Source organism: Artibeus jamaicensis, unplaced genomic scaffold (genome assembly GCF_021234435.1).
Source record: "Artibeus jamaicensis isolate MK-2021 breed Jamaican fruit bat unplaced genomic scaffold, CSHL_Jam_final contig_497, whole genome shotgun sequence".
Classification (NCBI taxonomy): Eukaryota; Metazoa; Chordata; class Mammalia; order Chiroptera; family Phyllostomidae; genus Artibeus; species Artibeus jamaicensis.
Genome location: NW_026521863.1, coordinates 1 through 70,315, shown reverse-complemented (window position 1 = coordinate 70,315; position 70,315 = coordinate 1). Strand labels below are relative to the sequence as shown.

General features: G+C 45.9%; 1 protein-coding gene across 1 annotated transcript; it reads right to left on the bottom strand.

The window, feature by feature from the left end:
- Nucleotides 1–24,568: 24,568 nt before the first annotated feature.
- LOC119035443 (histone-lysine N-methyltransferase PRDM9-like) lies at nt 24,569–58,518 on the bottom strand. The gene is made up of 8 exons (XM_053668700.1): nt 58,457–58,518; nt 58,007–58,056; nt 56,470–56,663; nt 53,599–54,548; nt 33,310–33,421; nt 31,366–31,545; nt 27,187–27,348; nt 24,569–24,624 (listed from the first exon to the last, which is right to left on the bottom strand). Exons 1-8 carry the CDS (start codon nt 58,469–58,471, stop codon nt 24,569–24,571), a joined length of 1,719 nt encoding a protein of 572 aa, XP_053524675.1. The 5' UTR covers nt 58,472–58,518.
- Nucleotides 58,519–70,315: the final 11,797 nt, after the last annotated feature.

Here is a 70,315-nt window from a genome sequence, read left to right as displayed (position 1 = left end):
GAGTCAGCAGCAGCACCAGCACCGCCCCGGCAGGGCCACCCCACATGACCACACATTCACTGAACGGGGCTATAATGCAAAACGTGGAACATACCACGACCCTGGCAATGGTGTGGAGCAAACTCTCGTTCATTGCTGGTGGGGACACCAAATGCTGTGGCCACCCAGGAAGACGGATTTTCAGCTTTACAAACATAATCACTCTCACTGTGTGTAACCAGGTGTCCTGGCATGCCTGGAACTTCTGTTCACACACACAGTTTGCACACTCATATCACACCAGCTTCACTCACCCTGGCCACACAAACGGCAGGGAGACGTCCTTCCCTGTGTGAACGGCAAACGATCTGCAGCACTTTTGCACAAGAGCGATCGTAAGAAGGGAGCGGCCAGGCCATTAGGGGATGTGGGACCTCCTGTGCTTATTGCCGAGTAAAACAATCCAGACCAAAGATGTACATTCTGTATGATTCCAACTCCATGGCCTTCTGGGAACTGAAAGCTATACAGATAATGAGATAATCGATGGTGGCCTGGGGCTTGGAAAGTGGGTCAGAAAACAAATAATTGAAAGATGGGCTTTTAAAGGCTGGGAGCCATGTATGATTCCACAAAGGTGGATAGGGACATTATGCATTCCTCAAAACCCAGCCCAAAGAGCGAAGGTTAGTGCACGGAACTTAAAATCATCCAGAAGGCTGTCCTGGTGTGTTGCTGCGGGCCAGGTCCCCAGTAGGGGGCGCGTGAGAGGCAACCACACATTGACGTTTCTCTCCCTCTCTTTCTCCCTCCCTTTGCCTCTGAAAATAAGTAAGTCTTTTTAAAAAGTCATCCAGAAGGCCAAGGAATCCCTGGAAGGAACGCGGGCTTTAACAACAAAGTGGAACGGTTTCAAGTACAAAAGCCAACCTCGCCGCAGAAGGAGGGGGAAGGTGCTGACCCTGGCGAAGGAGGAGTGAGGGAAACCTGGTAGATTCAGGGCGGAAGGAACAGCGGCACGCCAGTTGACAACGCCGTTAGCAAAGATCGCACAGGTTAACAGTTCGACTGTTGCTCCCCAGACGTCCAGGAACGGAGCAGTTAAGTGAGTGGGCAGCAGATGGCTGAAGGTTTGTCACTGTTGGGGAAGGAATTTACAGGCAAGCCAGCCAGACAATCCGGAGTGACCCCCGTCCGTGCTCAGGAGCTGGAGCTGGAGGTGTCGTTATGGCCTCGTGTTGGGGTCACTGTGGGTACACGTGGTTATGCACGTAGATAAGTGCTCGTGGCCGTGTGCCTGTGCACAAGTCAGCACCTATATTTCTTCCTTCTGAGAGAGCTTACAAGGATAGATGCCCTTTCGCAATTAAACACTTGGGGCCCAAGTCTGGGTCTCCACCACCACCTTCCAGTAAGAGGAACCAGACCCTTGGTCTCACGGCTGAGTCGATGACAGGGCCAGGGGATGACGTGGGTCTGGAGCCATGAGTAGCACCAGAACATAGGGAAGTGGCCCCCGAATGGAAACGAACGAGTGGAAAATACTCGGTGGGAGTCTGTGCCAGCAGCAAGTGAGCAAGCCTCCCCTGGCCCAACCTGGAACGACTTCAGCAGCAGCGTTGGATGAGAGCACAGTGTGAACATCTGTGAGTCTAGGCGCGTGTGCACACGCAAATGGGAGCATCTCCTATAACCTGGGGGGCAGCCGCACTCAGGATCAGGGCGCCGTACAGCCCCCGGGGGCGTGTGCTGTGCACCGGGACTCCCTTCTGGGGAGAGCAGCGTGGGGAAGGCTGGGGAAATGGTCACGCGGTGGAGAGACCGAGAAAGACCACCTCGACAGGTGGTCAAGTTCAACGTTCAAGGTCAGCAGTCCGGGTGAGACAGAGGTATCTAAGATACTAACTCAGAACAGTGAGGAGAAGTAGGCAGTGGAGGTGGGCGGAGTTTGCCGTAGTGACTGGGCGGTCTGGGACCGGGTTGGCTGAGAAGCTGGAGGTGGTGGGCGGAGTTTGCGCAGCGACTGTGGGCGGTCTGGGACCCGGTTGGCTGAGAAGCTGAGGCCTGCAGAGCCAATGGAAGCAGGGGGAGCGCGGGCTCGCGGGCTCCTCGGTGGGCTCTCTCTGGCCCTCCGGACCTCTCTGGTTCCAGGGCTCTTCTTCTCGAGGATGCCCGGACGCTCGAGCTGCAGCGGCGTTTTCCAGCGGACGGTATTTTGGATGGGAAGGAGCTCCAGGTGTAGCCTGGGGTCGGGCTGGCCTGGCAGAGGGTGGCAGGGTTATTCTTTGGGGGTTCTAGAGGGAGCAGGCTCTGAGGCCGAAGCCTGCCATTCGTCCAAAATTACATAGCTTTTGTAGATTATGTTGTTTTAGTTTGTAAAACTAAAACAGAACAAGATAACTCTACAGATAACCACTCACCTGGAAGAGCTAAGGGAACTCAGGTGTCAGAGTTTAGCCTTAATTGGTTGGAGGAAGCGTCTGAAGCTAGACTCCAAGGGCTAAAGGACTGCTTGGGAATAGAGACTCCTTTCCTTTAGCAGCAAAATGTTGCCTTTGCAGTTCTGCCCAGAAGGGGCAGCGGGCAGCAGGACCCCAAGTGCGGTGCGGAAACAATGCGGTGATGTGCAGTCCCTGTATGACCTGGTAAAAATGGCCCTTTTCCTCTGCCACCTTTTTACACCCCAAGCCCACAGTCCCAGGGATGTCGTGAGACAGCCTCAGTTCCCACAGCGTCGACTGAGCGGAGCTCACCGAAGGAGGGAAATCCGAGACACCGTGAGGGCAGTGCAGCAGGACGTCCCCTCCAGGGCGGGACCCCGCTGCCCAAAAAGGACAGGCAGGAAACGCAGGAAATCTGAGTATACCGTATGCTTAAGGTAAGTGTTTTATCGGCGTTGGCTCTTTCGTGGTAACAATGGCACCCTAACGTAGGAGTCCAGTGGGGGGGGGGGGTTGGTATTGGGTGTTAGGGTTAGAAAATGGGGGACCATCAGTTCATTTGTTTTGTAAATATAAAATTGTTCTAAAATGCTTGTTTTTTTAAACCTTCGTTTTTTGATTTAATAATGTTTTAAAAAGAAATACATAAAAACATCTTGAGGACACAACTTGACATTATATTCAATATAATAATTAACTTTAGGAAAAATATAGGTCAATGTTTGGGAAATTTAATAAACTTATTTTACAGTTTTTTAAATTAACCATAAAGTGAGCTCTTAGTTTATTTCCAAAATATATAACGTATCAATCCTGGGACCACTCAGTTTTTGGCACAGCGATAGACATCATGAGACACTTATTATGCTGTTGGAAAAATAAAGAAATATATTGATTTAAAACTGATTATTTTTTAATTTTAATTAATTTTATTTAGTTATTTTTCAAGTACAGTTTTTGTCTATTTCTCCCATCCCAGCCTCCCCCCCCCCCTTCTCCCCACCTCCCTCCCATTTCCACCCCCCTTAGTTCTCGTCCCTGTGTCCTTCCTATTTGTTTCTCCAAATCCCTCCCCCTCTTTCCCCTTAACTTCCCTTCCTACTCCCCTCTGGTCACTGTCCCCTTGTTCTCTATTTCAGTGTCTTTGTTTTTTTTTTTTTCTGTTTGCTTGTTTGTTTTGTTGTTTAGCTTCCTGTTAAAGGTGAGATCATATGGTATTTGTCTTTCAGCACCTGGCCTATTTCACTCAGCATAATGCTTTCCAGTTCTGTCCATGTTGTTGCAAAAGGTAGTAGCTCCTTCTTTCTCTCTGCAGCATAGAATTCCATTGTGTATATGTACCACAATTTTTGGATCCATTCATTTACCGCTGGGCACCTAGGTTGCTTCCAACTCTTGGCTATTGTAAATTGTGCTTCTATGAACATTGTGGTGCATGGGTTCTTTGATATTGATGTTTTAGGATTCTTAGGATATAATCCTAGCAGTGGAATTGCTGGGTCAAAAGGCAGGTCGATTTTTATTTTTCTGAGAAAAATTCCATACTGTTTTCCATAATGGTTGTACCAGTCTGCAATCCCACCAACAGTGAACTAAGGACCCCTTTTCCCCACACCCTCTCCAAAATTTGTTGTTTGTTGCTTTGTTTATGATAGCCATCCTGACCGGTATAAAGTGGTATCTCATTGTGGTTTTAATTTGCATCTCTCTGATAGCTAACAATATTGAGCATCTCTTCATGTGTCTCTGAATGTTCTGTATGTCCTCCTTGGAGAAGTGTTTGTTCAAGTCCTTTTCTCATTTTTTAATTGGGTTGGGTGTCTTCTTAGAGTGGAGTGATGTAAGTTCTTTGTATATTTTGGAGATTAAACCTTTGTCTGAGGTATCATTGGCAAATATGTTTTCCCATACAGTTGGTTGTCTTTGCTAATTTAATACTGTTTTCTTTAGCCACGCAGAAACTTTTTATTTTGATGAGGTCCCATTTGTTTATTCTTTCCTTTATATTCCTTGTTCTAGGGGACATATCAGTAAAAAAGTTGCTGCGTGAAATATGTGAGATTTTCTTGCCGATGTTCTCCTCTAGGACTTTAATGGTGTCACGGCTCACATTGAAGTCTTTTATCCACCTTGAATTTATTTTGGTGTATGGTGTAAGTCTGTGCTCAAGTTTCATTTTTTTTGCACGTAGCTGTCCAGTTCTCCCAACACCATTTGTTGAAGAGGCTATCTTTACTCCATTTTATGTTACTGCCCCCTTTGTCGAATATTAATTGACTGTAGGGAGTTGGGTTGATTTCTGGGCTCTCTGTTCTGTTCCATTGGTCTATGTGCCTGTTTTTATGCCAGTACCAGGCTGTTTTGATTACAGTGGCTTTGTAATACACTTTGATATCAGGTACTGTGATCCCTCCTACTTTGTTCTTCTTTCTCAAAAGAGCAGCTGCTATTCAGGCTCGTTTATGGTTCCATATACATTTTTGAAGTGTTTGTTCTATGTCTGTGAAATATGCCATTGGTGCTTTAATAGGTATTGCATTGAATCTGAATATCGCTTTGGGTAGTATGGACATTTTGATGATGTTAATTCTTCCAATCCATGAACAAGGTATATGTTTCCATTTGTTTGTGTCTTCCCTGATTTCTTTCTTCAGTGCTGTGTACTTTTCTGCATACAGGTCTTTTACCTCCTTGGTTAAGTTTATTCCCAGATATTTTATTTTTCTTTTTGCTATATCGAATGGGATTTTTTCCTTGATTTCTGCTTCTGCTGATTCATTGTTAGCACACAAAAATGTCTTTGATTTCTGGATATTGACTTTGTATCCTGCTGTTTTGCCAAATTCATTAATTAGTTTGAGCAGTTTTTGGGTAGAGTCTATAGGATTTTCCATGTACACTATCATGTCATCTGCAAACAGTGACAGTTTTGTTTCCTCCTTTCCCATTTGGATGCCTTTTATTTCCTTTTCCTGCCTGATTGCTGTGGCCAAAACTTCCAATACTATATTGAATAGAAGTGGTGAAAGTGGACATCCTTGTCTTGTTCCTGATCTTAGTGGAAAAGCTTTTAGTTTTTTCCCATTGAGTATGATGTTGGGGTGGGGGGACTGGGTGTCAGGGTTAGAAAACGGGGGACCATCAGTTGATTTGTTTTGTAGATATAAAATTGTTCTAAAATGCTTGTTTTTTAAAATAAAAATTTTTAAAGCAAAAAAAAACCCAAAAACCAACTATAGAAATGCTATAGCATTTTCTAATGCTATCACTTTAGAAAAAACCAGCCAGGTGTTCAGTACCAAATTCTGTGATCTACAAACGCAGAGCAGAGTCAATGTATTTAAAAAGACCAAAAAGAAGAGAGGTGGAGAGAGCAGGAAGGTGAGGGCTGAGAAATGTTTCAAACTGATTTAAAGCATGAAACCACAGGTTTAACAAGTGTCAGAGTATTTATAAACATTGACAAGGTAACCCTTGTGGTTACCTTGTTACGCCCACATGACACCTTTCCGGCCACCTCTAGATTAGTGTCCCACTGATCACTGGTCACCTTGTGTGGGTGAAAAGCAGCCACGCACTGAACTGACCGGCTCAGCGAGGCCTGCGTGTGCCTTGAGATGCAATGACCAGAAGTAATCACGTAGGAAGGTCTGAAACGAAAAACTTTCTAACTAAAAGCTGGTCGTGGTGGGCAGTCACGTCCTAGGCTGGTATCTCTCCCTGACAAAGGTTAATCTTGACCTTAACTGAGCCCTTCTGTTGTGTTTTTGCACCCACAATACTACACCTCTGGGATGACAGATTTCCTTTTCGCAGACCCCTCAAAGCACAGGCTCGGCAGGGCGGCACAACTCCCCTCATTGTTACTGTTATCGCAGTCATTGTGGGCTGTCACTACCCTGCACCCACTGCGCAAAAGATGCGCCTATCATTTTACCTTTTATCCAATCCCAGAGGTTTCCCTGCTTGCTTCCTCCTGCCTCCCTGATCCATTGCCAGTGGACTTCATGGAACCCCTTATGCCTCCTCTTCTGATTGTCATGTATTATGGAGCAAAACTGCTGTTCTCCGGAACATTCTCTCAGCTCCTTGAGGTTTTGCTTTCTGGCAGTTGCCTTCAGTTTGGCTCAAATAAAGTGAGAAACATTTTAGATTCAAAGATGCAGATAGATTGAATGTGCAATGAGGGACATTGAACTATACCAATAAGTGTTAATCCAGAGGGGCAGGGGAGGCTGTACTAATAGCATGCAAAATAGATACTAATTTGAAAGTGGCTACAAGAGACAAAATAAGGAAAGTATATATTATTAGCTTCTGGTTCATTCTGCTGAGCTTAGAGAAGATGCTTTGGGTCTCAGTCTTTCTAAGTTTACTGAGACCGTTCTGTGGCCTGACAAGACAAGCCTCCTGGTGGGTGCCCCTGTGCACTGGAGAGGTGTGTGTCTGTGTGTCCCTGTGCAGAGTCCCCAGCGTGGCCTTAGGTGGGCTTGTTCTCCAGTGCTGTCCTCCTGTTTCTGTGGTGGCCTTCTGCCTGCTCCTTCCGAATGTTGAACATGCCATTAATTAGAGCTTTATGCATAATTAAATTATGCAGCTAATTAGTGCACAATGAAATAAAAAGGGCAACTGCTGAATAATAGAAATTCTCCAGTTGAATAGTAAAATATCATTTTGAAGGCAATGACTTCTACACAATGTCATTTAAACTACCCAGCCAGGGGCGGGAGTCCTTTCTATTACAGGTTTGGGAATTTTTTCATTTATTTTAAATTAGCTAACTGCGTTGTAGATTTGCAGGAAAAGAAATAGAGAAGTGATTTATTTGTGCACTGAGGCTGCTGTTCCCGGAGGGAATAGTCACCTTTGCTGTCTGCCGAACAGAAGACTGAAAATGGCTCTCTCTGCCTGTCAGTGCAATGCCAATTACGCGCCTTCCACTAGAAATGTAGAGCTGCTATCTGTCCGCCACACCTTCCGGAGGTGGACCCTCCTGGGCGCCTATGTGGCACGTCCATTTGCCAGTGTCACACACGCAGGGCGCGCTCCTCTGAGTCAAAGACAGGCTTGTTTCCAGGCTCACAGTAAGTCAAGTTCAGTGCCTCTGCCATGGTCAGCAGCGAGGGCATGAAGGGCCGCCTCTGGCTGCCTGTGTCTACACCGTGGAGGCACCGGGATGTGGTCACAGTAGTCGAGCGCTCCCTCATCCTACTCCAGTGAAAACCAGCTTTTCTCTGCAGTCCCAGGGGTCTTGCTTTCCCCCAGTCACTGCCATCTGTGGCTTGAGCTTTGGCTCTGCAGCCTTTCCTGAGTGCAGACAGCAGTGGCTTCGGGGGGGGGGGGGGTCACCTTCCAACCTTCCCAGGGGAAGGAGAGTCCAAGGTGCTGATCTCTCCTTCCCCTGGGAAGTTTGGAAGCTGCAGCCACTGAAAAGTACACGTGCCCATGAGATGCTGCCGACTCACAAGGCCATCACCGTGCGTTTATTCTGTTGTGAACACCAGTGCCCACTGCAGTCAGGGAGTCTTTGTCATCTGCACCCTTTAACGTGGTAATGCCAGCCACCGTCAACTCTGGCTAACCAAAGTCTGGCTGGTGCAGAGCCTAGGAAAGAAAAGGAAAACGTTCATTCCGATTGTTTCAAAAAGCCTTACTGGAGTGTAATTTATATTCTGTTAGGCTGACCTCATGTTTGGTTTAAGGGGGGTTAGTGTGTACAAGTTATGGAGTGTGTCACCACAGTGTGGAGTGAGAAGACACCACTTGGCCAGACAGGCCCTCTGTGTGTTCACGGGATGAACCATCAGGAGGCTTCTGCGTGCTTGCTTTATCTCCCAGCCTGCTCTTCTTGAGGCTGACCATTTTGCCACTCATTCTGGTGGTCTATTTGTCCCCGAGCCAGCATTTGAGTGAAGAATGCCATATCTGATTTATCCACTCACAGTCCACAGTTGGATGCTTCCCAGCTTAAAGCCAGTATGGGAAAATGCTGCCAGATAAGGTCAAGTTCAAGTTCATCATCACCAAGGTCAAGTTCATCATAGTCAGGTTCAAGTTTACGGTCATGATCAAGGTCAAGTCCAGGTCTTTACCAAGGTCAAATTCACCTTCATGGTCAGGGTCAAGTAAGGCTTTTTACCAAGTTCACGATCATGGTCAAGTTCACGTTCACGTTCATGATCAAGGTTAAGCTCACGTTTGTGTTCAAGTTCACTGTCAAGGTCATGTCCATCGTTTGTGCCAAGGTCAAGTTCTAGTTCATTGGTAAGGTTCAAGGTCAAGTTCATTGTTAAGGTCAAGTTCAAGTTCATTGTCAAGTTCAGGTTCAAGGTCAAGTTCAAGTCCATTGTCAAGTTCAGGTTCAAGGTCAAGTTCAAGTTCAAGTTCGTTGTCAAGTTCAAGTTCAAGGTCAAGTTCATTGGCAAGTTCAATGTCAAGTTCAGGTTCAATGTCAAGTTCAATGTCAAGTTCAAGTTCAAGTTCATTGTCAAGTTCAAGTTCAATGTCAAGTTCAAGTTCAGTGTAAAGTTCATTGTCAAGTTCAAGTTCAATGTCAAGTTCATTGTCAAGTTCAAGTTCAATGTCAAGTTCATTGGCAAGTTCAATGTCAAGTTTCAAGTTCAGTGTCAAGTTCAAGTTCAGTGTCAAGTTCAAGTTCAGTGTCAAGTTCATCATCACCAAGGACATTATATGAAATGATATAGGGACTTATCTAAGTAAAGATAAAAAGCATGTACAGTAAAATGGCAGCAAACTCACAATTATTAACAACCACACCTAGAACAAAAACAAACTAAGCAAGCAACCAGAACAGGAACAGAACCACAGAAATGGAGATCACAATGGAGGGTTAGCAACAGGGGGGTTTGGGTGGGGTGGGAGGTAGTGGGAGGGGGAGAGAGGGGGGGAAAGGTATAGAGCATAAGTAGCGTAGATGGGTAGGTAGAAAATAGACAAGGGGAGGGTAAGAATAGTATGGGGAAATATAGAAGATAAACAATTTATAAGTATGACACATGGACATGAACTAAAGTGGGGGGAATGTGGATGGGAGAGGTATGTAGAGGGGAGGGAATGGGGGAAATGGGACAACTGTAATAGCATAACCAATAAAATATATTTTTAAAAAATGTTGCCAGAAACATTTACAGGGGAGTCCTCTATTTCCATTCCCTTGGATCTAAAACCATAGGTAAGTGTATTTTAACGTATTAATAAACTGTCAAACTGTTTTCCAAGCTGGCCACACCCTTTTAAACCCTCCCCAGCAACAGATGAACATTCTAGTCCCTCCCTATTGTCCCAGCAGGGCCCACCTGGATTTCATCTGCAACACTTGTACATGAAAAGGACACCCACATCACCCATGTGCAGTTTGCAATGGTGTCTGTTGCCTGGGGAACAAGGATCGTGGGCGTGTCTTTGACAGGAAACCAAATTTTCAGCAGTTGCAAGTGTATTTGGTGTTTGGAAGTGATTATCCTTTCACTCCTTTTAAAAGGTTTTTCTACATTCTAAACCCAATAGAACATTAAAGAAGGAAATAAAAGCACCCATAACTGGTTCCCCTCGATAGTGTGAGCGAACCTCTGGGTTGCCTGCTGTGTTGAGTGCCACGTCCACTGCCATGTCCACTGTTGGATCCCTCTCTCCATGACAAGGTCCTGAGAGGGGGTGTAAGACTTCAAGGAAGCAGTTTCCAACCTGGTGGACGTGGCATGGAAGGCCCTGCAATACCTATTGTGATTGTGCTTGCTTTGGGAATCATGACCCTTTTTCCTTTAATCATTATGAATACCCTGGCAGTGATTCAGACAGTGTGCCTAGACCTTTCCTGGCTCAATGAACAGAATAATGATATCATACTAGAAACGTCAGGGAATATAGGTACAAAGAAACAACCAGAACAATCTGAGAATTCAAGCTTAATCAATAACAGATCATTGGAAAAACACCCAAGATAAGATAGAATACTCTAGGAAATCAGGAGATGATCTCACTGCTTTCTTAGAGGGAATCAAAGTACAAAACATGTCTATAAAAGAACTCCTAGAGAAACTTAAAAGAAGTACCCTTGAAAGCCCCCTGCAACATAAGAATAGCCCCTCCTTTACCTTGAATAAGAATATATATCAACTAGACAGGCAAAGAAATAACAAAAGCTAGTTAGTTATTACAAACTAAACAATTACTAGGGAGTCAGAATTTATAGTACACAGAAAAACATTTTGGGCAAAAAAAAAAAGGGTAGATAGCTAAGTTAGACATCACAAGGGCCTTATAATAAATTTCCTATTTTCTCTACTCAATCTAGCGTATCCTTTTGCTCTATGCCAAATTCTGAGAAACTTTAACATACAATAGGATACTTCTAATTGTCTGATTAATGGCTTTCCTAGTTAATCTTTGATCTTTATAACTAAATCTATGGGAACTTTCGTACTTTTACTGATTACCTTTGTATTGATTTTTTCTGCTTAAATGATCATGTTATACTGCAAATGTTAATCACTACCTAAAATGAAAATATAAAAGCCTGCTTGTACTTGCAATAAACAGAACAGAGCTTCACTGTCCTTTGAGCCGTATTGTCATCTGTTACCCAGCGCCGACGCCTACCCTCACCTGTGGGACCCCCTTGACCCGCTGCGGCTGGACCTCGGCAGGTGGCGCCCGAACAGGGACCCTCAGGTAAGACCCCTTAAATTATTCTCTGGTAGGCTAGGCTCTCACCGGCTGGGTGCTGCAGACCCCCTGGTAGATAGACCAGGTAGTAAAGGGTGAGTAATCATGGGACATACAGAGTCCAAAGAAAGAGGTTTATTTATTGATATAACTAAGCATATGCTCCATAAGAGAGGAGTAAATGTGTCAGGAAGACAGCTTAGAGATTTTTTTCATTTTGTTCAAGAATGTGCGCCCTGGTTCCCGGAGGAGGGATCAGTGAATCCAGAGACTTGGCAGCGACTTGGCCAAGATATGAAGACTTATTATACCCTTCATGGGCCCGAAAAGGTTCCAGTAGATGCTTTTCCCCTTTGGAATGTTTTAAAAGATAGTTTTGACCCCATTCATGAGGTTGAGTGCCTCGCTAAACAGGCAACCCAGGAGAAAAAACAGCCTTTGTGTGCGGCGGTAAAAATAGCAACTTGTGAAAATCTAGCGCCTTCTGCTCCGCCGCCTGCTCTAGATGAGCATGAAAAGAGTGAGAGTGAGTCTGACTCGGACTCGGATAATGAACAGCCTGAGAAAAAGGACGAGTTGCCACCTGATTATCAGGCTGAATTAGAAGAAGAAGCTGCTCGATTTATCATTCTGAAGATTTCGGCCCCTTGGCGTTAGCTGCGCTGCGAGACCGGAGAGTGAAAGTAAAAATAAAGTCCGTTCGGTCTCGGCAAGCGAAGCGTCTGCCTGAGAAGGTCGGGTTTCTAGGGGCCATGAGAGAGGCAAGGAGGCAGGGTGAGACCTTGAGTTGCTTCCCAGTGATTTTTCCAATGACTCCTCATGACCCCCGCAGTGGGAACCTTTGCCGTTTAAGTTAATAAAGGAAATAAAAACGGCTGTTAAGGACTTTGGTCCTACTTCCCCTTATACTTTGCAGCTTGTAGATTCCATTGCTGCTGAGTGGATGACCCCTTATGATTGGCAACAAACAGCAAAATCATGTCTTAACTCTGGCCAATATTTGCTGTGGAGAACAGAGTATGAAGACAATGCTAAAGCTAGTGTTAGAAGGGCATTCTCCCAGCCCTCAACAGAGAGACTTACAATGTCTATGTTATTAGGGACCGGAGAGTACGACTCTCCACAGGCTGAGTTATCTTTATCGAGGACCACTTTAGAAGAAATATCAAAATTAGCTATTATAGCTTGGAGAAGATTACCCACTCCTGAGCTAGCTACTTCCTTTTTAAGCAACATTAAGCAGGGTCCAGAAGAGCCTTCTGAAAATTTTTTAGCAAAATTAGAGGAAGCGGTCTCCAAAGCTGTTCCCATGAAAAAAGCTGCAGAACTAGTTCTCAAACAATTGGCTTTTGAGAATGCTAACCAAACTTGCCATGCACTATTAAGACCTGTTAGGCGGACAGGAACAGTGGGGGACTATGTGAAAGCTTGCATGGAAGCCTCCCCAGCATACATTCAAGGGGTGGCAATAGCTGCAGCCTTAAAAGGAAGAACTTATACCCAATTCTTACAAGACAGAAGGTCTGGGGGACAGAAAAATAAAGGAAATTCCTTAGGAGCTGCTTGCTATTCCTGTGGCCAGCCAGGGCTTATAAAAAAGAATTGTCCCCGCAACAATCAGTCAACCAATACTGGAGGCTTGCTCCAGCAACCTCCCATGGGCCCTCCGCCCACGGCTGTATGCCCTAGGTGTATGAAAGGATTTCATTGGGCCAAGGAATGTCACTCCAAGTTTCATAAGAACGGGCAGTTGTTGCCCCCACAGGGACAGGACAGAAACCAGGGGCAGCCTCCCTTGCCAAATATGCCCCAAGTGACTCAACAAATGCAACAGCTCCAATTAACTGAACAGCCAAAAAATGGAGTATGGGGGCTCCCCAAAGCCCCCGTTCCCAATTGGGGACAGCCACAGGAAACCAACTCAAACTCACCATATATGACCTGGCCCGAGACTCCCCAGGGAGCGCAGGACTAGATCTTCCGTCTAATAGACATGTTATCATTACCCCAGAATCAGAAGTAGTGTTAGTTGCTACTGGGATTTATGGACCCTTACCTCAAGGAACCACTGGTCTTATTATTGGAAGAAGTTCTGCCTCCAGAGCTGGGATTTCTGTCTTACCTGGAGTCATCGATAGTGACTTCCAAGGAGAAATTATGATCATGATAGGACCTCCAAGGAAGACTGTGCAAATATATCCAGGGCAACGAATTGCACAGTTGCTTCTGCTTCCCTATTTTGCTTTGCCTAACCCTACCTTAAAGAGAGAGAGGGGAGCAGAAGGTTTTGGGTCCACCAATATAGTAGCTTGGGTGGCCCAATTGAGACAAAACCGACCTATGAGAAAGATTCTTATAGAAGGAGTCCCATTTGAAGGTCTGCTAGGTACAGGAGCAGATGTCTCCTGTATAGCTGGAAAAGATTGGCCTAACGCTTGGCCCACCACCACCAGTGGCTCAACGCTAATAGGGTTAGGAATGGCCAATAATATAGCAAAAAGCAGTAGTAGTTTGAAATGGCAAGATGGAAATAGTACAGGGCATTTTCAACCTTATATCATTCCATCACTGCCTTTTACTCTTTGGGGAAGAGATCTGTTAGAACAGATGGGAGCAGTTTTAAAGGTCCCGGAGAGTCAGGAGAGTACCCATGAAAAGAGGAATCCTTTTTTAGAATAATGGCCACTGTTCAATTAACAGCACACCCAATAGTTTGGAAAGGAGAACAACCAGTATGGGTAGAGCAGTGGCCTCTTACTACCGAAAAGCTTAATGCAGCTGCAATGTTGGTCCAAGAACAGCTAGAAAAAGGACATATTGAACCCTCTACTAGCCCCTGGAATACTCCTATATTTGTAATAAAAAAGTCAGGAAAATGGAGACTTTTACAGGATTTAAGAGCTGTTAATGTTACTATGGAAGATATGGGGGCCCTTCAACCTGGGCTCCCCTCCCCTGTTGCTATACCAAAAGGATATTCAATAATAGTAATTGACCTTCAAGACTGTTTTTTTACGATTCCATTAAGTCAAGCAGACAGGAAACGATTTGCTTTTAGTTTACCCTCTCCTAATTTACAAAGACCTTATCAAAGGTACCAATGGAAAGTTTTACCTCAAGGGATGAAAAACAGTCCGACCTTGTGTCAGAAATTTGTTGACACTGCCCTTCTTAAATTTAGACAATGTTATAGTCAAATTTATTGTATCCATTATATAGATGATATCCTCATAGCAAGGGCTGATTTACTATTATTAAGAAAAGCTCTATTAGATTTAATTGAAATGCTGCAAGATGCAGGGCTCACTGTTGCTCCTGACAAGATTCAAGAAAATCCTCCATTTAGTTATTTAGGTAGAGTCATAGATCCCCCAACTATTACTTCCCAAAAATTGGAAATTTGAAGAGACTGTTTGAAGACTCTTAATGATTTTCAAAAGGTACTAGGAGACATTAACTGGATAAGGCCATTTTTTAAATTAACAACTGAGGAGCTATCACCCCTCTTTAATATTTTAAGGGGTGATAGTCAGCCTAAATCCCCCAGACCTCTTACTCCTGAAGCAGAAGAAGCTCTCGCAAAAGTAGATCAGGCATTGACTAATGCAAAGTTGTCTCAGGTAGATTATAATCAATCTTGGAGTCTTATTATTCTGAAAACTATATATTCTCCCACCGCCTGTCTCTGGCAAGAAGAACCCTTAGAGTGGATTCATTTGTCTGTGACCCCTAAGAAAAACTTGCCATCATATCCATACCTGGTTGCACAATTGATTTGGCTAGGAAGACAGAGAAGTAAGACTCTATTTGGAAGAGATGTCCATAATATCATTGTCCCTTATACTAGACAACAATGTGACCAATTATATCAGTTGGAAGATCAATGGACAATCTCACTCAGTAATTTTGCGGGGAACATTGATTACCATTTGCCAAAAGACCCCCTTCTCCATTTTTGTAAAGAAGTGTCTATTATTTTTCCTCATTTATGCAAAAGCTCACCTTTTGCCCCGCCAGTGGTTAACATTTTTACTGATGGCTCAGCCAACGGAAGGGCTGCCATTATCGTAGAAGGTCAAGAAATAGTTCAAGAGACACAGGAAACCTCAGCTCAAAGGGCAGAGTTGGCTGCGGTCATTCTCGCCTTCCAAAAGGTGCCAGATAGATTTAATTTGTACACGGACTCATACTATATTAAAAGTTTATTTCCTGCTATAGAGACTGCCCTTATCTCATCTCGTTCCTCTATCCATGAAAAACTGAAATTGTTACAAAAGCTTATTCAAAAACGAGGAAACCCCTTCTATATTGGTCATATTAGAGGGCATTCAAACCTGCCAGGCCCCTTAAGTCAAAGAAACGACAGAGCAGAGAAATTAACACAAAAGATTGTTGCTGTTGCTCTCCAAGAAGCACAGACTTCCCATGCGTTGCATCATCAGAATGCTACTGCTCTAAGGTTACAATTTCATCTAAGTAGAGAGCAGGCCAGGCAAATAGTGAGAGAATGCTCTTCGTGTGTGACACATATCTCGGCTCAATCTGAAGGGGTTAATCCGAGGGGGCTAAAACCTAACTCTATTTGGCAAATGGATGTTACCCACATCCCTGAGTTTGGCAAACTGTGTTACGTTCATGTAATAATAGATACTTATTCTCATGTGATTTTGCCACTGCTAGAACAGGAGAAGCAGTAAAAGATGTCATTCAACAACATGTAATTCAAGCCTTTGCTTATATAGGTCAACCAGCAGAAATAAAAACTGATAATGCTCCCGCATATACTGCAAAATCATTTAAAGATTTTTGCAACAAATTTCAAAGTTGTCATAAAACAGGAATCCCTTATAACCCCCAAGGGCAAGGGACTGTTGAAAGAGCCCATCAAACCCTTAAAATTCAAATTGAAAAATTAAAGACTGGAGATAAGCAATCTCATCTGTCTCCTCATCACATTTTAAATCATGCCTTATTCGTCATTAATCATTTGAATGCTAATGAACAAGGTTTAACCCCAATGATGAGACATTGGGGAGTTCAAAATGTGCCTAAAGAATGGGTAAAATGGAAAGACTCCATTACAGGAGAATGGAAAGGACCTGATATTTTATTAACAAGGGGGCGAGGATACGCCTGTGTTTTTCCACAGGATGCAGAAGTACCCATATGGATCCCAGAAAGACTCATCCGGAGGGATAAAGAAGCGACGGATGCCGCCCTTAAAACGAAGCAGTTTCCAACCTGGTGGACGTGGCATGGAAGGCCCTGCAATACCAATTGTGATTGTGCTTGCTTTGGGGATCATGACCCTTTTCTGCTTTAATCATTATGAATACCCTGGTAGTGATTCAGAGAGTGTGCCTAGACCTTTCCCAGCTCAATGAACAGAATAATAATATCATACTAGAATGTCAGGGAATATAGGCACAAAGAAACAACCAGAACAATCTGAGAATTCAAGCTTAATCAATAACAGATCATTGGAAAACACCCAAGATAAGATAGAACACTCTAGGAAATCAGGAGATGATCTCACTGCTTTCTTAGAGGGAATCAAAGTACAAAACATGTCTATAAAAGAACTCCTAGAGAAACTTAAAAGAAGTACCCTTGAAAGCCCCCTGCAACATAGGAATAGCCCCTCCTTTACCTTGAATAAGAATATATATCAACTAGACAGGCAAAGAAATAACAAAAGCTAGCTAGTTATTACAAACTAAACAGTCGCTAGGGAGTCAGAATTTATGGTACACAGAAAAATATTTTAAGCAAAAAAAAGGTAGATAGCTAAGTTAGACATCACAAGGGCCTTATAATAAATTTCCTATTTTCTCTACTCAATCTAGCGTATCCTTTTGCCCTATGACAAATTCTGAGAAAATTTATTATACAATAAGATATTTCTAATTGTCTGATTAATGGCTCTCCTAGTTAAAATAATCTTTAACTAAATCTATGGGAACTTTCGTACTTTTACTGATTACCTTTGTATTGATTTTTTTCTGCTTAAATGATCATGTTATACTGCAAATGTTAATCACTACCTAAAATAAAAATATAAAAACCTGCTTGTACTTGCAATAAATGGAACAGAGCTTCACTGTCCTTTGAGGCGTTTTGTCGTCTGTTACTCAGCGCCAACGCCTACCCTCACCTGTGGGACCCCTTGACCCGCTGCGGCCGGACCGCGGCAGTTGAGCCGTGAGTCTCCAAGTTTGTTGGGAGCGCAAATCGATGCTAATTTTTGCAGTGCCTCCGAACTCTAACAACTTGCACTGGGTCTTCACGATTATCACTTTCATGGATGCATAGTGTTTATTTCTCCAATTTTATTTTAAATTATGCCTCACAGACTTCCGCCGAGATGGAGGCATAGGTGGATGTGCCGTGCCTTCTCACACAACCAAGTTTAGAGACAACTAAATATTAGCAACAGAAAACATAGCCAGAACACGGAAAATTGAACTTTTCGGAAGTCCGTTAACAACAAATTCTTCAGCCTGACCGGTAAGGAGTGAAACCAGCGACTGGTGAGGGGTTGCACAGGAGGACTCGGTCAGACGGACTCAGGCACACCATCCAGACGCACGGAATCCAGGCACAGGGTTGGACCTAGTGAGCGACCGAGCAAGCCACCAGGCGAGCGACTGCGAAGGAGACAGCGGGGAAGCAGTGCTGTGTGTTGACTGTTGTCACCCATTAGTGTGCGAGCGGACAGGCGAGGGAGTGGGTGGTTGGACTGGGCCCTGGCGGTCCCCTAGTGGCATGCGGCAGTAGAAGGCGCCGCCATTTCCACGCTCTGACCACCCCCCCACATACAGAGTCACAACCCAGTGACCTGGGAGTCCAAGGCGCAGCTTCTCACACTTAAAGGGCCAGAACAGACCAAAAATGTCGCAAGTTCTCAAAGCCCCAGGGCCCATAGATCTAAGCGATGAAGAAATAGCAAAACTCTCAGACACACAGTTTAAAACACTGGTCATCAGGATCCTCACAGAACTGGTTGATTATACCGACAAATTAGACAAACATATGACGGCGAAACTAATTGAAATGAATGGAATTGCACAGGACACCAATAGCAATGAAAAGGAAACTGGGACTCAAATCAATGGAGTGGACCAGAAGAAAGCAAATAATGGCCGAACAGAAGTCAGGAAGCAAGAATTCAAAGAAATGAGGAGAGTCTTTAGGAACCGCCAGGACATCTTTAAATGCTCCAACATCCGAATTATAGGGGTACCAGAAGGGGGAAAGGCACAGCCACTAGTGGAAAACTTATTTGAACAAATAATAAAGGAGAATTTCCCCAATCTGGCAAAGGAAATAGACTTCCAGGAAATCCAGGAAGCTCAGAGAGTCCCAAAGAAGTTGGACCCAAGAAGGAACACACCAAGGCACATCATCATTATATTAGCCAAAATTAAAATGAAGGAGAGAATCCTAGAAGCAGCAAGAGCTAAGGGGACAGTCACCTACAAAGGAGTCCCCATCAGACTGTCAGCAGATTTCTCAAAAGAGACCTTACAGGCAAGAAGGGGCTAGAAAGAGGTATTCCAAGTCATGAAATCCAAAGACCTACAACCAAGATTGCTCTATCCAGCAAAACTTTCATTTAGAATGGAAGGACAGATAAAGTGCTTCTCAGATAAGATCAAATTCAAGGAGTTCATCATCACCAAGCCCTTATTATATGAAATGTTAAAGGGACTTATCTAAGAAAACGAAGTTAAAAAAAACATGAACAGTGAAAGGACAACAAACTCACAGTTATGAACAACCACACCTAAAACAAAAGCAAACTAAAAGGACAGCTAGATCAGGAGTGGAAACATAGAAATGAAGATCTCAAGGAGGGTTAGCAACAGGGGAGTGGGAGGAGGAGAAGGGGGGAGAAGGTACAGAAAATAAGTAGCATAGACAGTAGATAGAAAATAGATGGGAGGGCAAGAATAGCATGGGAAATATAGAATCTAAAGGACTTGAGACACATGGTCATAAACTAAAGGGGGGGTTAATGGTGGGGATGGGGGTAGGGTGGAGGGGAATGAAAGGGGGAATAGAACAACTGTAACAGCATAATCAATAAAAAAATTAAAAAAATAAATTATGCCTCACAAATATCCATTTGCTGTTGTTCTTTAGAATTCCATCCATACGTCTGTGTGTATTCATCTTCTACCTAGTGCACAGGCGTGTGTGTTGTTTTCTTCCAGAGTTATACTCTGGGACTTGTTTTCATCTCTAATGTGAAGAAAGGCCAGACTCTACCTACAGGATTCTGATGATCGATGCCCACACTGACCTGCCTGCCCAGTTCGGGCATGTGGAGGAGGCCCTGGCCCTCGGCAGCCTGGGAGCAGGCTGGCGGCATCCACGGGATCGGTCACGGCAGCGCCTCCGCAGACCACCTGCAGCTGCCTCGCTGTCTCTGTGCAGGGCGAGAACTCCTTCTCTGCTCTTCCACGACCGGCGTGGGAGGCAGCACATTCCACGAGCAGCAGACGAGTGCCTCTCGCCCAGGCACTGGTGACTTTAGAGACAGCTCCAGCTGAATGTTGGAATGCACATAATGTACGCGTAAGTATACACTGAATTAAATTTTTAAACATTCAATACTTTGTTATTTAAAAACATCAAAATAAAGTCGATACAAAGTTCTAAAGCTCAGGTCTTTTTTTCCCCTCTTCTTGCACATTTGCCACAAGAACCTGGGTCAAACAGAAAAATGAGAGACAGAGAACCTGTTTTTCTCCTGGTGACTCATAATGAACACACAGGGAGCCGTGCTCAGGGTCCTGGGGCTGACACCGTGACAGCGGCAATGGCATGTTGGCTTTTGCACAAGCTGCCCCATTGCCCTCAGGAATAAAAGCCGTGTGCCACCTCACAAGAAGGATCACAGGGACACACACTGTTGTGATGCTTCTACCCTTCTCATCAGAACGTCTACTCGGGTCTCTGTCACACACACACACAGGCACACACACATCCTCAGAACAACAGGTGCAGACAAAGGTGAGTTCAGCGTGAACCGTTTTCCCCAATACAAGCTTAGGGCACACCCAAGCCCCTACTGCCCAACCCGAAAAGAAAGCTGCATTGGTGAGGGCCTGCATCCACAAACTTACCACTTCCATGCGCTGCTGTGTTCTAAGGCCCCAAATGAAACAACTGGGGGCGTGCGGGGGTGGGAGTTGTCAGGAGTCCCACCAAGATGCAGAGCCCCTGAGTGCGGGAGCAGGAGCCTCCCACCCCACAGTTACAGGTGGAGGGCCGGTCTTTATTTGGAGGGGAAGTGTGGGGTCGTTCATTGATCCTCAAAGAAAAACATGTTTTAAAGCAGTTCATTTCCCTTCTGTTATCACCAAAACCCAAGTTGAAACTTGGGAATTTCTCACGTTTCTCCAGGTGATAAATTATGATGATATTAAAAATGTTCCTTCTCTGTTTTCCTAGGTTCCTTTGCATCTCTGTTGGGGGAGGGAGGGGCTTGGGGCCAGATTCTAGCTGATGAGATAGAAATTGAAGTCAGCCCTGGCTGGTGTAGCTCAGTGGATTGAGCGCGGGCCTGCAAACCAGACAATCGTGGTTCGATTCCCAGTCAGGGCACATGCCTGGGTTGCAGGCCAGTTCCCAGCAGGGGACTCATGAAGGCAACCATACATTGATGTTTCTCTCCCTCTCTCCTTCCCTTCCCCTCTAAAGATAAACAAATAAAATCTTTAAAAAAATTGAAGTCAATAAGGCTCATGATAGAGCTAGGGAGCTGCTATGAAATTTGGGGCTTTCTTGATAGAAAAGTGTGGCCATTGTCAGTCCTCTCCTACTCCACACATTGGGCCTGTCGGCCTTTGACGTGGTTGTGATGGCTGGAGCAATGGCAGCCAGTCTGCAGTCATGAGGGAAAAGGCATGCCCAGGGAGAGCATTTCTCTCTATTTAGACGAGCCATTAATAAAAAACAAGTTTCAACTTCCAGAAAGATGGAGGCATATGTGGAGACACCATGCTTCCTCACACAACCAAGTTTAGAGACAACTAAGTAATAGCAATAGAAAACACAGCCAGAACACAGAAAATTGAACTTTTCGGAAGTCTGATAACAACAAATTCTTCAGCCTGACTGCGTCATAATCCAGCAACCTAAGTGGCCCTGCCCCGGTGAACAACCTAAGGCTCCACTCTTCACCCAGCTGTGAGAAACAGCAGTGGGGGCTGCCATTTCCCCGCTCTGATCCCGCCCCCACATACAGCGTCACAACCCAGTGACCTGGGAGTCCAAGGCTCCGCTCCTCATACTTAACGGGCGCAAACAGACCCATACAGCGTCACAACCCAGTGACCTGGGAGTCCAAGGCTCCGCTCCTCATACTTAACGGGCGCAAACAGACCAAAAATGGCTCAAGAAGAGCTCAAAGCCCCAGAGCCTATAAATCTAAGCGATGAAGAAATAGCAAAACTCTCAGACGCACAGTTTAAAACACTGGTCATCAGGATCCTCACAGAACTGGTTGATTATAGCCACAAATTAGACAAACATATGAAGGCGAAACTAATTGAAATGAATGGAATTGCACAGGAAACAAATAGCGATGAAAAGGAAACTGGGACTCAAATCAATGGAGTGGACCAGAAGAAAGCAAATAATGGCCAAACAGAAAAGAGTCAAGAAGCAAGAATTCAAAAACATGAGGAGAGTCTTAGGAACCTCCAGGACATCTTTAAAGGCTCCAACATCCGAATTATAGGGGTACCAGAAGGGGGAAAAGAACACCCACCAGTGGAAAACTTATTTGAACAAATAATAAAGGAGAATTTCCCCAATCTGGCAAAGGAAATAGACTTCCAGGAAATCCAGGAAGCTCAGAGAGTCCCAAAGAAGTTGGACCCAAGAAGGAACACACCAAGGCACATCATCATTATATTAGCCAAGATTAAAATGAAGGAGAGAATCCCAGAAGCAGCAAGAGCTAAGGGGACAGTCACCTACAAAGGAGTCCCCATCAGACTGTCAGCAGATTTCTCAAAAGAGACCTTACAGGCAAGAAGGGTCTGGAAAGAGGTATTCCAAGTCATGAAATCCAAAGACCTACAACCAAGATTGCTCTATCCAGAAAAACTTTCATTTAGAATGGAAGGACAGATAAAGTGCTTCTCAGATAAGATCAAATTCAAGGAGTTCATCATCACCAAGCCCTTATTATATGAAATGTTAAAGGGACTTATCGAAGAAAACGAAGTTAAAAAAAAACATGAACAGTGAAAGGACAACAAACTCACAGTTATGAACAACCACACCTAAAACAAAAGCAAACTAAAAGGACAGCTAGATCAGGAGTGGAAACATAGAAATGAAGATCTCAAGGAGGGTTAGCAACAGGGGAGTGGGAGGAGGAGAAGGGGGGAGAAGGTACAGAAAATAAGTAGCATAGACAGTAGATAGAAAATAGATGGGAGGGCAAGAATAGCATGGGAAATATAGAATCTAAAGAACTTGAGACACATGGTCATAAACTAAAGGGGGGTAATGGTGGGGATGGGGGTAGGGTGGAGGGGAATGAAGGGGGGAATAGAACAACGGTAATGGCATAATCAATTTTAAAATAAATTAATAAATAAAAACAAGTTTCCAGAGAAGCTGAGAAACATCCCAGAAGACATGAAGTGGACAACCTTGGAAGCATGTGTCATGTGAGCTCTAGGGATGCCCCAAATACCCAGGGTCTATATTTTTCAGGGTTCAGAAGCCAAAAAGTTGCTGGAGGGAGCCACCGAGGGAGTAGAATTTGCGTATAGATGTGAGTGTGACTCATCTACGAAGGAATCAACGGCGTGAGGGCCACGATGAAAGAACTGCCCCTGCCGTAGCTGGCAGCCCCTGGGACAGTCCCCCCCTGAGGACCCTGTGCGCGGACACAGAATGGCATTTCTGTTGTTCTCAGCTGCAGCTGTGTCTTTCTTTATGCACCTGCCTCTCTGCTTGGTCTATGGCTCTGCGAATACCTGGAAGGTGAATGCATTCGGTGCCGCGAGCTGGTGCTGAAGCTGCGCAGGGTTAGTTGGGGCCAGTCTGGGAGTTTTTCTAGGATAAGAAACACCAACACCTGGTGGAGAACAAACCTTAATCCGGATTATTTTTTTATATCACTGGCTGGTCCAATTTCTGCTTCTAAGAGCTATATTTGAATATCTTTTTGAACGCTATTTTTTGTTCCTGATACTTTCTTTAATCTTTCAGCATATAGCTTATCAAGCAGAAAAAATGATCCAAGTTTAGCGAGGCTTTTCCGATGTACTTGAACTTCCGGGAAAAATGGAGGAGAAAGTCATGCCGATCGGGGGAGAAATAAAAGGTCTTTAAACGGACCCAGGCCCTTCCTCACCTAAGGGTGAGAGACTATTTATGAAGTGTCCCTCCCTGGTATTCTTCTGCTGGTTTCTGAGAACTAAGACAACAGAGAGACCCGGCCCGAAACCAGCGTTCCCAATTTTCCTGTGGGGATGACCCAGTCAGGTTTGAGGTCGGTACCGCGACCGGACAGCAGGCCCCTGCGCGGGCTGTCTATCCAGTCTGGGGGGCGCGGATCCCACTGTGTGAATCGGCAACTCACCCGCATTTCCAGGATGGAGAATCGTGCGAGGCGTAGCGCAAGCCCCTTCCTCTCGCGTCCCTCCTCGTCCTCTCAGGCCCCCGAGGCAGAACCAGGCGCTGACACCAGCCCTTCCCTTCCCTCCCCTTATGCCCAGTCACCCCCCGCGGGGAGCCTTTCGCTGAGGTCTGGGCGATGCTTCTTCCCCAGACCTAACCCTGAGCTACGGGTTCACGCTGCACTTCCCAGGTCTTCTCCCAATCCTGCAACTCGGTGCCGCCCACGCACCACGTGTGTTGCATTTCTCACCACCACCCGCCTTCACCTGCTCCCGGGCTCCGCTCCCCCAGGAGTTGCTCACTCGAGGGAACAGTTAGCTCCATGGAGATACAACTGGCCTGTAACCTTGCCTGGGCTTGAGGAGACAATCGGCTGGTTCGATACACATGGATTGCGAAACATTGCCACCCTGATGACCTAGCTCCTCCGCGGCTTCCCGTCCGTGGGTCCCTGGGGAGAACACGGAGACCTGCTCTCCCAGCTGATCCCGAGAGGGGCCCGCTGAAATTCCCCCGAATGGGCACCAGGGGGCGCCTGTTCTGCGCAGACCTTTGCCACTGAGTAACAAACAAGATAAAATGGATAGTTTCCATTTCTTCGACATTTTCAAAAACGGTAACCCTTTGCAGTCTTGGGAAAACAACCTTTGTTAATGCTTCAGACCCTCGCCTCTCCGTGGGCAGGTGCCCGTGGAGCCGAGAAAGGGAGGCCCGAGGCCTTCCCCAGGCCTGCAGCACACTCACCTAGAGTCCCGGCCCCTGGTGTCTCCGGCGAAGCAGCTGGAGGCCCAGGGCCTCTCAAGAGAAAACCGTCAGCGCTGCACGGGCACCTGGAGTGTGTGCAGAAACACTAGAATCTGCAGAACCCCTGCAGGGAATAGGGGGCGTCCGCGCTCCCTTCTCAGGGGTCAGGTGTCCGACTTCGTCTCTGCTCTTCCTTGGCCACCCGACGTGGGGAATCGCTCACACCCTCACGCAGAGCAGGCAACGCCCTTGCCAGGGGCCGGGGGTCGGGGTGGGGAGGGGAGCAAAACTCCAGGGTTTGAGGGGCCCAGGCGGGAGACAGACTCCTGGACTCAGGCCCCAACCCGTCATGCAGGTGGACCGACAGTCACGTGAGGGGGAAGCTCAGTTGCGAGCAGGTCAGCTTGCGGGACAAAGGCCAGGGACTCTAGCGGCGCTCCCCATCCCAGCTTCACTGCTGACCGCGCAGGTGCAACGCAGGCGCAATTCCGGGACTGTCCCATCTGCGGTATGGAGTGGGTTTTTTTCCCCTATGATTCTTAACTGCGCTAACTGCTAACCACATGGAACACAGAAATGTTGACAGAAGGAGAGAAAAATTTTAACTGCAGAAGAAGAAAAACATTGATGGGGGAACTTCCGCCAAGATGGAGGCATAGGTGGATGTGCCGTGCCTTCTCACACAACCAAGTTTAGAGACAACTAAATATTAGCAACAGAAAACACAGCCAGAACACGGAAAATTGAACTTTTCGGAAGTCCGTTAACAATGAATTCTTCAGCCTGACCAGTAAGGGGCGAAACCAGTGACTGGTGAGGGGTTGCACAGGAGGACTCGGTCAGACGGACTCAGGCGTGGAATCCAGAGGCGCGGAATCCAGGCACAGGGTTGGACCTAGTGAGCGACCCAGCGAGCCACTAGGCGAGCGACCGCGGAGGAGACAGCGGGGAAGCGGTGCTGCGTGTTGACTGTGGTTGCCCATTTGTGCACGAGCGGACAGGCGAGGGAGTGGGCGGTTGGACCGGGGCCGGCAGTCCCCGCGGCCAGAGGCAGTAGAGGGTACTGCCATTTCCCCGCTCTGACCACGCCCCCACATACAGCGTCACAACCCAGCGACCTGGGCATCCAAGGCACCGCTTCTCACACTTAAAGGACCAGAACAGACCAAAAATGTCACAAGTTCTCAAAGCCCCAGAGCCCATAGATCTAAGTGATGAAGAAATAGCAAAACTCTCAGACGCACAGTTTAAAACACTGGTCATCAGGATCCTCACAGAACTGGTTGATTATAGCCACAAATTAGACAAATATATGAAGGCGAAACTAATTGAAATGAATGGAATTGCACAGGACACCAATAGCAATGAAAAGGAAACTGGGACTCAAATCAATGGAGTGGACCAGAAGAAAGCAAATAATGGCCAAACAGAAAAGAGTCAAGAAGTAAGAATTCAAAGAAATGAGGAGAGTCTCAGGAACCTCCAGGACATCTTTAAAGGCTCCAACATCCAAATTATAGGGGTACCAGAAGGGGGAAAGGCACAGCCACCAGTGGAAAACTTATTTGAACAAATAATAAAGGAGAATTTCCCCAATCTGGCAAAGGAAATAGACTTCCAGGAAATCCAGGAAGCTCAGAGAGTACCAAAGAAGTTGGGCCCAAGAAGGAACACACCAAGGCACATCATAATTACATTAGTCAAAATTAAAATGAAGGAGAGAATCCTAGAAGCAGCAAGAGCTAAGGGGACAGTCACCTACAAAGGAGTCCCCATCAGACTGTCAGCAGATTTCTCAAAAGAGACCTTACAGGCAAGAAGGGTCTGGAAAGAGGTATTCCAAGTCATGAAATCCAAAGACCTACAACCAAGATTGCTCTATCCAGAAAAACTTTCATTTAGAATGGAAGGACAGATAAAGTGCTTCTCAGAGAAGATCAAATTCAAGGAGTTCATCATCACCAAGCCCTTATTATATGAAATGTTAAAGGGACTTATCTAAGAGAAAGAAGTTAAAGAAACATGAACAGTGAAAGGTCAACAAACTCACAGTTATTAACAACCACACCTAAAACGAAAGCAAACTAAAAGGACAGCTAGATCAGGAGTGGAAACATAGAAATGAAGATCTCAAGGAGGGTTAGCAACAGGGGAGTGGGAGGAGGAGAAGGGGGCAGAAGGCACAGAAAATAAGTAGTGCAGACAGTAGATAGAAAATAGATGGGGGGGCAAGTATAGCATGGGAAATATAGAATCTAAAGGACTTGAGACACATGGTCATAAACTAAAGGGGGGTAATGGTGGGGACAGGGGGGGTAGGGTGGAGGGGAATGAAGGGGGGAATAGAACAACTGTAACAGCATAATCAATAAAAAAATTTAAAAAAAAGATTTGGGTTAAAAAGAAAAAAACCCACTTATCAAAGAATACCTCTGAGAGACCTGCCTCTCTGGACTAAATCCCCCATCTTTGACTCAATATGCTATGCACATAACCTTGAGCATGTTGGTGCACTTTTCTGTGCTGGTCTGTGAGCTGCAAAAGGAGGAAAGCGCCCGGCCTGGGCCCGAGGTGACGTGGCATGGTGGGACGGGCTCTGGGGCAGGGTGAACCCCACGCCGGGGCACAGGGGACCATCAGCGCTGCTGCCCACCCAGGTCCCCCGCTTAGGACAACCCAGGCCTACCTGTCAGCTTCAGCTCCACCTGGCCGGCGGCACGGAAGGTGGCGTTCACCTTGCTGCTGGTGGCGTTGAAGCCGTCCACCGTCAGCGTCGCCAGCTGTGTCTTCCCCAAATACTCGTAATGGCCCTGCCACACGGAGCTGACGAAAAACACGTCAGGAGGAACTGCGAGGGAGGAGACACAGGCACAGATCAGCCCACGTGGCACCGAGCTACGTGGGTCTTTCACAACAGAGAAGACGGACTTGCTCGGGGAGACGCCAGACATGAGCACAGTGACGAGGACGACGGTGACGGACTGCATGCAGGCCCCTCACGGCGTGTGGAGCTCAAGTGCACCCCCGGGGGCTCCCTCGAGGGGCAGACACACGTTTGTCAGTTTGGGGGAGACAGAGTGCAGATGCAAAGCAGACCTGTGTGGCTGGAGCGTATGTGGGGCCAGGACCACCGACACCAGGTTAGGCTGGGTTGTGCTTTATGAAACGCATGGCAAACAGCCCCAGAAAATCGTTGCTGACGCGTCAGTGACACTCACTTTGAAAGACAGAGGCTCGGGGGACAGATGTGGGACCTGTGTCAGGAACGTCCCGCCCTCACGCAGCCTGCTCGGCCCGGCCCCGTGTGGGCTGGCTACGCCGCTCACAGAGACAGCCTGCTGCGTTCGTTCCGCGGGCCAAACCGTCTCCCCCTGCCCTGTCCCCGTGGAGACGCCCCACCACAGGGAAGACAGACGGATGGAAGGGTGGCCCACGTTGCGGGTGTGGGTGAATTCAGAAAGAAACGGCAGGCAGTCTGTGTAAGACATTAAAATCCACCTGGGACAGGACGAGTCACAGAGACTGCTGAGACGCTCTCTCTTGTTGTTCACTGACTGAAAATTAAACCCATTTCCCACACCTCTGCCGGCCCACGCGCCTGAACCGCCGCCCATCTCACAGCCTTGGCCGGGGGTGCACCGGGGAAGGGGCCTCACTGCTTGTCCCTCGAATGGGCCCCCAGGCAGGGCCCACGTGGGACAGCGGGACAGGAGCCCCCACAAGTGGCATCGGAGGAAGCACGTTGCTCGACTTGCGGGGTGGAATGAAAGATTTGTTTCTCCCAAAAAGCACTTTTTTGCAGACCCACTTAGAGCAGCCGATGCCGGGACACACCTGCGGCCACGGCCCCTCATCCAAAGGTCCACTTGGCCGTTTTCCTGACTTCCCCAACAGGCTGACCCGCAGGACACAGCCTGGCAACGGGGGAGTCGAAGACGGAGGGAACGTCGTCACTCCCTGCTGTTCTGAGTGGACCCGACTCCCAAATCACAACAATTCAAGAAATGAAATAAGAGTAACACGGAGATATCAACGCCGGGGTCCCATGCGTTTGCTGGTTGAGAACTGACATTAAACGCGGCTGCCGTCTGCCAGCCTCATGGCCGCCGGGTCTTCACCGGCAAGCCCCTCGCGGCTTCCCTTACCAAGATGAGCAGCCTTTAAAATACTGTCGAGGCGGCTTGATTTCCCCTACTCGGAATTTACCCACTGGGTGGGGCTTCTAATGTGCTTGCGGGGGCTTCACTGAAGGGACTCTTGGTGGGGGCCTAGGAAGTGGCCTGTTCTTGTTCGCACGTGACTGTGAGGAGCTGATGGGTCATTCTGGGTCCTTGTCATCGGACTGTCAGCTGGTAGTGTGCAGTGGTGCGGCCACCAGAGAGCGGGCGTGTCAGAGCGTGCCACACTGATCAGAGCTGTATTTAACAGGCATGCACGCCCCTCCCAAGAGGAGATGGGGTCTACCAGTGGCCACGTGTGCGCCTCAGAAAGCACACAGAGTGGATACACTGTTTCGGTCTCTCAAACAGAACGTAAGCAAACAGGAGGGGGACACACGCCTCAGCCGCACCACCACCACCACCACCAACACTTCCTTCCTTCCTTCCTTGAGGGGGACAGTGCAGCCTGGGGAGGGAGTGCTGATTTCACTCGGCGTTCAACTTGTAAATAACAGCTACACGGAAGAGCCTGGGAATTTGGGTTTCCGTGATGCACTTGTAGCAATTCCTGTAACCACACAGTGACCTTTTGACTCCTCTGAGGATTTTCAAGTGTGACCCAGCAAGAGCATTTTTCACACCCTGCACAGTTGACGTGATAATAGATTCTTAAGCCCAAGAAACCAGTGTTAAAACCCAAGTGTGGGAAATCCAGGGAAGTGGCCTTGTATATTTACCAAGATTTTCTATTGCTGTTTGAAAAAAGCTTGACTTAAGTGATGACCTGGGGAGCACTGTATCATTTAAACGCTGTCTGGAGTTAATGCCATGTGTAAGTCAGGGTGGTTGATTGGGAGTGATAACAAATAGCTTCCTTGAGAGGCAGGGCTGTGTCTTTTTGATTTGCTCCATCGTGCGTTTAGCCAGGTGCCACATGCAGCAAGCCGTGCTAGTTCATGTCTCAGGGGCAGAGGCTGCCTGCAGCTTGGGGACCTGTGGTGAGAGCGGGCTCATGTTTGAGCTGCTCGACTTGGGGTCAAAGGCCTCACCCAGGTCTGCTTCCTCGGGGGGAGGAGAGGACCTTAACCCTCTTTATAAGGCTCTCCATTATATCACTTTCTGTCTGCAGCTCTGGCCCCCAGCTGCCACCCGGTGCCTGCGGCACCTTCAGTGGCACAGTGTGAGATCACGCCGGGAGCTCCCCCTCCTAAGTACCGCTATTGCGTTAACCAACCGCGGTCGAGAAAGCGCTAGGAATTTGCTGAGAGGCCTTGGCGATCTCGGTCACCGACATGCCCACTTGGTTGGGGACTAGTGGGGTCGGAGACTTGCACGCCCAAATTTGTCTCGCTGCCCAGAGTAGAGGACCAATCACGGCCCTTGATTGAAATCTGTAGCTGGTCAGGTATACAAACCTGGCGTTTTAGTAACTGTCTCATTAACTTCTCTCACTCCTTTACCTACAAGTAAAAAGAAAAATCGTCATTTTCAAAAACAGGTATTTTGGAATCAGTTTGAAAAAATGTCAGATCGAAGCAGTTTTCCTTTCTCCAGATTCCTCAAGTGTCCAGGAGAGGCACATCTCATCCCCATCCATTCTAACCCCTGAATGCCCGGAAGACATCCCTTGCGATGGTGGGAAAAGCTTCCAGGGGAAGCATCAGTGAGTCCAACCTACGCGTCTCCTTCCACTCAGTGTCTACAACAGAGAGCCTTGCAAAGCAGGGTTTCTGTGGTCTGTTTCTGACTCCTACGTGGGACATGCTGCCCCCGACCGAAAGGTGATGAACTAACTCAGATACTAGAACTTCCCATAACTCAACAAGTCCCTGCCCAGGTCGATGCTCTTATAAGTTAATACCGAATAATGCCAAATCGTGTCTCTTGCAGAACATTTAATTTGGTCTATCGAGTTAAACTTAACTCATAATTTCTTAGCTTTTCTAGTTTTGTATCAAAGTACAGATTATAATTTTTTTCAGTCTATTTACTTCGATTTCTGGTTGGAGAAGGGCGAGGGCAATGAACGTAAGGGTGAAGAATGGAACTATGAATGAGCTCCAGGAACCAAAGCTAAAGTCGTGGGGTCGATCGTACACACACACGACTTTTACTGATGGGGTTCCGTGCCCAGTGTGTGTGCAGAATCTAAGTTTGGGGAAGGGGCCTGGGAGAGCGGCCACCACCAAGTCTGGGCCGGGATTACTCCTCTCGTTCGTAAGTACACAAATTTGGGAGTCATGGACGCATCATGTTCCTGTTCATTGTTTTTGCAATTTTAAAAACCAGAACCAGTGTCAAGGACATGTAAGCTTTGATTCCACCACCTCACAGTTTGTGGTCTTAAAAACGACAGTTTAATTCACTGTGCACCCATACATGGCGATACTTGTCCGTTTTCATTAAAAGATAAGTTTTTCCAAAATGTATGCTGTTTTCTTTGAATGCATACTGGTTTTCTTCAACCAGACAGCTTTTCTCTCTGGGTTAAAACATGACTAGCACATGGTAGCGCCTGCATCTCTCCTTTGCCCACGCCTCCACAGTGCCAGACACGTACCGCACACACGTGCACACACACAGGAAGCACGGACAAAGTCGGGTGCCCACAAAGCTGTTCGTCTGGGGGTCTCCCGCCGGCACCCCAGCCTGGTGGGTGGCGGGCCTCCTCTCGGCTCTGCGAGGCAGGCTCGTGGGCGACTTACTTTTACAGACAGGCGACTTCCCCGTCCACTTCATGTCCGCTTTGCAGGTGCGGTGCTCAGACCCCCCGGCCAGGAACAACCCAGGGTGGCAGGTGTACACCAAGGTGTATCCGAAGGTGGGCAGGTCGATGGCCCGGACGTCCGCATGGGCCAGCGTCTCCGGCTGTCCGCAGGCGTGAGCTGCAACAGCATTCATCCCGTTAGGGGACGCAGAAACCCGGTTTACTGTGCACTTAACCCATGAAGACATGAAGAAAGAGGGCGACACTCTGGAAAGGCTTTACAGTTACTCTGTATTTTGCAAGTGTGAACACAGTATCAACTGAATTATCACTGGTACCCATGCCCCCTCCCTCTGCACCTTTCAGCACCAGGGAGAGCTGGTGTCTGTCCCCTCCCTCCCTCCTCTCTGCCGTTCTCTCTCCCTCTATCCCCGTATATACACACACACGCAAAAGTAGCTTACAGTTATGAGTATGCAAAACACAGAACTTATTCCTGAACTATTATTTCATAGTTATTGTATTATTTCCCATATGAATTTCTCCCAGCCGACGTTGGCCCACCCCTGTGTGTATGCATATACGGCCTTTCCTCCACAAGTGTGTGTGTGGTTATTCGGAGAAATTTAGAATAGAAATCACAGCTTTGAAATAACATAGACTGTTTGGGACATACCAGTGAGATCAGTAACACGTCGGATTTCCTCAGACGGCCAGTCCTACAAACTGAACGAACACAGACTGGCACATGGGTAGAAATGTGCCTTGATTTTGGTCTCAAGGCCAATAAGTGAATCGACTACTCAGTTAAATGAATAATTAATTTTGGTGAACATGTGGTGCGTGTCTAGTGATTGAGTTACTAGAGAGTCTCGTTCCCTTTCCAAATATAATTTAGGAATCAGCAAGATTTCAATGTTCAGATGTCAGGTAACTTCACATTCTTTCTAAAGTTTATCCACTGATACACACCCCAAGTAAGGGCTGGGCAGATTGTTATGGAATAAGTTTATGACGTTAAAATTGTGAACGCAGCTGTTGGAAGCATCGTCATAGTCTTGACTTCAGCAAACGCCAGTGCCATGCAGACCCTGTATCAGGAGGCTGCCCACGCACAGGTGTGAGCACAAGCGTGTGTCTGTGTATGTGTGTTAACACCCACATTCATAATTTGAGTAGTGATTGAGGGTCGAGTTGATAGCTTTGAAATAAATGCGTACCTCCCAATACTGGCAAATACACACAAATATCGTATCTTATCTACTATGGGGGTAATTTTTACAACATTCTGCTCTTACAATATTCACCACTGAGAGAGAGATGCCAAGGAGGTGGGGGTGGACGCTGACTCGCTAACCGTCCACCCAGCAGGGTGAACATGTCTCCGAATGCTCACAGCTTAGTCAGGACATAAACTCGGATCCTGAGGAGCCGTGGGGACAGTCGGTCATTTCCAACATTCCTGCTGACCCCTGGACACCTCGCCTCAGCCACTTGGCCCTGCCCCGCAGTCAGATGGGGATGCGTTAGAAGGATGGCGGCTTCCTCCCTGTGATGCCACTACACTGCCCTGCACTGTGGTGAAGGGTTAAGGGGCCTTCTCAGGCTCACGGGGACCCCGAATCACCTGGAGCGCCAGGTAGGCCAGATACTGTCCCTCCTCGCCCGGCCTGCTCTGTCCCGGGGTTTCTGATTGGCGAGTGTGGGCCGGAGGCGAAGAACCACCTCCCCCACCCCCGGGTCCACTAAACCCCCAGGGGACTCTGATGCTGCTCGTTCTAGGGAGTCCAACTTTGAGAGACACTAGTTTAGGGAACTAAAAAACCATCAATCAAAAAAAAAAAACAAACCAGGCCAGCCTCCCATCACCTCCCTTGAAGGGAAGCCCTCCCCAGACCCTGGGGGGCACCGGGGGTGCGGCCGCGCAGAACGGCTCACTCACGGATGCACTCAGTCTGGGTCCCGCTGCACGTCAGGTTGGCCAGGCAGGTGCACATGGTGGAGCCCTGGACGTGGTAGCCTTTCCTGCACCTGAAGAACACTGTGCTTCCCACCTGGAAGGGGGACGGGACGAGGGCTCAGAGGTGCAGCGGGCGGAGGTCCCGGACCATGCGGTGGCGGGGCACCCAGCCCCAGTCCCTCTGGTGTCACCGAGCCCTTAGACCCAGTGAGCTGTGCGCACCAGAGGGGCTCCCTGGGGTGTTGAAAGTACAGTGTTCCTCTCATTTCCGCCTCACCTCTCTTCACTTCACTTTGTCCTGATTTTCCCCCCACTTTTCCCTGCTGCGCCCATTTTAAGCAACGGATACTTATTAGGGAATTGCTGCTGTGGACACTTCTGGGCACTGGCCAACCCTGTTCCATCTGAGCTCCCTTCAAAACTCCATCCAGGCTGGGAGCTTCAGACAGAGTGCGTCTGCTCCCCGCCGCGTCTTTCCGCCAGGCCTCCGCCAAGCGAGCTGCTTCCCCCTGCAGCCTGTGCCTGGAGGTGCCCTGGAAGGTGCCAGGGGTCAGGAAACGTGATTTCAGAGACCGAGTTATGGTCACGTGTGGAGAGATCGCTCATATCCAGAACACGAGACCAGGGCCTGGGTGAAGAAATCTGCCACGGAAGGTGGTCTGGGCTGGCAGGTCTGGGCTGGCTGGGCTGTGTGGGGTCGGGACCCACTGTGCCTGGAAACTCCGTTTGGAAGCCATGTGAGTGCTCTGCCCTGCACTCCGAGACCCCTCACAAGGGGGTACTCCGACCCTCTGCCTCTGGCCTGTCCCCTGTCCTGCCCACGTCTCCCTCGTGGGACTGGGAGGCGTGATGGTGAGCAAAATGCCCGGAGGCAGTCGCCCCTCGGAGGAGGGACGGTGAGAGTCGGAGACAGTAGCAGCTTCTCATCCCTGGTCCTTCCCAGAGAATGTTCCAAGTGGAAGTGTAAGGCAAAGAAAGATTTTTGGGGTGTGTTTGGAGGCATCGCTCTGAGTGATGGAATGTGTCACAAGTGTATTTTCAAGTTTCACTCCAGAGATTTCTGGCGTGCAGTTGTCCCACGGGTCCGGCAGACCAGTTGTAGTGCAAAGCCGTCCAGGGCACATGTTTACTGAAGACAGTCGTGTGGCTCACTGGAGACAGGCAACATACTCAAAGTATCCTGATCAAGCACTGAAAAGTATTTGCACCAGCACAGTTAGATTAGTCATCCTGATGTCTGGGTTCCACAGAAATTAGGTGGTACAAGGAGGGGACCCATCTTGAACACATATCCACATGTGGTTCTCTACTGAAATGTAAGGAAAACATTGTGTTTCTGGAATAAATTGTGAGGGGTGAGGAATGATTTATGTGTTAGAATAACGTGGAATGGGAGAGATTGAGGGTCAGCTAAGGAACCAACACCAGGCCCCTCCAAAGGGTGGTCTTCATCTGAGAGAGGTGATGTTACTACCCTTGTGGTGGTTTCTGGAGGGGGTCCTGCTGAAGGAATTCCTTGTAGAAAGCCAGCAGGTGACTTGCAACAAGCACTGCTCCAGGTCAGACCAACTGAAAGCACCGCCTGAGGGAATGAGTCTGGAATTTGTCAGTAGAAGCTTCATGATAAAGTGAGAATGCATGTTTGTCTTTGGTGACCAGTGAAAAAAAGTTCCAGCCTGGCTGCACAGTCCTGATTCATGCACAGTGCTCACCAGACCTTGCACCTTCACGTGGCCAATTACTTAGGTCTTTCTGAATTTCTCTTATTAGAGAGAAATTTCCATCCCTGGAAGACTGCAGAAGCCACCTGGAAGAGCTCTCTGCTCCAAAAGATAACAAAGTTGTCTTTTCGAGGGACCATGGAATGGTGAAAGGTGGCCGAAGACAGTGGAACAGAATAGTGACGACCTTGTGCAGTCACCGTGTTTGAGGAAAATGAAAAGTGTGCCTGTCTTCGCATCTCACAGTAAAAAGTGAAGGAACCTTTCAGCTGAGCCATTTGTGGGACCTAAGTTCCAAGTGGTGGTCTCTGCTGCCATCTTGTGGCTATTTTGGGAATGACACCTCAGTGCAGTTCAGCAGGAAAGGTGGTTAATTGTAGTGCAGTATCAATGGCTTTTGAGGGTAGTGGTATTTCCAAGTGCGTTCCAAAGCGTCTAAATGTCCGCACTGTCCAGTTACCTTGAGTGGTGTGCAGGTTAATTTGCTTTGTCTGTTGCAGCTTTCTTAAATAAGGGGAAAATACAATTTATTCAAATCCTCCATCCAGAAATAGAATACAATAAAATAAAATAACATCATTATCATTTCATGTGTGTGCCCTTCTGGACATGTCTAGACACATGTTCCCACCAGTGTGTCTTGGCTTCATTTACTGTTTTTAGTTCCTAAAATGGGTGCAAGTCTTGTACAATTGGACGTTTTGTGACTAACCCGTGTGTTCAAAGGTGCAGATTTTGTTCTTAAGTTTCAGTGTGTAGTATGTTTAGCATCATTCAGTTCAAATTATTTTGTAACTCACATGGTGGTTTGTGGGGGTGACTTTGCTCGCAAGTCCCCCTAGTAGTCACGGATGAGAATGAATATGACTGAGACATGATGTGATCTGCTTGGGGAGGAGAAGTGAGCAGTGGCCAGTTTCTCAGGGGAAAATGGCCAGCAGGGGCCAGTTTCTCCAAGGAGAAAAAGGTCTGGAGGCCCCTCCTCCACGGCCTTTTATTGGGTTGTAATACACAGGAATACAGGGCAGCAAGGATCAAACAGTAGATAACATTTCAAAAAAATCTGAGGGCTTACTATGAGTCAGAGTCTGTGAGGAACAGAGTTTAGGGTTTCTTGCTCAAGCCCTTAACATATGAATGAAAGCACTCTTAGCAGAGCAGATTTCACAGGTTTATCAGGAAATCTTTGTGATGCCAATTTTTCCCCAGGACACACTCCAGCAAGGCAAGGAGCTACACCTCTCCCCAACAGGTATTCAGGCTTAAGGGGATGAGAGCCAGGAAACACTTCTCCCAGAGAACATGGGGACTTGGGTTATGTCAAAGTGGGGGGGTGCGCGGGAGTCCATTGCTCGTTGTTGCAGTCCCCCCCACCCCAAGTCCTTCCATGAAGGCCTCCCAAGCGATCGAGTCTGGCTTAGGTTGTCCCCCACTGTGAAGGATCTTACCCGTCATTGACTTCCACCCAAGCTTTGGGGGCAGGGAGAGGAAACTGAGGCAGCGTTTGCTACCAGAGACAAGCTTTGTCTCCTTCGGCTCGCATACCCAAAGGTCCTCTCTCACTCTTAGCCACAAGGGATTGAGATACAATTCCTAGTACCAGGCAGAGCGCTCTACAACAGAGGTGGTCTCTTGTTTCTGAAAGTGGAATGCTGTATTTCTGCTGAGAGAGGTTTGTTAAATCTATTATGAGTATACATTTTTGTTTATATCTATGTTCAATATAATTTAAGTTTGTGACATTGTTTATGAATTTGAATCTTCCTGGTCAATTAAACTCATTGATATGAAGTGCCCTTCATCTCTAGTCATGCTTGTTACCTTGAAGTCCACTGCATGTTAGTATGTAATTTTCATGTGGTTTATGTTTGCATAATACAGGGTGGGGCAAAAGTAGGTTTAGAGTTGTGAGTACAAGAAACAAAGTTTATTGTTGTCCTATTATTTAATAACTATGAGATTATTATCCATGTGAAAAACTATAAAACTGCTTTTGCACCATCCTGTGAGTCTTTTCCCATTCTTTCATTTTCAATCTTTTTTTACCCCATGTTTTAGGTCATTCTTCTTTTCTCCCAGTTTGTGTCTTGTCCTTTTATTCTCTGAACTTTTTCAGAGGACTGTTCAATTTTATATAGTATACACTATTAATGTATTTCTTCATTACACTGCATGTCCACTTATATACCTGAGTCCTGGCTGGTTTTGTTTAAATGGTCCATTAAAAATCAAACTTACAGATGGGGGTGGGGCCTAAGGTCAGAGGCAGGACTGGGCTGGAGGTGAGAGGGGGCCCCAGATGTGGGTGGGGCTGGGCGGGAGGCATATTTAGGCGGGCAGGAGTGAGGGGCGGCCCGTTCTGGTGGAGAGATGAACAACTATGGGAACTGGAGGTCAGGCGCTGCCAGAGGTCAGGGACTGCCAGCTGCTGATATCCGTGGTCACGAGGTGATGCTTTGTATGTTTATCTAGATATTTCTGTTGTGGATAACTTTGGTAAATAGATATACAAAGATAGCCACTTTTTAACCCCAGAACAAGATGATATTTTTTGTTTGTTCAAGTGTCTGTTATTGTGTAGCAATTTCCAATTTCACTCATACAAATCCTGTAAATTGTTGTTAGGTTTATTCCCAGGTGTTTTTTTTTCCTACCTGTTGTTGCTACTGAGTTTTTTTTCTTAAATTTATATATTTAATTTACTATTTCTTTTCATGTTATTTCCCTATCATTGTACTAAGTTCTGTTTGTGATACTTTTCCGTTGATTCTCATGAGTTATGAGGGTAAACATGCTCTAATGCTATAATGATCATTATATGGTTGTAGCTGTAGGTGACCTAGAAATAGTTACAGCTTGAATGAAAACAGGAAGATGTGAGGTAATGTGAGGAGCTAGAAAAATGGTCTTTTTTGTCATAAATACATTAATGAGTAAATAAAATAGTAACATCCTTCTTAGCATTTTAAACGAGTTTAGGGCCTGGAAGCATGATGTTCCAGAAATCAGAAGTAATTTGTGACAGGAAATGTGCCCCAGGTAGGTCATCTGAGGAACACAGAAGGTAGCAAATGGGCACATTTTCAAAGAAGAAAACCTCAGATGGTCAAATGTGGAATCTAATAGTAAGATTCTTTGTTCTAAGTGACATTATGAGTCAGTTATTAAAGTGATGTGTGAGCAGCGGAAAGAAGCAGGATCCTCACTCAGGTGACTACTCTGTGTAGTCACAGTGTGATCTGGTCTCCTAAGTGGACAGATCTTCCTTTGCCTCCTGACCTATTGCCCAGGATACTTTTCCCCAATGGTGGCAAGATGGCTGGCATTTTTTTGTTCTTTAAGTTTTGGCTTCCATGCTTCCTGTTCCAAGAATGGCAGTATTTCAAGACTTCCGCCAAGATGGAGGCATAGGTGGATGTGCCGTGCCTTCTCACACAACCAAGTTTAGAGACAACTAAATATTAGCAACAGAAAACATAGCCAGAACACGGAAAATTGAACTTTTCGGAAGTCCGTTAACAACAAATTCTTCAGCCTGACCGGTAAGGGGCGAAACCAGCGGCTGGTGAGGGGTTTGCACAGGAGGTCTCGGTCAGCCGGACTCAGGCGCGGAATCCAGACGTGAGGAATCCAGACGCAGGGTTGGACCTAGTGAGCGATCCAGCGAGCCACCAGTCGAGCGACCGCGGGGGAGACAGTGGGGAAGCGGTGCTGCGTGTTGACTGTGGTCGCGCATTTGTGCGCGGGCAGACAGGCGAGGGAGTGGGCGGTTGGACCGGGGCCCGGAGGGTCCCCGTGGAAGCGGGGGTGCTTTCCAGGTAGAGAGTGGCCCGGCCAGTGAAGGCGGGGAGAAAGCAGAGGGTGCCGCCATTTCCCCGCTCTGACCACGCCTCCACATATAGCGTCACAACCCAGCGACCTGGGAGTCCAAGGCACCGCTTCTCACACTTAAAGGGCCAGAGCAGACCAAAAATGTCGCAAGATCTCAAAGCCCCAGAACCTATAGATCTAAGCGATGAAGAAATAGCAAAACTCTCAGACACACAGTTTAAAACACTGGTCATCAGGATCCTCACAGAACTGGTTGATTATAGCCACAAATTAGACAAATATATGAAGGCGAAACTAATTGAAATGAATGGAATTGCACAGGACACCAATAGCAATGAAAAGGAAACTGGGACTCAAATCAATGGAGTGGACCAGAAGAAAGCAAATAATGGCCAAACAGAAAAGAGTCAAGAAGCAAGAATTCAAAGAAATGAGGGGAGTCTCAGGAACCTCCAGGACATCTTTAAAGGCTCCAACATCCGAATTATAGGGGTACCAGAAGGGGGAAAAGCACAGCCACCAGTGGAAAACTTATTTGAACAAATAATAAAGGCGAATTTCCCCAATCTGGCAAAGGAAATAGACTTCCAAGAAATCCAGGAAGCTCAGAGAGTCCCAAAGAAGTTGGACCCAAGAAGGAACATACCAAGGCACATCATAATTACATTAGCCAAAATTAAAATGAAGGAGAGAATCCTAGAAGCAGCAAGAGATAAGGGGACAGTCACCTACAAAGGAGTCCCCATCAGACTGTCAGCAGATTTCTCAAAAGAGACCTTACAGGCAAGAAGGGGCTGGAAAGAGGTATTCCAAGTCATGAAATCCAAAGACCTACAACCAAGATTTCTCTATCCAGCAAAACTTTCATTTAGAATGGAAGGACAGATAATGTGCTTCTCAGATAAGATCAAATTCAAGGAGTTCATCATCACCAAGCCCTTATTATATGAAATGTTAAAGGGACTTATCTAAGAGAAAGAAGTTAAAGAAACATGAACAGTGAAAGGACAACAAACTCACAGTTATTAACAACCACACCTAAAACGAAAGCAAACTAAAAGCACAGCTAGATCAGGAGTGGAAACATAGAAAGGAAGATCTCAAGGAGGGTTAGCAACAGGGGAGTGGGAGGAGGAGAAGGGGGCAGAAGGCACAGAAAATAAGTAGTGCAGACGGTAGATAGAAAATAGATGGGATGGCAAGAATAGCATGGGAAATATAGAATCTAAAGGACTTGAGACACATGGTCATAAACTAAAGGGGGGTAATGGTGGAGATGGGGGGGTAGGGTGGAGGGGAATGAAGGGGGGAATAGAACAACTGTAACAGCATAATCAATAAAAAAAATTTTTAAAAAAAAGAATGGCAGTATTTCAGAGGTAGGACCGTGGACGTTTTGGGCCAGAGAATTCATTCACCTGGGGAATTGTCCTCTGCATTGTAGGTGCCTGTTAGCATCCAGTACCTGTATTCGCTGCCAATACCCTCACTTGCTTTCCCCTCAGGACAATCTAAAATGGCTCAGTATGTTGCCTAAGTACTATTGAGGGCAAGAATTGCCTTTGATTGAGAAACAGTTTGAAGCTTTTATCATTTTTTAAACCAGAAAGATGTTGATCTGGCATGCAGTATTTTTATTACTTTCCTCTGCTAATTATTTTCCACTTTGACTGTGATTTATTTCTGGAAGGTATTTGGAAGTGTATTTTAAAACATCTAAATATAGGGACTTTCAGTTACCTTGTGACTGGTTTCAGGATTAATGACAAAGAGAGCAAATAAGCATAGTTTGTGAGACATTTGTTGCAAACTGCTGTATAGCAAAATAGTCATTTTTTAAAAAGTTCCAAGTGTGCTTGAAAAGCATGTTTAATTTACTTTGTTGCCACTCACCTAAACAATGAGAAAAAATTTTAATCAAAAATGGACCCTAAGAGTTAAAAAGAACAGCCCATCAGTTTATGTACATACACTTGCAGATATGTCGATGTGCGTGTTTCTGTCCGCTTTGTCTGGATTTCACTTACTGTTTTAGGTTCTAAGTATGGGCACAAAGGTGGTACATTTTCAGGTTTTATTTTTGATACTGTGCATTTAAGGGTGAATATGTTTTTGTCAGGTTTTGGCATGTAGTATCTTTATCCCCATTCAGTGTATTTTGTAACAATTGAAATAGTTTTATTTTTGTGGTTATTTGGAAGTGTATTACATAACTACCAAATATAAGGACTTTCCGTCACTCAGTTTTAGTGAATTCTAGCTTCAGTGCAATAGGAGCACTTAGAGAAACATATAGTATATAGTTTCAGTGCTGCGGTGCTTGTTGAAACTGGCTTTATGTTGGCTTGGTCAAAAGAAAAAACTTTTGGGAAGACGGAGTTATGGAGATGCCTGAGAGATGGAAGAAAGCAGTGGGACAAAACGGTGAACACGTTCTTCAGTGAAATTAATGGTGAAAACGAATCTCATCTCTTTTATTGTGTCTGTACCTGAAAACCAAATGAACCTTTTCGTTTTAAATATCAGGACTTAACTGGTTACCTTTTGTTCCTGATTTCTATAGTAACAGCAATGACAGAAAGAAACATACTGTATATCATTTCAGTCCTTAGAAATTTGTTAAAACTTGCCTTAGCAGAGGGCGGTCCCTTTGAAACATGTCCCAAGTGTGGCCCTCTGCTGCCATGTCACGTGTCACTTGGGAGTAACAGCTTCATGCAGACCAGCAGGAAAGGTCATAATTATAGTGAATTATCTACTCAGGGTTCATGGAATGTTATTTGAGAAGTGTCTTTTTATTACATTTAAATGACAGGACTTTCTAGTCTCCTTCTGTTTCTGACTTCTGTGTTAGCAGCTATGAGGACAACACATGTATTTTTTATCATGTCAGTCCTTTGAAGTTTGTGGAAAACTGATGGATGGTACGGTTGGGTCATTTCCAAAGTGTTTTTAGTTTGCATCCTGCTGCCGTGTCGTGGGCTTTCCTGGGAATGACACCTCAGTGCTGGTCTGCAGGAGAAGTGGTTGATTCCAGTGGAATATCAACCACTGTTGGTTGCAGTGTTATTTAGAAGTGTGTTTTATTTCTTTTAAATGTAAGGACCTGTTAACAACTATGTGTTCCTGATTTCTACATTAAGAGCAGTGAGAGCCAGAATTATACTGTATATAATTTTATTTCTTTGTAATTTGTGTAATCTTGCTTCATGGCTCATTATGGTCGCATCAGAATGTTCTCAGTGTGGTTCTCTTCTCGTCTCAAGTGCATCTTGGGAATAACCCCTTAGTGCAGGCCGGCAGGAAAGGTGGTCGGCTGTAGTGAATGATGTACGAATGTTGAATGGAATGGTACTTAGTCATGAACGTTATTACTCTCATATAAATGAACTTTATAGTTCATTTTTCCTTCTCTCTCCCATGTACAACAGCAGTGTCTTTATGTCAGGTAACTAGGCACCTGTTGTGGGCCGGACCTGTGTTCATGTTTCAGCTGCGTCCGTGTCTTTGTGGTCCAGTGTCCTGTGTGTGTTGGCATCATGGCAGCATTGATGTCCCTCTCGTGTCCACATCCTCGCCACGGTAATGTCACAGCTTCCCCAAAATCACGACTGTGTGTGTAGGTCCCCTCTGCCTTGAAGTCCTGATTGTGCTGCCGTGTTGTCTGTGTTTGTGTCCCTTCCACATCACTGTCCTGTGTGTGTTGATGTCGAGGTCCTGCTGCTGTGCTGCCTGTATTTCAAAATCCCGTCTGCATCGACGTTCCCACTGTGCCACTGTTCCACCTGCATAGATTTCTTGGCTGTGCCACTGTCCTATCTTTATCGATGTCCCGGTTCCCTCAGTGTCCCAGCTGCACTTTTGTACCGTCTGAGTCAATGCCTTGACCAAGGGAATATGTGAGTTGGGCTGCTGCCCTTTCTGTGTTGATGTCTTGGCCTTGTTGATGACCTATCTGTGTCAGTGTCCTGCCTGTGCCTTTGTTCTCCTTCATCGATGTCCCAGCTCGTTGATCTCCCAACTGCATCAGTGTTTCAAATGCTGCCATATCCCAGCCACCTGATGTACGTACAGCATTGAGGTCCTGACTGCGACATTGTCCCACCTGTGTGGCCGTGGCTTACCTCCTGGTTGTGACTTCAAGGTCACCTGCCTTGCACTTGTGGGCTCTGCTGCCTTCTGCCAGCTGCAGGCAGAGGTGGATGGTTTGCACTTAGAAACACTCAGTCATTTCACCCCCTGTGGGTGATGCGAGCAACCCCCTGGCAGCTGGTTTTGCTCCTTCAGGCCATGTCTGCTGCTGTTGCCACAAGATTTAACAATTTCAGCAAAGCAACCTATTCTCAACTGAATGATTATGTTGATGAAATTTGGAAGAGTTTATTAATTTAGCTTGTGTCCTGTAGTTTGTGGGATTCTCTAACAAAAAGTAACATTCCATGAAGGCTGCAGTTTTCATAAATGTCCTATCACCCATTGTACTGGTATAAGACCCTGTTTCCCCAGACTCCAAGGGCCCTATATACCTGATATCACCTCATTGTCCCGTATTCATTTGTAGTCATGCACGTATTAAATGCTGAGTATCTTGTATTGATCTGATTATGCTATTTTGTTTATTATCCCACAGGTATTAGAGCTGAGAAAGTTTTTTGGAAAATAATTCATTTTAAATCCCTCACAGTTTAGAAAAGCCGGAAGTGTGGAATGAATGGTGAGACAGTGCTAACTCCTGAAGCTGTTGCAGCCGGGAGATCATGGATGTCTTTCTCCAAGGTCAACATTGTTTTTGTTCACTCTGTGTTTCGGCCTATTCCTGCTGGGTTTGGTAAAATTTTGAAGTTTGCATTTGGAGAGACAAGGGTTTTATCTTATTGAATCACAGGGTTGTTTACAATGGGAGGATCCAGTTCACCTCCTGCCTCTGGTCTCTGGCAACGGGCCCCGGGTGTCTGTCTCCAATTCCAAATTATGACAATGGCATCCTGGTTAGAGATCTGCATCCTGTGTCCAGGGCCTGTGCTTCAGAGTCAAAATGTATTTGGTTGTGGGTCTACACTCTTGCACCTCTTAGGATGTGGATTTGTGTTCTGGTTTTGCATGTAAGGTTCATGTGCAGGTGAAGCTTTTGGTTTTGGTGAATGGCATCTGGGATTAAGGGTCCAATGTCAGTCCCTGGCAACTGGTGTTTGGCCTTCGGACCTCATGGTCTGGCTTGGGTGAGGGCACAAGGCTTTGGGTTTAGGGCTTTGGGCCTGCAGTCCTGGTTTTGGTTTGGGTCCACTCCAGGGTGCATGTTTTGGAGTCAAAGGTCTGTGTCCAGGATCCTGAGTTTGGCTGTTGTCTGGTGTCTGTCAACAGATGACCATTTTGACAAATTCAATGCCAATATGAATCCACAAGTGTATGGAGTTGAGATAGGTTTGTAGAAAAAGTAGGAAAATTCCTTGGCAAGTGAAATGGAAAAATAAGGCCTAGCAATTTACATCCAGGTAATAAATCTGAGGCCTTTATCTTCTCTGACCAAGGGCATTTGAGGGCAAATGGTTCACACATTCCAGACCACACAAGGGAAGATCCACCTCAGTCCCAGCCCATTCTCTGGTGACTTTTCTGAAGGAGAAAGTCACCAGAGCAGGACCCTGATCACTCTGTGTGCTCCTGTTGTTGCATCAGCACATCAGTGACACCCCCGGTCCTGGGAAGCAGAGTATTCTGTGGAGATGACTCTTCTAAGACCTCCTCTAAAGTCCTCAACATTAGAAAACAGGTAAAACCTTTAAAAAAGGAGCAGTGTGAGCTGTTCATTGAGTTCACGTGCACCTTCCCTTCTCTTCTTTGCTGCATATCTTCACTGTTTCTTCTTATCTCCAAAGGTCCCTGGGACTTGCAGGCAGAGGAGCTGTGGGTAGTGGCAGCTCGTCCTGGGCTCACCCCCTGATCCTGTCTCCAAAGACCTTCTTTGCATCTAAATTTCTGTTTCTCAAGAAGCAGCTCCTCTTATGCTCACTCTTGTTGCTGTAATTGTGCCTCTTCTCTCTGAAGCCCTTTGTTTGTTTCACTGTCCTTGATATACAAACTCTCAAAATTCCCTAGCTTTCTGTTGTGAAATTTTGCTGCAGGAGGTCAAGAACCTACACACGTGAGACCTTTCCAGGGCAAACTGGACCCCTTGGGTCCAGTCCCTTTTCAGTGACAGAATAACCAAATTTTGTGTATTTGTTTACCTGTGGATGGACATTAGAATACTTTCTACCTTTCAGTTCTTATTCACAGTGCTGTTATATATAATCATGTACGTTTGTTATAACATCTGTCCTCAATTTCTCAGATTGTATTTCAAAGTAGACTTTTTGAACAGAGTAAGATAATTTTTTTGAGGAAATGTCAAACCATTTTATACAAGGTCTGCAATATTTTACATTTTCAAAAGAAATGGTCAATTGTTTTAATATTAGTTTGTGATCATAAACATTTCTCAGTTTTGCTTTCTCATTATAGCCTTTGTAGTGTCTGTGAAGGGGTATTGTGCTGTGATGTAGCCATTGCACATCTTCTCTGGTTTTTTTTTTTACCACTTCTATGAATGTCTTCTCATTAGAAGGGACTATTCAAGTTTTTTAAAAAATATAGGTATCTTCCTGGGTGTCATGGCTCACTGGTTGAGCGCCTACTTGTAAACCGAAGGGGTCTCTGGTTCAATTCCCAGTCAGGGCACATGCCTGGGTTGTGGGCCAGGTCCCCAGTACGGGGCATGTGAGAGACAATCACAGATTGATATTTCTCTCCCTCTCTTTTTCCCTCCCTCACCCTCTCTAAAAATAAATAAATAAAATGTTTAAAATAATACAGGTGTCTCTTCCTGGATAAGTCATAAAATTCTTTGTTGTGGAAGAATGAGTCTGATCGAAAGTATAACGTGCAAACATTTTCTTCAATTCTGTGGGTAGTCTTCTTATGCTGTGAATAGCTTCTCCTGCTGCCCAGAATTTTTTAATCAGGAGGACACCACATTTACTCATTTAGTTTCATCAGTTTTGCTTTGGAAGGGTGTGCCTTGATATGGAAGCAGCAGCCTCATCCATTTTCAGGTCTTATGTATGTCATCATTGCATTATATAATTTGCTTGATTGAGTGTAACTTGTTTCACAGAAAACTGCTTTATAGTTTTAGACATGAGATGATTACATTTAAAGGGTTTACAGGTTTAAATAGGAGGAAAGACTATTCTCTGGAGTATGATGTCCAGAGTCAGGCATCTGGAGTCAGGGACAGGCTTTGGACACCCGATCTGGTGTCTGGTGCGTGGCATGGTGCCTGGTTAGGATTAGGGGTTGGGGTTGCAGTGGATACCATGACTTGTCTTCAACTTTATTTGAAACCATCATGTTAGACTGTATCACAACAGGTGTACTATCAGCGTGTGATAAAACAATCTCAGTACAGTGGTAAATGTATGGTCGGCCATTTTCACAGAGAAGCATGAGCATAAGCAACATTTTCTGCCCCTTTGGCTTAGTCTTTTCACAAAAGGTACAAGGGCAACTGTAAGGCAAGAAAAGATCTGTGGTTTGTGTGGAGAAGATGCTGTGACTGACCGAATGTGTCAGAAGTTTATTGCAAAGTTTCATGCTGGAGACTTCTCCCACAGGTAGGCAGGCCAGGTGCAGTGGAGAGCCCTCCATGGGAGATGTTCACTGAGGACAGATCACATCATGGCAGGCGGGAGACAGGCAACATGTTGAAAGTGTCCTACTCAGGCTTCGAAAATCGTTTGCACCAGCTTGGTTACATGAATTGCTTTGCTGTTTGGGCTCCACAGGAGTTAAGCAGGATGGTGGGGGACCTTCATGAGTGGATTTCCACACGTGGTTCTCCACTGAAACATAAAGGAAATGTTCCATTTTCATGAAGATTGTGGTGGGGGGGACGAATCTTTGGTATTTGAGAGTAATGTGGAATGGGAGAGATTGTGGGCAAACAAAGGAACTACCACTTGCTCATCCAAAGGGCAGTCTGCACCCAAAGGAGGTGATGATGCCCTTGTGGTGAATTCGAAAGGGAGTCCTGCAGTAGGAGCTGGTTTCGGAAAGCCGGCAGGCTACTGGCAACAGGTACTGCTCCCTGTCAGACCAACTAAAAGCTCCACTTGCAGGAAAGAGTCCGGAATTTGGGAGCAGAAGATGCAGAAGGTTAGGATTAGGTGAGAGAGCTCAAGTGTCTTAGGTGACCAGGGAAAACGATTCCAGCCTGGCTGCACAGTCCTGATTCCTCCACAGTACTCAGAAGACCTTGCTCCTTCCCATGGCCATGTAGTTTGTCTCTCTGCATTCTTCTTTATGAAGAGAAATTTCTATTACCTGGAAGACTGCATAAGACACCTGGAAGAGCTAGCTCTCTGCTTCCGCAGAGAACAATGTTGTGGGACGATGGAATGGTGAAATCGCGTGAATGTGGCAGAGAGCAGTGGAAGAAAACGGTGATGACATTGTGCAGTTCTGTTGTGGGAGGACAGTGAACAGGGTGCCTGTCTTTGTAACTCAAGGTAAAAAGTGAAGGAATCTTTCAGCCGGGCCCTTAGTAGGACATGCATTGCATCTGGCTGTCTCTGCTGCCATCTTGTGGTCATTCTGTAGAATGACACCTTATTGCAGGTCCCAAGGAAAAGTGGGTATAGTGTATCATCTAGGAATGTGGAACCGAATGTTATTTAGATGTACATTTCATCACTTTTAAAAAGAAGGACTTTTTAGTAACCCTTCATTACTGATTTCTAGGTTGACTGCAGTTAGTGTCAGCAATATGCTTTGCATTATTTCAATGTTTTGAAGTTTGTTGAAACTTGCTTTACAGTACAATATAGTGTTCCAAGTGTCCCTCTCTTCTGCCATCTGGTGTTCACGTTGGGAAAACACCCTGGTGCATATCAGAAAAAAACGTTGGGTACAGTGGGTCATCCCGAAATGTTGAATCCAATTTTGCTGCTCATGTTGTTTATTTTTTAAAAAATTTATTTATTTATTGTTAGAGAAGGGGGAGGGAAGGGAGAAAGACAGGAGAGAAACATCGATGTGTGTAAGAGATACATCAATCAGTTGTCTCTCACACACCCCAAACTGAGAATCTGGCCTGCAACACAGCCATGTGCCTTGACTAGGAATCCAACTGTGACCATTTGGTTCACAAGCCTGTGCGCTCAGTCTACTGATCCACAACAGCCAGGGGTCATGTGAAGTTTTTTTATATATCTCTATAGGGTTTTTTTTTGGGGGGGGGGGGGAGTAAACAAGGCTACAGGTTTGATTCCTGGTCAAGCCACATGTAAGACTCAAGCAATGGCTTTGACTGGTGTGGCTCAGTGGGCTGAGCATTAATCTGCCTGCAAACAAAAAGGTCACCAGTTCCATTCCCAGTCAGAGCACTTACCTGGGTTTGAGGCAGGAGATGGTCAGGAGGAAACTTTGGAGGTGCTCCAGGGCTAAGAGAAAGGGCATCCATACAGGACAGAGACCCTGTTCTAAGACCAGTTGTTCCTGCTTTCTGGAAAAGCACTGAATCATGGTGAATCATAACTGCACCTGCACAGAAGATGCTACATGACCCCTGCTTATATTTATTATAGTAGCATTATAATAAATCAGCCTTGTGGGACCCACTTCCCTGGTGGTCAGTCAAGGAAGATCATGGGAGACCACATGCACAGTAGTTTTAGAGTAATAGAACTACTTGTACCTTGGCAATAAATCCCTGCCAAAACTAGCCAAGAATTATTGCCCTGTAAGTATAGAACCCCTCCAGCTCCTGAGATCAATCTGTTTGAAGTCAGCCCACTCCCATGTTCTGTGGAGTGTACTATCACTTAATAAATCTGCTCTCCATCTGTCTGCTATAAACTCTCTGTGTTCTGTTCAATTCTTTGTTTGCTATCATCAAGAACCTGGTTACCTGTGCCCACTTGTGACAGGTTGTGAGCCAGGTCATCAGTTGGGAGTGTATGAGAGGGAAAGGATAGATGTTCCAAATGAAAAATAAGTCAATAAATTTAAAATAGTAAACAAAACACAATTTCTATGTGGATCTGTATATATTAATGGGCCCTGTATTCTTTTCCATCAATCTGTCTATTCATGAGGCATTAATCCACTGTTGTACTTACTGTAGCTTCGTAATACCTTTTACTTCTTCCTTATTTTAAAAGGTAAACTGAAACAGCTTGTTTTACTTTTTAAAAAATTGCTGAGCCCTGGCCAATGTGGCTCAGTCTCCTGGAGCATTGTCTTGTAAGGTAGGATAGATAGCAAACTAAGGAAAGGAAAAGGGAAACACTTTTCAGTGGGTGTCTCACCCACTGACTCAGCCACCCTCAGCCTGATTTGATAACAGTACCAGGCGTTCAGAATATCACAAGAAACACATGGTAGTGCACGAGGAGGGAATTCTATGTACTGTTCCCACTGTCTGGGAAGGAAAGCCTTGGAATTAAACTGTGTGTTAATTCCAAGGTCTGGTTGGTAGGTGGGAGGGTGTCCACAGTGCCCAAAGAAGCCCACAAGGCAACTTTGGTTACTTGCCTACTTCTGGTCACCATCTGTTTCACAAGGGAGTACCTAATGTTTACAGAAAGCCCATAAATAATTTATAAGTTTGGGTAACTGCCCCAGCTTCAACTGGCTCCTGTCACATATTTGTTTTACAAGAGGAACAAACGGGGTCTGGGGTGAGATAAGCATTGAAGCTAACAGACCCCCACACATACCTGCATTTGGGTAGTCACTTCCCCCTATGGAAGCTGGCACTACCTTTACCCACCAGTTATTATGTCACTTCTTCACCCCAATCCTGCCGACTACCTAATTCCTCAGGACCAAGGACCTGAGGGTCTTGCCACACTTACCCTTGACTGTTGCCACCCTTACCTTGCCATGTTCAGAATCAACACCTCTCACCCCCATCTCTGCAAGGCCCGTCCTCTTCCATGAGAACGTATCACTAGTAAACCCTGCTTGCTCACTAATAAACTGGCTGATCTGCAATTCTTTACTGCATCAGCAAAGAGAACTGAGTTTCTAACATCACAATTCCATAAACCGAAAGGTTGTCGTTCAAGCTCTAGTCATGGCACAGGCCTAGGTTGCAGGTTTGGTGCCCAGTGGGGAGACAACCCTTTGATGTTTCTCTTTCACATCGATGTTTCTCTCCTTCCCTTCCCTTCTCTCTGAAATCAATAAGCATGTCCTCCGGTGAGGAACAAAAAAATTTTCTGCTGATATTTTCAGCTAGATCATATTATATTTATAGATAACTGTGGGAAATGAAGACCATTGTATATTTTTCTCTCCAAGAACATGCTATTACTTACCTGTTGTTCAAGTGTCTTTTTGAAAAAGATTTTATTTACTTTAGACAGGGGATGGGACAAGGAGAGAGAGAAAAAAAAATCTATTAGTTGCATCTCACATGCCCCCAAATGGGGACTGAACCCTCAACTCAGGCACATGCTGGATTGATAATAGAGCTGGTGAACTTTAGACCTGCAGCATGGAGAATACCCTTCCAGGTCATGGGGGTTGGTGTCCCACTTTGGTGAACCCACTCAGCAGGAATGGGGTGGGTCATGCGTAGGTCTCCCGCATGCAGGAGAGGGTATGATGGGGTCCTCACTAAATGTTTGACATATCTTGTGTATTGAACTCAGCTCTGGTTGTAAGCAAAGTGTGACCTCTGGGAGCTGTTAGCACCCTTCCTTATGCTTATGCAGATGTAGATGTTTACCCTGTTCTCACCCTGAGTTTCGCTGGACTCCCATCCATTGGGTGCACGAGAATTTTGTGCTCCTGGGCCATTGCAGACATTATCTGGGAACGGGTGGTCAAAAATGACCAACATTGTGCATGTCTATTATCCCATCAGACTTCACAAACAAGTTCAAAGATATGATAAGTAATAATTTTGAGATGGTGTCAGTGGTGCATTAAACTCTGTGGGGCCCAGGTACAAGGAGAGGGCATTAGAAAAGCTGCTGTGCTGCGGGCTTCATGAATGCCATGTGCAGACTGGGTGCACCTGTCACAGGAAAAACCCAGTTCTTGCCAACGCAGTAAGGGATTACACATCAAGTGTATTAGCGAGCAAGCAGGGTTTATTAGTGACACATTCTCATGGAAGAGGACAGGTCTTGCTGAGGTGGGGGTAAAAGGGAAGGGCTTGGGTGGCAAGAGCAGCAGGCCCTTTGTCCTGGGGAGTTATATAGTTGGTGGGTAAAAGTGGTGCCAGCTTCCAAGGGGATGGACTATCCAAACGTAGGTATGTGTGGGGGTCGTTAGACTGAATCCTTATCTTGCTTCTGACCCCACTTGGTCATCTTGTAAAATAGATCCATGACAGGAGACAATTTAAATTGAGGCAGTTACCCAAACTTACCAATGGATTCTTTATGTAACCACTAGGGACCCTCTCATAAAAGACAGTGGACAGAGGTAAGGAAGTAACCAGATTTGTTTTATGGGTCCTTTCCGTCAGTGCTGTAGACCCCCTTCCATCTTCTAGGCCTTGGGATGAATACAGTTTGAAAGCCTTTCTTTCCCAGATAGTGGAAACAATACCTAGAATTTCAACGTGTCAGCATGGTGTTTCCTGTGAGGCTGGAACATCTGGCAATGGGATTGGACCAGGCGCAGGACTGCTGAGTCAGTGGGTGACACCCATCTTCCTCTTCCTCCCTGCCTTGGCTCACCATCTACCCTAACACCCCAGTGCAGGCAGGTGCTGTTCCCAGTGTCAGTTCTCAGCAAGGGGTGGGTGAGGGTCTTGTTTCACAGGCCACTCTCAGCACCACCTGCTTGTGTTCAGGAGGCTCTGAGGATGCCCAGGCTCAGTGAGAGGGTGGTGATCAGGAGGGAGGCACCTCCCCAACCATACTGGCTTCCTTCTTAGGGCAGCTCAGTCTATGTGGGGACAGCAGTGGGGTCCTACTGAAATTCTGAATTTGGTTAAACACCCCTGTCCTAATCTTCCTTTGTCAACCACTAAAGACCAGGAAGACATGGGCACCAAAGGCTGTTCAGTAGGGCTTGCGATCTCAGCGATCCTCTTGCCAGATTCTGTCTATGCTGACTCAACTCTGAATGTCAAACCAAAAGGCTGGAGTTCCCATTTCCATTGTACAGACTAGGAAGCAGAGAGTTGAGAATCTTGCCTCAGGTCACACAGCTGGAGAAAACATAACTGAGACTCACACCCACGATAGACTAATGTGGAATCTCTATGCTGTGCACTAGGAAATGCTGACCCTTAAAAGGGAGCAAGGAGAGTAAGGAAGACCAGGTGCCCAGACTGAGCAGCTCACGTCTATGTACAAGCATCCATCTCTCCTTGCCATTCATCTCTGAGGCTCCAGACGTTGTAGGAAACCAGAAGAGCCGAGAGAAGCCAAGGGAGGAGGTAGGGAGCTGATTAGGAGAAAAGGCCCTTTCCAGGAGTCTGGGGAATTCCCTCCCTGGGTGAGTCTGTCTCAAATCCCTCTTTGGGGAGTAACGAAAGTAGGCTGATTCCACATTTACACATTTGTCAGGAGTTGAATTTCTGTGGCTGAGAGTATGAGTTCTTTGTGGCTCTTTAGGAACCCTCTTTTCAGTGATGGGGAAAATGAGAGATGTGTATGGAGACAAAACATTTTAGAATAGGTCAAAAAACCACAAACGAGTTTGGTGCTGACATCCCCATATCACTATGGAACTGTTTGTCCATTTCATTTGTTGTAATGGAATTGGAGGGTTTGTTTAACCAGTTACTTCTATACTAATTACAATCTTGGGGAGAGTAAGGGGCTGTGGACTTCCTATGGCTATTGATATGTGACTTAATGCTAATGACTTACTCACTCCACCTGAAAACATAGGGCTTCTCCCCAGAGTGTGTCCTCTGGTGTGTGATGAGAACTGACTTGCATGTAAAGCCTCGCTCGCACTCCCTGCAAACATAGGGCTTCTCCCCAGAGTGTGTCCTCTGGTGTGTGATGAGAACTGACTTGCATGCAAAGCCTCGCCTGCACACTCCCTGCAAACATAGGGCTTCTCCCCAGAGTGTGTCCTCTGGTGTGTGATGAGATCTGACTTGCGTGCAAAGCCTCGCCCGCACTCCCTGCAAACATAGGGCTTCTCCCCAGAGTGTGTCCTCTGGTGTCTGATGAGATCTGACTTGCATGTAAAGCCTCGGTCACACTCCCTGCAAACATAGGGCTTCTCCCCAGAGTGTGTCCTCTGGTGTGTGATGAGATGTGTCTTCTGTGTAAAGCCTCGCTCACACTCCCCGCAAACATAGGGCTTCTCCCCAGAGTGTGTCCTCTGGTGTGTGATGAGAACTGACTTGCATGTAAAGCCTCGCTCGCACTCCCTGCAAACATAGGGCTTCTCCCCAGAGTGTGTCCTCTGGTGTGTGATGAGATGTGACTTGCTGTAAAGCCTCGCGCACACTCCCTGCAAACATAGGGCTTCTCCCCAGAGTGTGTCCTCTGGTGTGTGATGAGATTTGTCTTGCATGTAAAGCCTCGCTCACACTCCCTGCAAACATAGGGCTTCTCCCCAGAGTGTGTCCTCTGGTGTGTGATGAGATCTGACTTGCATGTAAAGCCTCGGTCACACTCCCTGCAAACATGGGGCTTCTCTCCAGAGTGTGTCCTCTGGTGTGTGATGAGATTTGACTTGCATGTAAAGCCTCGCCCGCACTCCCTGCAAACATAGGGCTTCTCCCCAGAGTGTGTCCTCTGGTGTCTGATGAGATCTGACTTGCGTGTAAAGCCTCGCCCGCACTCCCTGCAAACATAGGGCTTCTCTCCAGAGTGTGTCCTCTGGTGTGTGATGAGATGTGACTGCTGCATGTAAAGCCTCGCCCGCACTCCCTGCAAACATAGGGCTTCTCCCCAGAGTGTGTCCTCTGGTGTGTGATGAGATTTGTCTTGCATGTAAAGCCTCGCCCGCACTCCCTGCAAACATAGGGCTTCTCCCCAGAGTGTGTCCTCTGGTGTGTGATGAGAACTGACTTGCATGTAAAGCCTCGCCCACACTCCCTGCAAACATAGGGCTTCTCCCCAGAGTGTGTCCACTGGTGTGTGATGAGATGTGACTTGCATGTAAAGCCTCGGCCACACTCCCTGCAAACATAGGGCTTCTCTGCAGACTGTGTCACCTGATGTGTGATGAGATGTGATCCATCATTAATGCCTTGCCAACACCCTCCATGCTCGATTGTTACAATTTTTGACATTCCTCCTTTCACAAAGAACTTGCCTGTGTCCTCTGGATTCTCTTTCTGGCCTCTCTGGGGCTCTTCTTCCATCAGTCTCTCGTGCTCACTAGAGCTCATTTGTTCTTTGGACGGTTGGAAAAAGGGTTTTGAGATCCTCCTTTGACTGATTCTTTTAAGCAAAGGTTTGGACCTTTCTTTGACCTCTTGACCTTCAGTTTTATCATTCCAGCTGTGTGTACTAGTATGTTGCTGCTGCTGATTCTGATCCTCTGGACAGGGTTCCTCTGCTTGGAGCTGTTTTCTTGAAGATGTTTCCTGGAGAATCTGAGAGGGATGACTGAGTTTCACATGTCGGCTGAGGAATTTCTGACTGGAGAAGGCCAGAGAGCAGGAGGGACATGGGTGCACCTCTGGCTTTGGTTCTGCTGAAAGAGAAAGGTTTGGTCAGGACAGGTGCTGATGACAATGCCTGGGCTTTATGATTAGTCTGGTAGGACCTGCCCCGTGAGTCCTTCTTACTGTGGTGACAACGCAACCTCTGTCTCCCAGTGTCCACTCACCGTCTATTTTCCTGTTTATTTTTATGCAGTGCATCTTCTTCAGAATCCAGAAAGCCCACATCAAGGGTCTTTTCTAATATTGCCGAGATAGGGAATTTTGGAGCATGAGAGGCCATTTCACTCCCCTTGTGGATCGAACTGCAGTGACATTTCCCATCTGTAGGTATTTTCTAAGTCACGTTAAAGAGGAAAACCACAGGCCCCAACTAGGAATCGCTTCTCTGTTTTCCAAAATAGTAAAATGTAATGTCCTTCCTCAAGCCTCACACCAAATATTTATTTATGCTTTATCTCATTTAGTGTTAGACTATTTCAAATACACTAAGAAGACCTGTTTCAAAATATTGCAACCACATTTCTTACACGCCTGACTCCTGTTCCTCTCTGGCCAATCCACCATGCTCTCTTACTTGGAGATGAAGTAAATTGAGGGAATTCCCCACTGGAGTTTATTTTCTAAAAATTAACAAAACATAGTCACAACAGAGAACACACCACTCTATAGCTGACAACTGCACAGTTTCACTCAGGAAAGTCCCCAGTGTCTCAACTCAGGTCATTGGCACTGCATCTCTGGGCTGCTAAGCATCCGTCTGATCTGTTTTCACCCTCTGTGCGGAGACGAGACCTGAGTGACCCTCAGCCAATTCAACGCCGCACATCTTTTCTTCCCTGGACTAGCTGCTCCCTCTGCCTGGGATCCTCTGGAAAACAGGTATTTTTGTAAATGTCTCCTGAGAGAGCCCTTCCCGGACCACCTGCCACACGCCTCCCCTCACACTGATCCCCAGGCACTTGTCCTAGATTAGTTTTCTCCAAAGCACTAACTGCTGTGTGGTGTTATGCACACACAAGCATGTGTGCCTGGGTTTCCCTCCTTCACCCCTCAGCTCCTCAAGAGCAGTGATTCTGATCCTCACATCAACCTGTATAACCAGGTCCCAGCTGCACAGATGGATCTCTCACGATAATTCACTGAAATGATGAACGAATGTGCCCTGCCCTAATGGTGTGGCCTGGTGGATTGGGTGTTGTCTGAAAACTGAAAGATTACAAGTTCAATTCCAGTCAGGGCACATGCCAGGGTTGTGGGCCAGTTGGGGGTGTGCCATAGACAACCGGTTAATGTTTCCCTTGCACATTGATTTTTCTTTCTCCCTCCTTTCCACTCTCTGCAAAAATAAAAAAATCTTGTTTAAAAATTTTTATTTATGTATTTATTTATTTTCAGAAAAGGGGGAAGGGAGGGAGAGGGAGAGAAACATCAATGTGTGGTTGCTTCTCAGATGCCCCGTACTGGGGATGTAGCTAAAACCCCAGCCATGTGCCCCAACTGGGAATCAAACTGGTGACCCTTTAGTTCACAGGCCAGTGCTCCATCCTCCGAGCCACACCAGCCAGGACAAAATCTTTAAAAAATAATGAATGCCTACAAACAAAAATGTTTTATTTAGAAGTATGGAGGAAAATTAAGAAGAAACAGCTATAAAAGTGTCAGAAAAACTGCCTTGGTGAAAGAACTTGTTAGTGCTTGTAAACTTTTCTTTTTTGCTTCCCAGTCTTTCAGCACTACATACGGTTGTGTATTTTGTCTACGAAATATTTTAAAAATAAAAATTATAAAAATTTTGCCTTAAGAGTCAAAGGCATATGAATTGTGAATTCTAAGCATGTGATTTGAAACTTTACTGACTTTAGGATTTTACTGTACTTAAGAGTTGGATCATAAATGTTTCTATGGAGAATTCTCTCTTTTCTTTCTGTTTTGAAGAACAGTGGTGCCCACCTCTTCTGGCCATGAGCTCTCTCTTCCACTTGCTGCCCCACTTGCTGCCCAGCTCCTGGCCATACTCGTCCCCACACCAGACCAGCAGCTCATGGCCCGGCCTGATGACCCGGCAGGTTCGGTAGAAAATCTGCCTGTGGTACTGAAAGGCCACCAGGTTCTGCTCTTCATCATCCCGGGCACAGTTCACAAACCTGGGATTGAGGCAGATGAAGGGAAAGAAAAGCACAGTGATGAGTTCCCACTACCTGTTACATCCATGTCCAGCTCCTTACTGATTCTGAAGGCCCTCAGGCTCTGGTGTTGCCCACTGCCCCTAATGCTTCTGGGGAATCTCCGTTCAGTGTCTGAGCGTCTGCCAGCATGTCATGTGAATTCTTACATCCAAGTCCTGCTTGCAGTGTTCATCCTGCCTAATACTACTTTCTAACACCCAGTTCTAGACTTAACCTCCACCATGATTGGCCATAATATCCAGTGATACTGGATTTTCCAAACTCTAAATCAAGTTGTCTCACACCACAGAACCTGGTGCTTGATCTAGGGCTCTGCTTCTGAATTAGCTCACTAATTATCCAGTACTCAACCCACGTCTGTTTTCTCCTGAGAGGCCTTTCTCCAACCCTCCTACACTTTATTTAGGGCACCATTCACTTGCCTGCTCAGGATTACCATAGAAATTTGGAGGTCTTTTTGTCTATCCGGGTTGTGTGATCTGTTTAAGTAATGTATTCCTTCACCTAAACTGGAATATACGAAGTGCTTAATTAATGTTCATTTGATAAATTAAAGTGTAATCCAGTGTCCCTGGTGAATCTAGGCTCTTCAAGGACCTTTCCAGAGCCAAAGTTGTGTCTAGTAGAGAGCTTTATATTTTGAGGACATATGCTATACTTTCTTCCTAAAAGTCCCCTGAAATGAAAGAACACTGTATGGAGAAAAAGAGGAAATAAAGAATTGAGGGAGACCAGTGAGGGAGGCATGATGAGAGGGATGGATATAGGGGCTCATGGGGGATGAGTGTCCCCTCTGACACCCAGAGACCTGTTGACCTCACCTCATCCAGTTGGCCCAGGATCTGTCCTTTCCATCCACATACTCATAGCAGTTTCTCCCTTTGGCGACCTGTGTTTCAGAAGAGAAGTTAAAGACCTTTTATTTTTTTTGGTGGGAAGGTAATAGTCAGAATTATTTTACTCCACAGTCATCAAAGCTCATTCAGCCTGCATGGGGATTCCACTGCCAGCTGTGACCACATGATATTTTTCTTACTCATCACCTACACACCTGAGTCTACCTGTCCAATCAGAGCAGGAGCCCCACAAGGGAGAAGCCACTCCTTTGTGTCTGCACCACTTTGCTCCCACTTACTTTCTGATCCTTAAACAGGAGCTCTGTGTTCATGTGAAGTCCAGTCAGTACACAGAGCAAACCACATCGTCCCCTCCATGTCAAGCATGTAGGAGGTGAGGTCCCTCCAAGCTTCAGAAGGAATGTGGGAAGCCAGAGGACAGTGGACGAGGTAAATAGTTCTCACCAGCCAGGAGTATCTGCTCTTGGCTGCCTCTTCATCTTCTGTGATGTGTCCTGCATAAGGGCCAAAGTGCAGACCCACTGGCAAATCAGCTGCCTCATTCCACACTCCAAGCCCAGCCTCAGGGATGCAGGATGGCCCGATTCTCAACCCAGGGGGCTGAGTGGTGGGGATGCCCCTTGTCCACTGCACTGTCCTTTACAAATGCAGGGGGCCCATGCACAGCACAGCTGTTGATGAAGAAGTTCTGACACTTCTCACAATCTGGAGGCGAGAGCAACAGGGGTTAGGAAAGGTATAACACATGTTCCTGGACACGAAGAGCTTCAGAGGGAGTCCAGAACTAACATCATTGAGACTCAATCCTGTACTCCAGGTCACTGAGGAGGGATTGGGAAAAGGACTAGATGAAATTATTGTATCATAACTTGCTTCTTAGTGAGGGTCACTTACAAAGGTAGTCATCATCCTGGGGCTCAGTGACCTCTTGGTACACACAGTCCTTTCTTTCTTGTAGGCTGTACATCTTCACGTCCATCTCCTTTCTCCTGAGTTCTGAGTTGGAGAAGAGCAGGTGAGTGAGGTTGGTGGGGTCTATAATGTTAGTTCCCATTTTATCAGATTAACACACAATCTCCTTCCATCAATTTATTACCTGTCCTTTTGCATCCTCCGGTATGTTACTGTTAACTATTGGTTCAGAAAACTAAGATGCCACACTAATTACAGATGAGTGATTCAATTTTAGTTTCTAGATCTTCCCATTACCAGGTTTAACTTGCCAACCTTTAATCATTCATAAAATGTTTGTGTGTACATTATGTGTTAGGCATTGAGTAAAGGCCTAGGCACACAACACCAGTAGTGTGGTTGCTATTATCACAGATGGATTTTTTGGACCGCTGGCCTGTGTCACCAGTTTTAAACTCAATTTAATGTTTTCAAACAATATATGAATGATGTTTCCTTATCTTCACTTTACACATTAGCCTGCAGGGGCTCAGAGAATTTCTAGGATTTGCCCAAAGGTCCAGTGGTAACTTCAGTCTCAGCTTAGCCCAGCTTAAATCCAGGCCTACCAAAGTCTGCCCCACATACCTAGGTCATACTTATTAGCCCTTCTGTAGGACTTAGAGGAACTAAAGTTCCCAAATTATTTTCTTACCCGATTTTTGTCTAGTGTGCTTTCCAAAGGCACATGTTTCTCCAGGCGGGAACACTGGTTTCTGGGCCTGCTCTGAGTCACTTGCAGTCATCAAATTTGCTGTTCCTGACAATTCCTTCAAGCTATATTTATTGCTTAATGGCACCCCGGATGTTGCCTTCAATATAAGAGTCATATATTAAAAGATAACATGTATTTAATATTTTAAGGCCTATCATATAATTTACATGCATGTCTTTAATACTTGAACCCTTGGAAATACCTCAGGAGTGTGAATATTAGAGGGTATAGGGCCAATGTGGGTATTGAATCCAAGATTAGAACCCATGCCTTATGGCTTTTCTTTCAACTGTCTCTAAAAAATTGAGAGTGAAGGACATTGGGAAGAGAATAGTTGGCCAAAACATATCTAGACAATAGATAAAATAATATTTGCAATACCTTTGTTTGGGTGGTTTCCCCTTTGGGGTTGGGGTTTTTGTCCCCTTTTTTTTTTTGGTTGTCAAAAATTCAATTTGTGAATTATGAATACAGCATGAATGTGTTAACAATTTCCCCTCATCTCTCTCCATATTTCAATCCCACAGAAATTACCTTCAGCGCTCATTGACCATGTTTGTAATTTATTTTGTAGTTGTGAAATCATTCATTCACCAAACATTCGGAGGCCCTCAGGGGCCCTGAACTGGGCCTGTGACCTCTGAGAAGTCTCAGGTATGGACCAGGCCCTCAAAGAGCTCACAACACAGAGTAGGCAGGCTGAACAAATGATTCTAAACAGGATGAGAGTGGCCTCATGAGAACTCAGACAAAGCTGTTACTTCACCCTGTAAGGGGATTTGAAATCAGTTCCAGACGGATGAGTTTCTGTTGAACAGTGTGTAACCTATATGAAATCCTTAAGTCATTTTATTATTTGTTATTCCTCAATCATGAAACTTGAAGCTCCTCAGGGGTGGGAGATGCTCTTTATTAGAGTGGGAGGCTGTGATCCTGGACACTTTACATTCTTCTTCATCTGGGACCATCCACTGTACAAACTGCCTACACATTGTACGCTTTCCTTAGAGGGTCTTAGTGCATTTCTCATTTCAGCATAGCAAAGAACTCTGGTTGAAATCATCAGTCAGATGAATGATGCAATGAGATATGGATAAGACAATGTAAACTTTAGAAAAGTATGAAAGTTTATTTTTCTAATTTTTAAGAAAGATTTTGTTTTCTTGGGAGACAGAAAGGGAGGGAGAAAGAGAGGGAGAGAAACATTGATGTGAGAAACATTGGTCACTTGCCTCTCCCAAGTACCCCAACTGGGAACCTGTCCCACAAGCCAGGTATGAGCCAGTGACCAGGAATTACACTGGGGCTCTTTCGCTTTGCAGGATGACACCCAAGTGAGTCATGCTGGCTAGGGTAAAACTATGAACGTTTCAATGAGTTCATAAGTAATTTAGAGAAGCAACTATGGATTAGATTGCACTACCACTGATACTGTGATCATAGACATATAGTCAAACATTTCTGTATCTCTAAAAGCTGACTTTCCTCATCATGAATGGTGAGTTATAGTACATACCTCATCGGGTTGTTGTAATGTTTAAGTGAGTTTATTCACATAGAATTCTTAAAGTCTGAAACATGAGAATGAAACAAATGGTAGTTACTATTGTTGCTGTAGTTGTTAACTATTAAGATGATGATGAGCCCTGGCTGGTGTGACTCAGTGGATTGAGCGCTGGCCTGCTGAGTGAAAGGTCACCAGTTCCATTCCCAGTCAGGGCACATGCCTGGGCTGGGGACCAGGTGTCCCACTCGGGAGAGTATGAGAGGCAACCTATACAGGTGTGTCTTGCACATGCTTGTCTCCCTTACTTTCTCCCTCTCCCCTCTCTCTAAAAAAATCAATAAATAAAATGTTTTAAAAAAGATTATAATGGTGGACAATGCGTTGAGAAGACCAGGAAAGGAAGGCAGCAGTTCCTAGGATACTCTCTGCATTTTCCTACTCTTACCTGCATTTCTATCCATGAGGAAAATTTTCTTGTCAACAGGATTTGGGAAATACTCACCTTCTGGTGTCTACTCTGTTCCCTTCTGAAGGCCACCCAAGAAGATTTCACTGAAAGATGATGAGAAATCAGTGTTTTGGTTGGTAACTGTTTCTAAAATCTGGAGATTCTTTTTAGGGACACAGAATTGTAAATAAGAGTAGTGCAAGAACAATCCAAGGATGGTTGGAAAATGTTTTCTGAGGTATCATTAAGGCCTATGCTTCTATTGGGGCCATCCACTAATTTTGTTAGAATGATAAAAAAAAATAGACAAAGTCTCTTCTACACTTTCTCCTATGTTCATAAAACATCTATTACATTTATTAAGAAATAAATTGGCCTCTCCTGACAAAAACATAATAAAAGTAACTGCACAGAAACTCCAACCATATCTTCAACATAACCCTTTCTCTGCTCTGTTGTCTTCATTCAAACTGGCCTTGTCCAGGCTAACGGCCCTACCAACCCCTCGCCTCCTTTCTGTGGTATCCTCCCCCCTGTGCACATACTGGCCATCCACGCCCTTCCTTATCATTAGACTCTGCTTGGCATCCACAGTGTGCTGATCACAGAAACAGAATTCCAGTCAAGTTAAAGATCACGTCTTGACTTCAGCTGTGTTTCAACCCGACACCCATGAAAGTGGACTGACCCCATCAATCAAACACTCATGATATAGGACAGAACGGCACTATAGCTGATATCAGGAAATGATACAGTGATCTGGCACTTCCTACCCTGGCCCTCCCCGCAGCTCCATAATCACCATGTTAATACTGTTCCCATGCAGGCCATGTGGCAGCCCCGTATGGGGACACTCCTCACCGGCCAGACCTGCCTCTCTCTCTTGTGATGACAACTCTTCTGAATTAGTTATTTCTTATTCACTTGTATATTCCTATACATTTACTGGTTATTAATGTGTCTATAAATATATAAGATGATTTTAATATAAATATATTTTGCACACTTGAAAGTTTATAGGAATAGCCCCTCACTGTGCCACACACTGTTCTGCATCCTGCGTGTTCGCAGGACAAGCAAACCCTGGTGCCTGGTTATGTCCTGAGATGCAGCCTGACCTAAACCAGGTTCGTGCCAGGAGGGCAGCTCAGGCTCCTCCTGCCCCTCACCTGGCTGCCTTGGAGCCCATTCTTCATCCAGAGTCCTCAGGGTCCTCCTCCTGGAGCTTGGTGGCCTGCCTGGGGTGGTGACACAGGAAAGCTGGTCGCAGGGCTCTGAGACCTGAAAAGAGACAAAACCTTTGTCCTGAAAGCAAAGAGCCTGGAGGAGCAAAAAGCACCGGGAAGCCCGTGGGACTGGCTCGGTTGGGATGGGAGAGTAAAACGAGTTGCTGTGAGCGCTGCACCATCAGCGCCAGCCCTGCTGTGACCGAAGGAGCAAATGCCCCCTGATGGGTGTCCACGCAGGAGGGAGCTGCAGGCGGATGGAGCCGCCTGAGCCTGAGCTGGGGACAGCGGCCTGGCCGGTTCACCAGGCCCCAGGGCCCAGCGCCTGCGCGCTACCGAGGCTGGTGAGCACGTGGAAGTTCCTCTTCTCGTTCTGGTACCGACCTTTCCCCTTCGGGCGGGGCGCCCGGAGTGGGGACCGCGGACCTGGATGGGCGGGGCCTTTGTTCCCGCCCTTCCCTCAATGAGCTGCCACCGCTCTGGCTCAACAGGCCCGGGGGGCCTGTGGCGGCGCAGGAAACGCGCTTTTCCCGGGGAAGGGCTCGGAGGTGCACCCGGGGGTCCGGAGAGGCCCGCAAGAGACGCAGGCGCGTCCCCGGCAGACCGCCGTCTCTCAGGCTGACAGGCTCGGGGTCCCTGAGACCCGATCCTGCGTCTTCCCGGCTGAGGACACTGAGGCCGGGGGGAGGGTCAGACCCTGCGGCTGAGGAGATTTGGGGCGTCTCATCGAGGGGCTTCAGGGTCCCCACCACTGAGTCGGTTTCCAGGACGACAGCATTTGGCGTCTCTGAGTTTGGGGAGATTCGGTCTTTCCGGGCGAGCTGCAGGTTGGGGGCCCCGAGCCGAGGGGAACTGGGGTTTTCGGGATGTTTGGGGGTCCAGGCGTTGGGGTCAGGAGATGTGGGTCCTCCGGGTTGGCGGACATGGGCCCCTCGATGCTGAGGGGGTTTGGGCCCCTCAGAGTGAGGGCGTCTGGCGTCTCTCACGCTGGACTTTGAAGGTCTCGGGCTAAGGGCGCCACGTGGCAGGGCTCCCCGCTTACCGGTCAGTCTCCAGGGGACCTCTGCTGCGCCGCCCACCAGGGACCAGCGTCCTCTCCGAGCTCCTGGGCTTCCCGCCCTCGGAAAGAGTGCGGGCGCCTGGGGCGATATTCATACCAGGATAGCCTGTGGGAGCAACCCGCCAATCAGTGCTGTGATCCCAGGGCTCTGCCCACCAATGAGCGGTCAGAAGGAGCTAAAGGGGCGGGGCAGGAGGCGGGGCCTGGGTTCTGGGTTGGCTAACCCCTGCCCTGCAGGGATTGGCTGCTCTGGGTCTCCAGAGCGTCTGTCTCACAGCCTACAGCAAGGCTTGCGTTTTCCAGCGGCCAGTTTTCCAGCGGCTGGAGAGGGCTCCGCAGGGGCTGGGAGCTCCGAGCCTGGGCCGGTTTTTAGGGTGGACGTGGCCCTCCTGCCGCCTGACAAAGTGTCTTTGTTCCACCAGACTGTAGTCGGGATCCCCAATTTTCCTCTAGGCCCATCCGTGCCCTCTCTTCCAAAGCCACTTTCAGCAAAAGATGCATAGCCAGTGAGGATGTGGTCAAGACTACACTGCAATCTGTGGAAACTTAAGTCAGTAAATTCTGACCACGCAAGTCATACACACAAAATAAGTCCCTCAAATATTTAAACACAGTGAATGACATAATAAGCATACTGGAAAACACACTGAGTATTTCACGACTCAAAGAAGTGACGTTATGAGTAATAGGTATGTTTAAGTAACTCAGGTGAAAAAAACGTTTCAGAAATAGGGAGACAAGATAAAACGAAACAACACTGAATAAATTTAGAAGTATTGGAAAAACATTCAAGTATTTTGCATACAAATAACACGTCAAATTTGGGGTCAGGGGTCCCCAGAGCAGGGTTTGTTTAGCTGCTACTGGTTTTCACGGGATAAAGTGGGAAGAGTGTTTCTGGCCCCTACCTCCTTTTGAGCACGTAAATATAACTTGATTTCCATGGACTGGAACTGTGCCAACTAACTGTAATTGTTACTGTGTAACTGCGTAAAGGGAAACCTTACTAAAGAGGAGTTGAGTTGGGGGCCAGTGGGGGTGCTCCACATAGCACCACCCAGGGTCAATTACAGGAAAAATTGTCTGTCACAGGCCCCAACATGAAGATGGTACTGTGTGCTCCCAGGAAAAACCGGCTCCCCAGCAATTCAGGCAGCTAGAAGCCATTGTCACCTTGAACTGAGGATTTTCTGCACTGCACTTTCATTTGAAATGACCCCTCCCAACTTCCTCCTTTCTCCCTGTAAAATAACGTTCCTCTCCTTTACTTGTGGAGCTTACCTGTCTTTTGCTAAAGCTTGCTTGTCCTAAATTTCATTTTTTGTTACTATTTCTGAATAAATCCCTTATCTGCTGGTAAAATAACTGCCTGCTATACTTTTAAGGTCAACATAATTTGGTGGCTCCTATGGGGATCCAGAGGTCTCCTGAGATCTCTGAGGCTGATGAGCAAGCAGGTGCAGTGTCCTTGCTCTTAAAGGCTTGGGGAAAGGTCCTTTGATGCAGACTCTCTGGATCATTTTGAGAATAGCTATTCACAAATAATATCCTCATACCCTCTGACCAAGAAATTGCACTTTTCAAATTTTTTTCTAGTAGCCCTGGCCTGGTAGTTCAGTTGGTTAGAGTGTCCTGCCTATATGCCAAGGTAGTCAGTTCATTCCCCAGTCAGGGCACATACTAGAAGCAATCAATGAATGAATGCATAAGTGGAACAACTCTTTCTCTTTCAAATTAATAAATGAAAAAATTTAAAAAGCATAAAAATCCCCTTAGTTATGCTTCCCTGTGTATGAAATGAAACATGGTTAAAATATTGTATCCAACACTTATATAATAACATAATTTTAAAGTTTTCAGTAGAAGAGAATTTGTTAAATTATGGTTTGATCACACTGTGAAATATAGAATGTTGAAAATGGGTGAGGATACATGGCATTTCATTAAAGAAATAAAACCTCGTAAGGCGGTTCTAATGGACTTTAACAGAGAATAGTTTCTAAGCAATGGTTACATGAGAAAAGTATCCTGCAAAACAAATTGTGGTAAAAAAAAAAAAAGAACAACCCAGGCAGAAGACATGTGCTGAAAGGAGACACAGGGACTAGTAGTAGCCACAGGGATCAGGGTCTGGTCAACGTGCAGGGGAAAACTTGCTTTTCCTTCATGTCATTTGGAACATTGTGTCATTATTGTGTCAGTTCTTTTCTCTGTTAATTAAAAAAAACCTATCTATGCATATTTTTTGTAGATAAAAGAATGAATAAGATTAGTAGTTGGTTATATATGTATGCATTTAAAAATGACTCAACAAAAATTCCACACATCTTCATTACATCCAGTGCCTGGTGCTGCCTTCTTTATCTGAATAGCACCTTAACCACCCAGAGTGTCCAATTTGCACCCAAAAGGCTATTCCAGCAGGAAGATTTCCACAGTGCAAAACATACTGTCACACAGTTACTGTTTGAGAAATGCAAATAATTTATTATGAAAACAGTCAATTTTATATTTAAGTACTGGATCCAAAGTCATTTACAGAAACACAGTTAAGAATATTGCAAACCCTGACTAGTGTGGTTCAGCTTCTGTGTCTGGCATCTGGCAACTAGGGTTCATTGTCCAGCTTCCACTCTGGAGTCTGGCTGTGGAGTCTTGGTTATGGATCTGGGTCCCGTCTCTGAGGTCTGTGGCCTTGGTTTGAATCTATTTGGCTATGGGTCTCAGGTCTGGGGTCTCTTTGGGTGTGGCTTTGGGGTCTCTGGGTTTGTGTGGGGGGTCTCTGTACATGTCTATAAATGTATAGTCGTTGGCTCCAAGTCAATGTGAAGAGGTATTCAAAGGTTGGGGTGTGGTGAAGAACACTTTAGTGCAAATATCTCAATTTTAATATAGAATGGCTATGAGTACAGAATGGTTGTTAAGAAGCTCAGTATTGTCACAGGTGAATTATGAAGCAGCATGCGGTGTATCAAACTCAGTACTGCTGCTTCTTAGTTATGTAGCATCAGGGCTGTGAGGAGGCCCTGAACTGGGGCAGCCCTGGGACAACTCCCTCTCCTGCTGTGGTGCTTAAGGCTTTTCTGCTCACCTACATGACTTCTGGTCTAGACCTTCATTTCCTCTTTGCTGGGCTGTATTTGCATATGAAGAAGGGAACATTGGAAAAGGCTGGGCGAGCAAAGAAAGGCCTCTGGTGTTGTCACCACAACAGACTAGACTATTAATATTATTTTAAAATTATGCCATTGTTTTCCCATTGTAGTTTTTAAGCCCTGAGACAGCCTTTTTTTGTTGTTGTTGTTCGTGCTGCTTACTTAAATTATATAGAAAAATAAATATAATGGAAAATCCTACACAAATAGGTAGTAGCTGTGATTATATTAAGTGTATATGCTTCTAAACAAGGTGGGGGTGTGTGGGGTGGGACGGGCAGAGGAGAACAAAGGGGAAAAATAGGGAAACTGTAACAGAATGACAATAAAAATCATTTAATAAAAATATATATATACCCTTCCAGATATCACTAGTTGCATATTTCCATTCTTCCACTTTCTCTGGATTTCATTTATTATTCCAGGTTTGCAATATGATGCAAAATTTGTGAATTTTCAGGCTTTCTTCCTAATGTGCGTATTTATCAGTACTTTTTCCCAGAGTATTTTTATGTAAAGTTTTTATTATCATTCCATTTAAATTATGTTTTAAGTGCAATTGTAATTTAATTTATGGGTTATTAAGAAGTGTATTTTATAATTTTTAAATATAAAGACTTTCTAGTTATCTTTTATTACTGATTGCTCGATAAGCTGCAATGAGAGCAAGAAACATACTTTATATAATTTCAATCCTTTGAAATATTTTTGATATTTTTTTTGAAACTTGCTCCACAGTAGAATATAGTCAATGTAAAAAAACAAAACAAAGCAAAACAAAAAAGCTCTCCAAGCTTGGTTCTGTGCTGCCATCTCTTGTTTATTTTGGGAATAACACCTTAATGCTGGTCAAAGAGAAAAATGGTTGCCTCTGGTGGAATGTCAATGACTGTTGATGGCAATGGTATTTTGAAGTGTATTTTACAATATCTGAAGGTATGGACTGTCCAGTTACCTTGTGACTGGTTTCTGGATGAGGGCAAAGGATGCAACAAATGCGTTTTATGTGCCATTTGTTGGAACTTGCTTTTATCACTATATGGTAAGTTTTTACAAAAATTCCCAGGGTGCTTGGAAAGCATCTGTGATTTGCAGTTCTGGGGTGTAGTGAAGTACTTATGCACATTGAGTGCAATTTGCTTCTCATGTTATTTTTTAATGTTTTTACTATTTTTTATGGGTTTTACTGGTTCTGAAACAGAACCTGAATGATAGAGGTTGGTTAGATCTCCTATTATGGTTGTTAATTTGTGTATTTTTCCATGCATATAATTTTGAGTTTATGTTATAAAGTGAATACAAATTTGGAACTGGTACATTGAACTTTCTGATATGAAGTACTTCTGTTTATGTGTAGTATTGTTTTTTTGTCTTCAAGTCTTCTATGTCACTATATAATTTTCATTTGGTTAATGTTCATATAGCATATTTTCCTGATGTGTATAGTAAATGCACAGATCCTGGCCAGCAGCATCTCTGTGTGTTGTGGCTGCTAGTGAACAAATACACACAGAAAACAGAAGTCCTGTAGAGAAAAAGGGATAGCATGGTCACTCTCCGACAGAGAGAGGGCAAGAGGGCCAGAGGTCTGTGTCTGGACAAGCTTTTATTATTTTTCTGGGTATATTTCATGGAGGGTAGTCCTCATTTACTATGCACAGGTTCACTGCAGGGGACTCCCTTTTACAGATAACAAAGGAAAGAATGCTGCTAATTACTTCAAAGAGAAGGATGTTGCAGACCGAGGGGAAAAGTGGTTGAACTGGTCACACTCCATACTTGGGAGGTTTAGCTCAGATTTTAGGAAGTCACAGTAAGCCCTTGCTGCATCAATTCAGGGTTAGGGACTTTTAGCAAAAGAAAGTCTCATAGCAGTCTAGGTACAATGCAGGCCTGACTATGCAAGGAAAAACCTCTTGGTGGGTGTGGCCCTGCATGCCACTTGCTCCCCACTGGTTTTCTACATGAGTGCTGAGCTACAGTTCCACGCCACTCGAAACAGCTCCTTACCTTTCCCCCATTCTTTCACTTTAGATCTTTTTGCATATTTCAGATAGCTCTCAGTGTTTCATATCAGTTATGAGTAGCTATTAAAACCAATCAAAGAATTGATTTTGGCAGAGGATGTAATGTAGGGGGCCCGGTATTTTTCCTATTTAGTTGTTGCAATACCTTTTATTATATTAGAAATATTTTCCCACACATCTAAGGTGAGATCTTTGTCATAGAAAATGTCCATCTGACTTTGCATTTATTATTGGATTTTGTATTCTGTCCCATTAATTTGTCTATTTAAAGGCCATTAGCCCGCTGCTTAGATTAATGTAGATTTATAACACAATGCATGGTTGTGTTCGGTTGGGCTAAGTTGTATTTATTACATTGCTTTTCCAGAAATCTCTTTTCATTCCTCATTTTAACGAGTGTACTGAAAATGAGTTTGCTTTACTTTTAAAATGTTGATATTTTAAACTGTATCACAATAAATTTATAAGCAACTTTGGGAAATTGACATCCTTATATTTTTTTTATCAAAGAACACGCTGTTACTTTCCAGTTGTTCAAGTGTCTTGTTTGGGCATCGTTTTAACATTTTGTTCACAAAGATCATGCACATTCTTTCTGAGGTTAATGTTAGGCCTTGTATCTGGTTTGTAACTATTGGTTCTTTTCGATTCTATCTTTAACTTAGTGTTTATATATATATAATGGATTTATTGCTCTGTTATTCCCTCTCACTGTAATAAATTCTATTATTTGTAATCTTTACATTGCTTTTCATGATTCATCAAGGTAAATAAGGTATCATATAATAATAAAGTATCACTTTAGTTATGTAAAAAACATGTAAAAATAGACAACGCTTGAAAGAAAATATGAAGAAATGAGGTAACGTGAGGGGTTAGAAAAAATTTTGTTGGTGTTCATTAATGATGAAATAAACGAGGGACAGGATTTTTATTTTTAAGTGAGTTCAGGGCTTGGAGCCCTGGTCTTGTAGAAAGCACAAGTGTTTTGTGAGTGAAATGGCGCCCCCTCTAGGTTATCTGAGGAACTCACGATATGGCAAACGTGCCCATTTCCCGTAAGGGAGATTGTAGATGGTGAACTTTGGACTGTACAAAGCAAGAGTATTTATTTTTAGTGACCTGACAGAACAGTTATTAAGGAGTGACGTGTGAGCAATGACAAGAAACCTGTCATCCTCGCACGCCTGCGGAGCTTCACCACCGTGACTCAGTCTCCCCCAGGTGTGCGGTCCCTTCCGCCCGCTGCGCTTGGGCAGGTGCCCGCTTGGCCTGGACGCTTCCACCGCGGCTCGGCCACAGGCCGGGACAGTGAGCTCCACGAAGGCACGTGTGTCCCTCTTACCAGTGTGTGTCCTGCATTACGCACTAGATGCCCGTCCTCGGGCCTGACACCAGCAAATGCGTCTTCACAGGCACTTACCGAGTGAACGCGCTCCCTTCTCGGGGCCGAGACCGCCCTCTGGTCCGTGTCCTTCGTGTCCGGCTGGGGCCGCACCTGTCCGGCGCTGCGCTCGGCCTCCCTGCAGACCTGATGTTCCCGCTGGTCCTCCATCCCGGAGCCCTTCTCAGACCCAGCCTGTCCCGCCTCGACCTGCCCGTCGCCTCTCTTCCCTCCAAGCGGCCGCAGGACGGAGATGTGCTGGGCGGAGGATCCCTCGTGG

What these genes read in the sequence shown, in the direction of transcription:
- LOC119035443 (XM_053668700.1), bottom strand. An exon ending in AGAGCTCATGGCCAGAAGAG is followed by an intron (nt 54,549 to 56,469) that starts GTGGGCACCACT and finishes TTTCTCTTTCAG; the next exon opens with CAGAACCAAAGCCAGAGGTG. An exon ending in GAAGTCGCCTGTCTGTAAAA is followed by an intron (nt 27,349 to 31,365) that starts GTAAGTCGCCCA and finishes CCTCCCTCGCAG; the next exon opens with TTCCTCCTGACGTGTTTTTC.